We start from the raw sequence: 69,490 nt of genomic DNA, 5'->3' as shown, positions 1-69,490 counted from the left end.
TTCAAAGCTCTGTTTTCACCAGTGATGCTAGCAGGGTTTTTTTTAGTGAAAACGAGTTGTGAAAAAAGTGAATTACCTCTGTCAGTACGTCATGGATGGCCCCACGGCCAGTACTTCATGAATGGTTAAATTAAGGGAGAGTACTAGTTCATGCGGTCACAAATAAAGTACTGTCCTCGTTGAACTTCTCGTCAAACTCGGTCGTTATCTTGAAAGACTGGAAGGCTTGAGGTCGGAATTGGTCGGAATTGGTCAGTTATTGTCACCTGACATCAATCTAAGTTGTTTCTTTTTCACTTCGCACAACGAAGCGCAAGCACAAAGGCAATAAAAAAAGAAAACAAAGATATCTTGCGCTTGTTGCTGCTTCGACTGGTTTAAAAGCTAAAAATGACACCTTTGTTCTTGTGTTTAGGTGAGGGCGGGAAAAGTTTGTTTCAGGTGCCCACTTTAAAATAATTTGAAGAAATCTCAAACCATCCCCCCCCAAAAGGTAAATATCGCAATAGTTCTCTCAAATCGGCCTATGGAAATAACATCTCTTCAATATTTATAAATAAGATAAAAAAAGTGCGATGTTTACTGAGTCTGGGAGTTACCGAGTTAAGCCCCAGTTATTTTGATTGCAAAATGTAGTGAGTGGATACTTCTTTCACTCGGAATACAAAATGTCGGCTGGTAGAGTCTAATGCTCGAGGTACAAGATGGCGGCTGGTAGAGTCTAATGCTTGGGGTACAAGATGGCGGCTGGTAGAGTCTAATGCTCGAGGTACAAGATGGCGGCTGGTAGAGTCTAATGCTTGGGGTACAAAATGGCGGCAGTTAGAGTCTAATGCTTAGGGTACAAGATGGCGGCTGATAGAGTTTAAGGTTCGGGGTACAAGATGGCGGCTGGTAGAGTCTAAGGTTCGGGGTACAAGATGGCGGCTAATAGAGTCTAATGATTGGGGTACAAGATGGCGGCTGATAGAATCTAAGGTTCGGGATACAAGATGGCGGCTGATAGAGTCTAATGCTTGGGGTACAAGATGGCGGCTGGTAGAGTCTAAGGTTCAGGGTACAAGATGGCGGCTGGTAGAGTCTAAGGCTCGGGGTACAAGATGGCGGCTGGTAGAGTCTAATGCTCGAGGTACAAGATGGCGGCTGTTAGAGTCTAATGCTTGGGGTACAAGATGGCGGCTGTTAGAGTCTAAGGTTCGGGGTACAAGATGGCGGCTGATAGAGTCTAATGATTGGGTTACAAGATGGCGGCTGATAGAGTCTAAGGTTCGGGATACAAGATGGCGGCTGATAGAGTCTAATGTTTGGGGTACAAGATGGCGGCTGGCAAAGTCTAAGGTTCAGGGTACAAGATGGCGGCTGGTAGAGTCTAAGGCTCGGGGTACAAGATATGCTGGCTGGTAGAGTCTAAGGCTCGGGGTACAAGATGGCGGCTGGTAGAGTCTAAGGCTAGGGGTACAAGATGGCGGCTGGTAGAGTCTAATGCTTGGGGTACAAGATGGCGGCTGGTAGAGTCTAAGGCTCGGGGTACAAGATGGCGGCTGGTAGAGTCTAAGACTCGGGGTACAAGATGGCGGCTGGTAGAGTCTAATGCTCGAGGTACAAGATGGCGGCTGGTAGAGTCTAATGCTTGGGGTACAAGATGGCGGCTGGTAGAGTCTAAGGCCCGGGGTACAAGATGGCGGCTGGTAGAGTCTAATGCTTGGGGTACAAAATGGCGGCTGGTAGAGTCTAAGGCTCGGGGTACAAGATGGCGGCTGGTAGAGTCTAAGGCTCGGGGTACAAGATGGCGGCTGGTAGAGTCTAAGACTCGGGGTACAAGATGGCGGCTGGTAGAGTCTAAGGCTCGGGGTACAAGATGGCGGCTGGTAGAGTCTAAGGCTCGGGCTACAAGATGGCGGCTGGTAGAGTCTAAGACTCGGGGTACAAGATGGCGGCTGGTAGAGTCTAAGGCTCGGGGTACAAGATGGCGGCTGGTAGAGTCTAAGGCTCGGGCTACAAGATGGCGGCTGGTAGAGTCTAAGACTCGGGGTACAAGATGGCGGCTGGTAGAGTCTAAGGCTCGGGCTACAAGATGGCGGCTGGTAGAGTCTAAGGCTCGGGGTAGGGCCTCTTCACCCTGTCGACCCCCGTTTGGGTCTTGGCGATTGCCTGGGAATGGACTCAGCTGTTATCGGTGCCACGTTCGTAGCTGTTTTCAGAGAACAGCATGCGCGCAGTGCTTGATAGGTAGCCCGACGGAAGCGGCGACTCATTACACTGTACAGAACCGGGTTGATTGCGCATGACAGAAACGCCAAGAAGATATAGGTGACATACAACTCCCGTGGGACCACTCCCCCGGGGAGAGCGGAGTCAACCAATTCGACTAATATAGAAGGGATCCAGCATGAGCCGAAGCCGAGGACGATCGCGAAAAGCGTGTTTGTTGACTGGATTTCTTCTGCAGAAACATGGCGAACCGTGTTGTTTGATGCGTTGCGCTGTTGGGAAGCCTGTGGTACCTGGAGAGTGTTCGTAAAATCCTGGCAAAACAAAACAAAGCGAAACAACAATTTATCGCTTTAATTCATACTTACGTTTTCGAACGACGCTCTAGACATGTACCAAAGGTGATGTGCGCAGTGCTCGTCATTTACACACCAGGTGATGTGCGCAATGCTTGTAATGTACACACTAGGTGATGTACGCAGTGCTAGTCATTTACACACCAGGTGATGTGCGTAATGCTTGTAATGTACACACTAGGTGATGTGCGCAGTGCTCGTCATTTAAACACCAGGTGATGTGCGCAATGCTTGTAATGTACACACTATGTGATGTGCGCAGTGCTCGTCATGTACACACTAGATGATGTGCGCAGTGCTCGTCATGTACACACTAGGTGTTGTGCGCAGTGCTCGTCATGTACACACTAGAGAGCTTAAGCAAGTCAACACAAACGGCATCAAAAACGGCGCGCGCGCTCAGTAATTGCTGAAAAACGGCGTTGACGTCCGTGACAGGAAATCTAGAAAGGCATTTTCCCTATTTTTACGTTCTACGCGCGCGGTCAAGGACGTCAACGACGTTTTTCAGCAATTCGTGAGCGCGCGCGCCGTTTTTGATGCCGTTCGTGTTGACTTGCTTAAGTTCTCTACTATGTGATGTGCGCAGTGCTCGTCATGTACACACTTAGGTGATGTGCGTAGTGCACGTCATGTACACACTAAGTGATGTGCGCAGTGCTCGTCTTGTACACACTAGGTGATGTGCGCAGTGTTCGTTATGTACACACTAGGTGATGTGCGCAGTGCTCGTCATGTACACACTGTGATGTGCGCAGTGCTCGTCATGTACACACTATGTGATGTGCGCAGTGCTTTTCATGTACACACTAGGTGATGTGCGCAGTGCTCGTCATGTACACACTGTGATGTGCGCAGTGCTCGTCATGTACACACTATGTGATGTGCGCAGTGCTTTTCATGTACACACTAGGTGATGTGCGCAGTGCTCGTCATGTACACACTGTGATGTGCGCAGTGCTCGTCATGTGCACACTAGGTGATGTGCGCAGTGCTTTTCATGTACACATTAGGTGATGTGCGCAGTGCTTGTCATGTACACACTAGGTGATGTGCGCAGTGCTTGTCATATACACACTAGGTGATGTGCGCAGTGCTCGTCATGTTCACACTAGGTGATGTGCGCAGTGCTCGTATTATCATACTAGGTGATGTGCGCAGTTCTCGTCATGTACACATTAGGTGATGTGCGCAGTGCTCGTATTATCATACTAGGTGATGTGCGCAGTTCTCGTCATGTACACATTAGGTGATGTGCGCAGTGCTCGTATTATCATACTAGGTGATGTGCGCAGCTCTCGTCATGTACACATTAGGTGATGTGCGCAGTGCTTGTCATGTACATACTAGGTGATGTGCGCAGTGCTCGTCATGTACATACTAGGTGATGTGCGCAGTGCTCGTCATGCACATATTAGGTGATGTGCGCAGTTCTCGTCATGTACACATTAGGTGATGTGCGCAGTGCTTGTCATCTACACACTATGTGATGTGCGAAGTGTTCGTCATGTACATACTAGGTGATGTGCGCAGTTCTCGTCATGTACACACTAGGTGATGTGCGCACACCAGATGATGTGTACAGTCATTTAGACAGGCCATAAATGACTGTCTTACCTCCGTAGCAGAACGTAGACGTTTCTTGTGGTGTCGTATAACCGCATAAACTTTTGCATAACACACCACTATGACGCACAACGGTAGCGCTATATAACTAATAACTGAATACGAAGTGTACACAATATTTTCAGCAAACTCTGTCAATGTTATAAAACAAGCTGCGCGATTGGCCTGAAAGCGGAAAGTAACCTGTTCAGAAATCTGCGGTAGAGTAACACTCGCTAGCGCAAACACCCACACAGCGCACAGCATAAACAGCGTGGACTTCCTCGTAAATACACGTCGATACACCTCCGGTCTCACCACGCAAAAGTATCGATTGAGCGCGGTCAACGCCATGCTGTGCAGTGACACGAATCCTAGGAACAGAAGCCAGAACCCCTGGACTTTGCAGAGGAACTCCCCGAAGATCCACTTTCCCGTTAGAAGGACACCGCAAGTCAGCGGCATGCCGAGGAGGGCCTGGAGGATATCTGAGACTGCTAAGCCAACTATCAATACATTTGTGGTGTTTCGGCGAAGACCGTTCGTTTGGATGATAACAAAGCATATCAGGATGTTACCAAATAGTGACAAACAGTTGATCACTAGAAAGAGTGTCGCTTCCATGCCAACCCTAGTTGTGCTTCTACAAAGAAGCTCCTCATCATATCGCTGTCTCCAAGGTTCCGACCAGTTTCTTGACATGTTCGAGTTTCCTGCTAATAGCAGCAGTTCAACCTCGAAATGATAAAGTCTGGTCAGAGAATAAAGTCTATTGTTATATAATTGAGGTAGTTTAACATTTATCTAGGCGACCGCGGTAACAGAAAAAGAAATTAAAAGACTTATGGCAAGCAGATCAATAAACGTTATTTTTATGTTGTACACAAACACTCTTTTTGTTTTATAAGGATCTTTTTTTACATTTTTTTTTTTTTGGTGGGTTCCGTTATAGAGTGCAGTACAGGCCTAGATACATTACTCCCAAAAATGATATAAAAATCCTTTCGGATATTCTCCCAAAAAATATTTTTTTACTTAAAATTCCCGAAATATAGACTAAAATATCCGGATATTCTCTATTGATGTTTTAACAAAAATTTAAATTTTATTTTTTGTATATATATATATATATATATATATATATATATATATATATATATATATATATATATATATATATATATATATATATATATATATATATATATATATATATATATATATATATATATATATATATATATATATATATATATATTTGTATATATATATATATGTTGTGACAACATGCTGGCGCCAACCCCACCGGTCACAGTCAAGACTTTCTTGGAGAATTTTAAGAAGAGAATACTAAGGTTTTCTATAGCAATAGATGCACAGAATTTTAAGTATTTTTAATCTATGATAATGAAAATATTTCAATACAAAGGGAAACCATACCGGGTGTTCTCTTTTAGTTACTGCCTCTATGCCGGAAGCTCACTTAGCATGAAAAAGCTGAACAAGAAGTGGACACAAAGGACTATGCTGACATAGCGTGGAAAAGCTGAACAAGAAGTGAACACAAAGGACTATGCTGACATAGCGTGGAAAAGCTGAACAAAAAGTGAACACAAAGGACTATGCTGACATAGCGTGGAAAAGCTGAACAAGAAGTGGACACAAAGGACTATGCTGACATAGCGTGGAAAAGCTGAACAAGAAGTGAAATCAAAGGACGATGCTGACATAGCGTGGAAAATCTGAACAAGAAGTGAACACAAAGGACTATGCTGACATAGCGTGGAAAAGCTGAACAAGTAGTGGACACAAAGGACTATGCTGACATAGCGTGGAAAAGCTGAATAAGAAGTGAACACAAAGGACTATGCTGACATAGCGTGGAAAAGCTGAACAAGAAGTGAACACAAAGGACTATGCTGACATAGCGTGGAAAAGCTGAATAAGAAGTGAACACAAAGGACTGTGCTGACATAGCGTGAAAAAGCTGAACAAGAAGTGAACACAAAGGACTATGCTGACATAGCGTGGAAAAGCTGAACAAGAAGTGAACACAAAGGACTATGCTGACATAACGTGGAAAAGCTGAATAAGAAGTGAACACAAAGGACTGTGCTGACATAACGTGGAAAAGCTGAATAAGAAGTGAACACAAAGGACTATGCTGACATAACGTGGAAAAGCTGAATAAGAAATGAACACAAAGGACTATGCTGACATAACGTGGAAAAGCTGAATAAGAAGTGAACACAAAGGACTGTGCTGACATAACGTGGAAAAGCTGAACAAGTAGTGAACACAAAGGACTATGCTGACATAGCGTGGAAAAGCTCAGCAAGTAGTGAACACAAAGGACTATGCTGACATAGCGTGGAAAAGCTGAACAAGAAGTGAACACAAAGGACGATGCTGACATAGCGTGGAAAAGCTGAACAAGAAGTGAACACAAAGGACTATGCTGACATAGCGTGGAAAAGCTGAACCAGAAGTGAACACAAAGGACTATGCTGACATAGCGTGGAAAATCCAAGCAAGTAGTGGACACAAAGTACTATGCTGACATAGAGTGGAAAAGCTGAACAAGAAGTGAACACAAAGGACTATGCTGACATAGCGTGGAAAAGCTGAACAAGTAGTGAACACAAAGGACTATGCTGACATAGCGTGGGAAAGCTGAACAAGTAGTGAACACAAAGGACTATGCTGACATAGCGTGGAAACGCTAAGCAAGTAGTGGACACAAAGGACTTGCTGACATAGCGTGAAAAAGCTGAACAAGAAGTGAACACAAAGGACTATGCTGACATAGCGTGGAAACGCTAAGCAAGTAGTGGACACAAAGGACTATGCTGACATAGCGTGGGAAAGCTGAACAAGTAGTGAACACAAAGGACTATGCTGACATAGCGTGGAAAAGCTGAACAAGAAGTGAACACAAAGGACTATGCTGACATAGCGTGGGAAAGCTGAACAAGAAGTGAACACAAAGGACTATGCTGACATAACGTGGAAAAGCTGAACAACAAGTGAACACAAAGGACTATGCTGACATAGCGTGGGAAAGCTGAACAAGAAGTGAACACAAAGGACTATGCTGACATAGCGTGGAAAAGCTGAATAAGAAGTGAACACAAAGGACTGTGCTGATATAGCGTGGAAAAGCTAAACAAGAAGTGAACACAAAGGACTATGCTGACATAGCGTAGGAAAGCTAAGCAAGTAGTGAACACAAAGGACTATGCTGACATAGCGTGGAAAAGCTGAACAAGAAGTGAACACAAAGGACTATGCTGACATAGCGTGGAAAAGCTGAACAAGTAGTGAACACAAAGGACTATGCTGACATAGCGTGGAAAAGCTGAACAAGTAGTGGACACAAAGGACTATGCTGACATAGCGTGGAAAAGCTGAACAAGTAGTGAACACAAAGGACTATGCTGACATAGCGTGGAAAAGATGAACAAGAAGTGAACACAAAGGACTATGCTGACGTAGCGTGGAAAATCCAAGCAAGTAGTGAATACAAAGGACTATGCTGACATAGCGTGGAAAAGCTGAACAAGAAGTGAACACAAAGGACTATGCTGACATAGCGTGGAAAAGCTGAACAAGAAGTGAACACAAAGGACTATGCTGACATAGCGTGGAAAAGCTGAACAAGAAGTGAACACAAAGGACTATGCTGACATAGCGTAGGAAAGCTAAGCAAGTAGTGAACACAAAGGACTTGCTGACATAACGTGGAAAAGCTGAACAAGAAGTGAACACAAAGGACTATGCTGACATAGCGTGGAAAAGCTGAACAAGAAGTGAACACAAAGGACTATGCTGACATAGCGTGGAAAAGCTGAACAAGTAGTGGACACAAAGGACTATGCTGACATAGCGTGGAAAAGCTGAACAAGAAGTGAACACAAAGGACTATGCTGACATATCGTGGAAAAGCTGAACAAGAAGTGAACACAAAGGACTATGCTGACATAGCGTGGAAAAGCTGAATAAGAAGTGAACACAAAGGACTATGCTGACATAGCGTGGAAAAGCTGAACAAGAAGTGAACACAAAGGACTATGCTGACTTAGCATGAAAAAGCTGAACAAGAAGTGAACACAAAGGACTATGCTGACATAGCGTGGAAAAGCTGAACAAGAAGTGAACACAAAGGACTATGCTGACATAGCGTGGAAAAGCTGAACAAGAAGTGAACACAAAGGACTATGCTGACATAGCGTGGAAAAGCTGAACAAGAAGTGAACACAAAGGACTATGCTGACATAGCGTGGAAAAGCTGAACAAGAAGTGAACACAAAGGACTATGCTGACATAGCGTGGAAAAGCTGAACAAGAAGTGAACACAAAGGACTATGCTGACATAGCGTGGAAAAGCTGAACAAGAAGTGAACACAAAGGACTATGCTGACTTAGCGTGGAAAAGCTGAACAAGAAGTGAACACAAAGGACTATGCTGACATAGCGTGGAAAATCTAAGCAAGTAGTGGACACAAAGGACTATGTTGCATTATATAGACCATAAAATCGAATTGGATACGGTGTAGTTTTACAAACACCCCAGCTGTTCCAAAATGTCATTCCAAAATCGAAGGTTACATAAAAGCTTAAATTTTCTACTAACATACAAAGTTATCTTGCTGATCAAAAAAAATAGTTTGAAAATAACAATAAAACGTTATTTTCCTCGTAAAGGGCAGAATAAGTATTAATGAAAAATGTACCTTTTAGGTTCTAAACTTTCCGAAAAATCATTGAAGGACTACGAATGGAGAGAATTTCGAGATATGGTTATTTTTTATGGCTTCAGGGTAGCTTTACTTTTGGTGAAGTTATCGAAGACGTCCAGTGACCATCTCGTTGCACTTGAAACATACATAACATCTACAAAATTTGGTTGTCTTACGATGTTTCTTTCATGAAATACATATTTTGATGACGTCAACGTATTTTTTCGCTTTAAGTGGCGTCATTGATAACGTCAAGAATCCCTCGACCACATTGTTGCACTTGACACATACATGACACATACCAAATTTGGTTGTCATATTATTTTTCGTTTAGGAGATACGGACGGACGGACGGACGGACATCGCATCACGAAAACTCGAGTCGATGGGTAACCAATCTTTGCTACAATATTTTTCTTACCACTTTTTCTTTGGTATGCGGGATCCACGCGCTGCGTGGGAGCTCCGCTACAAAGCAATGACTGCAATTATACTTAGACTTAAAAGGAAAATCAGTTACGACCCTTGGATAAGGACGTGGTCCATATAGTCCGTAGTCCATAGCCACCATAATCCATAGTCCCAGACGATTTTAACCATTGCAAGATTTGACTATTATCTATTTATGCATTTATTTATTTGAAAACTTCCTTCACACTTATATAAATATACAACAAAATCCACCACCAACTTTTGTTTTTAATTTTTTTTTTTTAATTTTAAAATTTAAAAAAAAAATTAAAAAAAGTATGCAAACTTTAAAAATAAGGTTAAAAGGATTGCCCATATAATGAAATTTTAGGTACGGCATGCAATCCAGACAATGAGACTTTACAGATGGTATACACCCATACAGGGAGACCATGCAGATGGGATACACCCATACAGGAAGACCATGCAGATTGGATACACTCAGAAAGGGAGACCATTCAGATGGGATACACCCATACAGGGAGACCATGCAGATGGGATACACCCAGACAGAGAAACCATGCAGATGGTATACGCCCAGACAGGGAGACCACTCAGATGGGATACACCCAGACAGAGAGACCATGCAGATAGGATACACCTAGACATGGAGACCATGCAGATGGGATACACCCAGACAGGGAGACCATACATATGGGATACACCCAGACAATAAGACCATACAAATGGGATACACCCAGACAGAGAGACCACGCAGATGGGATACATTGATTATTTTTCTTTTGGGATTTTAATCTATTTTGTTTACCAATCCACTAACAAAAAATCGAGTCTACAATGATTTTTATGCCAAGTTAATATTTTTTTTTGTTTCTTTAATACTCATTATTTCGATACAGATTATTACAGTAACTAGCGTGATGCCAATTGTGCGGATCACGCATGCGACCTTTGCTAGTCTAAAACTCCGTCGGATAGCCAAACTATCCTTGCGAGTATGTATACATAAATGTTAAAGTCCACATTTATGTATACATACTCGCAAGGATAGTTTGGCTATCCGACGGAGTCTTAGACTAGCAAAGGTCGCATGCGTGATCCTCACAATTGGCATCACGCTAGCCCGGTCGCAGCTCTAGATCCCACATGGATCTAAGCTGTGGTTTAAAGCACTTCGTTCGAGTCGATGTCGCCCTGCAGTTTTTTTGCCTATGAAGTTTAACTGAGGCAAACCGGCTATGCCATGCTGACGAGTCCTAATAAGGACGAAACAGCTGTCCATGGTTGCCGAACTGCACGGGTAATAGACTGTGCTAGCGTCCCGTCTTGGCCCGACTGGTGCCAATGTGTGTATGCTAGTGTGCTGTTAAAGTCCACATTCCTGTAGTGAAGCGTGGTGCATGCAATGGCCAAACCTGTTTGTTGTCGAATTTGAAATAGTTGTGTTTGAGAATGTAGTTGAAGAGGCTGCGAAAAACATGGATATGGAGGCGTTTGTGTACGGGTAGTGTTTGTATGTGTGAGAGGGTGGCAGCTATACCATCCTCGTGTGGGATGTTGGTGTAGAGTGACGTGACGTCAATTGTGACAAGAAAACATGTGTCTGGTAGTGGTGTGTGTGTGGGGGGGGGAGAGGACTGTTTGGAGAGGACTGTTAGGGAGTGTGTGGTATCCTTGATGTAGGACGGGATGTAGGACGGGATGTGCAAATTTCTTGAGGTAGTGGCCAAGAAAGATGGAGAGTTTTTCGGTGGGTGATTGGCAACCTGAGATTATTGGGCGGCCTGGGGTGTGGGGTTTGTGAATTGTGGGTAACATGTAAAACAGGGGTGTGCGTGGGGGTGTGTGGGGAAGTAGGAAATCATGAGTAGGTTCATCAATTATGTTGTCTTGAAACAGTTGGTGGATGTATAGGGAAATGTTATGTGCAAGGGATGGTCATGGGAGACTGTGCAATAATAATTGGTGTCATTGAGTTGTCTGTTGGCCTCTAGTAGGTAGTCTTTGGTGTCCCAGAGAACGATGGCTCCCCCTTTGTCAGCTGGTTTGGTGATGGTGTGGGGTAGTTGTGATAATTGTTTAAGTGCAGTGCGTTCAGACAGTGTGAGGTTGGGTGCGTTTGTATTTGTGTGTGTGTGTGTGTGGGTGGGGGGGGGGGGGGGGGTGGGTGGGTGGGTGTGTTGGTGATTTGGTGTGTGATGGTATTGGTGTAGGTGCGTAATGTGTGGTTGGGTGAGGTGGGTGGGTCCCAGGAGCTTGGGGTTCTGAAAGGGTGTTGGGGAGTGCGGGGCTGGTTGCGGAAGTGGTACTTAAGGTGCATAAGCCTTGTGAATTTGCGAGATGTGTTGTTATACTGAAGAAGGCGAAGAAAAGTGAATAAAAATATTTGTTTTCACAAAGATTTGTAGTTGCATCTTCCAACAACTTAATAGTTGAACTTAACATTTAGTAAAAATGTTAAAAATGGCTGAAAATTTTCATCATGGGTTATTTTGGATACAAAATGTTGGGCTCTCTTGCCGCAAACATCTGCTGAAGTCTCTTGGTCTGGAGTAATACATGGCCAGGCACATTTATGCTAGGCCTGATTATTTTATTTTAGAAATGTACAATAATGAATATATGAACAGTATCAATTATCTATCAAACAATTCAATTTAGTCAGGAAAAGGTGAGACCGAGGAGGTTGAAAGTTGGGCCCTGAACAGTGCAGCACATTACCATTTTTGGAAATATCGATTTACCTACTTATAATGGAAATATTCAAAATGGCCGCGCGCAGTTTGAAACTTGAATTTGTTTTGTTAGCGAGACGTCGCATCGCAAAAAGTGACCAAAACAGCAAAATATCCTGCTCTATACCAAGTTTGATATTTGATGATAAAATCGAACTCTTTTCGTAATGTTTACGTTTAGAAAAAGAGGAATATGAGTGTGATGGACCAAATTCTACGGCTTACAACCTTCACAGGATTAAACTAGGATAAATGAGAATCATGGCATACTAAAACAATCTTCACCACAAGCCGAAATGAGTGCCCTCAAGGTATGGTGAAAGTTGAGGAGAGCGGAGGTTGAATTGTGAGAACGAAAGTGCGAGTCAAGGTCCAACGTCTATACTTCAACAGGGAAAAATCGCCGAAGAATACAGTAACCCGTGTAAACATTTAGCCGAAAAGCATTTTACCCTTCACTTATCTCTGGGGTTCACTTTTTCTCATTCTTTGTCAAAATGTCTTGCCCTTCGACCACCACTACAACAAAGCTCAAATGAATACGAATTATAAGAAGAACAACAACAAATGGCTTGAGAACGATGACGCGACTCAAACGAGCGCACGTGTAAGCGATCAAAACCAAACAAAATGAGACAAATACCTTGCCATTTTCTCGAAGACTTTGCCTTTTTGATAGACTTATTTCTCTCTAAAATCCTTTCACAGTTCGAACCCCACATTGCTCTTAGATTCGCTATCGATTTCTCTGTGCCTAGCTACAAGAATGTCAACTTTGCGTAACCCGTTGTGCTCCGACGTAGCAGCTTGTTCAAATTGCCTAAGGTTCAGAAGGTGCAAAATTCTGATTTCATTTACGATTATCACACAAGATAAGTCTATTTGCACCTTGTCCATTTAGGGGTGGAAGGAGCATTGACGCTCAAATATAAAAAAAAACAACGTCACAAGCCCTTCAAGATGTCGCACTTGATAGGACAAAAACACCAACTTCACGCAATATTGTTTTTCCAATGGCTTTATGTGGATCAAAAAAGCTTTGAAATGTTGTTTCTTTGATATTTTAGCTTTAAAAAAATGATACAAAAAGGGTATGGTAAGTATTTCCTTTTTAGATCAGGCAGTGTTCACAAGATTGGCTTGTAATGGGTTGTCCAGCATAACAGATCATAACAAAATACATTTGTATGAAAGAAACGAAAGAAAAGTTTTCGACAATTGTTTGCAAATTCATCCTCGGTTTCATACCGCGAAAATCTGTAAGATGTGGTGATGTATGTCTTTAACCCAAAAAACGTACTCAGCTCCGAGAGCAGGAAATATTTTGAACGAGCGAAGCCACGCTAGCGGTATATCATCAATGCTGCATTCTTGCCTATTGCAGCTTGACCTACTTTTGTTTTTATATTAAAAAAAATTCCTTCGCCTATATGATCTCTGAGTTACCACAATAGCTTTCCATTTGAAATGACTAGCCTTGTGTCCTAATCAGTATTCGGTGTACTTACCTTTACCATCTCTTATATCCGCGTAAACTGAGTTTTCCATTTTCACGAGTTCACGAGGCAGGTTTGCGTGTGTCGCCTTCATGCGTTTGCACCTCCCATTTTTCATGTCGTAGTTGATGCTGGCGCAGTTTTCTTTGTCGTCATAGCAGAGTTTGTAGCATTCCCAAAGTTCCCCAACACCCGTATCGTCGTAGTTTTTTGTTTTCTAAATGGCCGATGTGAGAGGAAATACGAAAAAGCAAAGGAAGAGAAGCATTTCTGTTAGCTCGGTATCGTCGTATGTTATGAGGTGAGTGACTCACAAAATAGAATACATTTTCTTTCTAAAGAAGGGTAACATATTGTGAGATGATCCAATTTAATCCAATTCATGAGATGACCCAATCAAACAAGGTCACATGTAACATAACATAGTTTGCTCATTACTACTACCTGACTTCAGAAAGGCAAACAACTCTACTTCTCTCTTTTTGTACTTATTTTTATATCACCGTTTATAAGCTTCAAGTACATATCGTCTTATATATACACTATATATACACCTACTTGCAGCTACAACAGCTACTTGTTTTTGAAAGTGTCCTTAAGAATACGTAGTTAGCGATTTATTCATCATTTATAAGTTTTCCATCATTTGTTTTATTACCCTTTTTTTAAATTAACACTAGTGTATCTTGCGCGCTGATTGGTCGGGAGCTTGAAATGAGCGCAGAGAAATGAGCGTGTCTGTAAAAACAGTACAGACAGTTTTTTTGACAGCGAGTAACGCAACACTTGCCGGCTTTCACAGACTTTTTTTTCTCTATAGGTCTGCAGGACGAGTGCAATTTGAGTTTGAAAAAAAAAAACGAGTACGAAATAAATCCAGAATTGAACCAGATAACTGTATGATAACTTATTAATAATATGCAGGTACAAATTACAAAAATCTATTTTTTTGTTTGAAAGACAGAAACATCGCGCGCTCTTGACAAAACTGGCGTGATTCGTCAACAGCGCGCGCAGCGACTTATGAAAATTGAAAACTTGTCCATCGAAATCCTAACTATTTTTATCTCATTTCTCGCTTTTTCTCTTTAATGTTTAATATTTTTTTTACCAGAAAAGGCTTTAAAAATTGTAATGTAAAGGTTTCTCACCTCAGCTTCTTTTGTCGCTCTAGTTTGCAAGTCTGTTATTCAAATTTGACAAACTCAACGTTTGAGTCAGATTCGTATGTCAGGAGAATTGAATTTTGACAAAAAAATTAACGCTTCTTTTTATCTCTTTGATCATGGGTTGTTGTATCTTAGTTATTTTATAAAGGCAATAAAACGCACATCCCGTGTCTGTCTAGGTTTTTACAGACACTTTACAGACACTGTGAAAGCATTCCGTCCCAGGCAGTCACGCGCAAACCGGCTCCTGAAAATCAGCTTTATTTTTGCGCTTTCCATTGACGGCCAAATCTGAAAAGTTCTGGATTTCTTAATAAGGTCATCGTGCTCAAGAAGCCAGCGGCTGGACTTACACGATTCAGGATTTGAGAAGTTTTACAAGTTCTTTTAAAAGTTTCTCCGTTGAAAGTTGTAGTTTTTTGCTGCTCGCGCAGCTTTCGGCTTGTTTTCGTCGGTTCGCGCGGACAAACACAGATTCGTCAGGGACAACCGCCAACCGACTCCATACTCGAGCTGACCGTTGAATTCTGGCTGCACGCGCTGTTCTTAGTGAAAGCGCTCACGATGATTTGGCATTGGAAGCTCCTCACTTTGACATTCCTGTGTTTGGTGCTGCGAGGGATAAATGACAGTCATGACAATAGCTCTGTGTTACTCCGAGCTTCAAATGACCTAATTATAAATGATACACCGCAATTTCACTTCAGACGACTACACAAATCTACTCCATCGTCGTCAACTGCCCCGGCTCGTGTTTGTTTAGACTTACTTAGAAGCGCCTCCATTGCACTACTACTGGTCTGCCTTTCAAATGACGTCCAGCCTTATCCAGGTCCACAAGCTACAAATCACGCTACTAACGTCCATCTGCCATGCATTCCACTGTCCAAAAATGGTGTAAGAATATGTCATTGGAACGCGAGGAGCTTCAATAATGATAAATACGAGCAAATAAAAGAAATCCTTACACACCCTCGTACAGAGATTGATGTGATAATTATTACCGAGACATGGCTGAATTCGTCACACACGAACGAAGAATATGGGATCCCTGGATATCATATTGAGCGGAAAGATAGAACTAGAAAGGAAAGGGGAGGAGTAATGATGTACGTATCTCACGCTATGGCTTATACCCGTTTACCAACTCTAGAATCAAGTGACACAGAGCTCCTTTGCACTCAAGTGATACCGTGCAAGTCCAACTGCCCAATTATTATTGCCGGAGTCTATCGTGTGCCGGATTCAACTGCTGAAATGGATGCTAAGCTAGAAGGTCTCATAGAAAAAATGTACATCACCAACAAAGAAGCGCTACTACTGGGGGATTTCAACATCAACTTCCTCAAACAGCAAAACCACAAGCATCGTCTAATCAAGTTCCTCACCAGCCTTGGTTTCACTCAAACCATCAATGAAGTGACTCGTCCAAAGAGCCAGGCTTGCTTGGATCACGTTTACACCAACCAGCCACAGTGCATCACAAAGACCAAGGTATGCAACATCGGACTATCAGATCATTTACCAGTGTGCGATGTGCGCAGATACAAAAAGAAACAAGATCGCGCAGCAGATAAAAACCATGTTTATATTTCCTACCGTGACTGCAAGAAGCTGGATGAGGAGGCCTTCCTAAAAGACCTTGATGAGGCCCCGTGGAGTGTGCTGGACACCTTTGATGACCTTGATGACGCTGTGGATTATTGGAATCGGACTTTCCTAAGTATCGCTGATATACATGCTCCTCTTATTAGAAAGCGTGTAAAAGAACAAAGCCAACCACAGTGGATGACGCCTGAACTCTACGCAGCCATTAGAGATCGCGACAGGCTGCTAGAGAGAGCCCGAAAGTGTAATAGTGACTCAGATGCGTGGGAAACTTTTAAATCAGCTTGAAATAACGTTTTTTAATCTATCCGAGAAGCTAAACGAAATCATTTCAACAAGTCATTTGAACAGAGTTCAACGGGAAAGGAATTCTGGAGACATCTAAAAATTGCTATCGGGCAGACAAGTAAACCGTCACCTTCGCAACTAAGAGGCAATGCAAGCAACACACCCACCATCACAGATCCACGTGAAATAGCTAATGCATTTAACGAGTTTTTTGTTTCCGTTGCTGCCACCTACAGAAATAGCAATGTCAACATGAGAACGCTGTCAACTTCAGATTTCGAAAAGTTAAAAGGGTTTGTTGATAGCAAAATCCCGAGTGGCACTAAATTTGAAATACCCAAAATCATGCAAGAATTTGTGCAAGGTTATCTTCTTCAACTACAAACGTGTAAAGCCACAGGTTTGGACGGTATAAGTGCTCGCCTTCTAAGGGCTGCAGCCCCAACCATAGCTCCATCGTTGACTAAGATCATCAACCAAAGTATAAAAACTGGACGATTCCCTGCGCGCTGGAAAGAGGCGAAAGTCTGTCCAATATATAAAGCTGGAGACCGCCTGAGTGTTGATAACTACCGACCCATCAGTATTTTACCTGCCCTGTCCAAAGTTATTGAAAGACACATACACGTTTGCTTATATGAATACCTAAACAGCCACAAGCTATTAAGTAGTAACCAGTCAGGTTTCCGTCCCTATCACTCGTGCGATACTGCCCTAATAAAGTTGATTGATTATCTCATTGGAAATATGGATCAGGGACTAATATCTGGCTTGAACCTCATAGACTACCGAAAGGCGTTTGATTTAGTAGACCATGACACGATTATTAAGAAGCTCTCCATATATGGCGTCTCTGGAAAGTCACTAAATTGGTTCAAGTCTTATCTAGAAGACCGAAAACAGAAAGTAACAATAAGTGGCCAGCTATCAGATTCGCAGCCCATTACTGCAGGCGTTCCCCAGGGCTCGATTTTAGGTCCCTTAATGTTTATCCTGTTTATTAATGACTTACCACTTGAAGTATCCAACAGCGCACTCGAGATATATGCAGATGATACAACACAAGTCGCAAGTGGAAGTAGCGTTAGTGAGGTTGAGTCTATTCTTACTGAAGAGCTAAAAAAGGTGAATGGATGGGCGAATGAAAACAAAATGGTTTTGAACCAAAGCAAAACCAAATCAATGCTTATCTGTAGCAAGCAAAAGTTGCGCAAATTGGCAGGAAAGGATTTGACAGTCAGCACAGAAAATGGCCAGCTTGAATGTGTCAATGAAGTTAAACTGCTTGGCATAAGATTAGACAACTCCTTAACCTGGGACAACCACCTCAAGTACATTCACAATAAGATCTCCAAGCGACTAGGCTTGTTAAAAAGTTAAAAGAAATTCCTGCCACTTAAAGCAAGAACCCTGTTCTACCTTTCGCTCATACAGCCAATATTAGACTATGGTGCTATCGTCTGGGGCTCGACCAAAAAGCAACACATCGACGATATGGTCAAGTTCCAGAAACGATGTGCGCGGGTTATCCTCGATAAGAAATGGGATGCACCTTCAAAACCAGTTTTTGAAGAACTAAATATTGTCTCCTTCGACAAAAGAATAATCTACCTACAACTTGTTTTGCTCTTTAAGGCAATGAACAATATGACCCCATGCTATATCAGAGATATGTTCGTTAAGTGTAGTGATGTACATAACAAGAACACTAAAAATGCAGCAAACCATAACTTAGTACTTCCAAAGGCTCGGACTACATTAGCAAAAACAGCTTTAAGTTTGTAGCAGCTAAAAGGTGGAATGCATTGCCACTAGAAATCAAAGAAGCCAAGTCAATCACCGCCTTCTCCGCAAAACTAAGAGAATACATCACAACTCTGTAAATAAGTTTATAAATCAGCAAAAGATTGTTATTGTAAATAGTTTCGTCAAAGATTTTGCAGTAAACAGATTTGTAAATAGCTTTTATTAATTTTGTTTCTGTTGAGGGCCATGCGTACATTATCATTGTGATATTAAGTGAATCCCTCATTAAAAAAGGCATCTCTCTCTCTCTCACTGTTAAAACCATGCAGATGGCATACACCGAGACAGGGAGACCATGCAGATGGGATACACCCAGACAGGGAGACCATGCAGATGGGATACACCCAGACAAGGAGACCATGCAGATAGTATACACCCAGACAGGGAGACCATGCAGATGGGATACACCCAAACAAGGAGACCATGCAGGTAGTGTACACCCAGACAGGGAGACCATGCAGATGGGATACACCCAGACAGGGAGACCATGCAAATGGGATACACCCAGACATGGAGACCATGCAGATGGGATACACCCAGACAGGGAGGCAATGAAGATGGCATACACCCAGACAGAGAAACCATGCAGATGGGATACACCCAGACAGGGAAACCATGCAGATGGTATACACCCAGACAGGGAGACCATTTAGATGGGATACACCCAGACAGAGAGACCATGCAGATGGTATACACCCAGACAGAGAGACCATGCAGACGAGATATACCCAGACAGGGTAACCATGCAGATAGGATATACCAAGACAGGGAGACTTTACTGATGAAATACACCCAGACAGGAAGACCATGCAAATAGGATACACCCAGACAGGAAGACCATGCAAATAGGATACACCCAGACAGGGAGACCAAGCACATGGGATATACCCAGATAGGGAGACCACGTGGATAGGTTACATCCAGACAGGGAGACCATGCAGATGGGATCCACCCAGACAGGGAGGCCATGCAGATGGGATATACCCAGACCAAGAGACAATACAGATGGGATCCACCCAGACAGGCAGGCCATGCAGTTGGGATACACACAGACAGGAAGACTATGCTGATGGAATACACCCAGACAGGGACACCATTCAGATGGAATATACCCAGACAGGGAAGGCCATGCAGATTGAACACAGCCAGACAGAGAGACCATGCAGATAAGATACACCCAGACAAGAAGATTATGCAGATGAGATACACCCAGACAGGGATACCATACAGATGGGATCCACCCAGACAGGGAGACCATGCAGATGGGATAAACCCAGACAGGAAGACCATGCTGATGGAATACACCTAGAGACGGGGACCATGCAGATGACATACACGCAGACAGGGAGACAATGCAAATGGGATACACCCAGACACGGAGGCCATGCAAATTGGATACAACCAGATGCAGATGGATAGCCCAGATCATGCTGTAACCAAACAGAGAGGCCAATTATCTGTGATACAATCAAAGGAGCCCCTTGTACTTTTTGAAAGATTATTATAGGATCTGAGACAGGCTACGTAGCACCAATGGAATCAAGTATTTAAAAAATGTCCGCTGTATAGAGAACAATGCCCTCCAAGAGCCCCCAAAACTGGTTCTCCAGCCAAATATTTGTATTTGATAGGACTTTTTCAAGACAGAGAGTTTTATAAAAGATGAAAATTTGTAGTAAAGTACTAGTTTCTGGATAACGATAGCTGCTATTCTATCTGTTATCGGTAGTGTCTTCATTCTCTATATTGGAAACTCTAAAGTATTATGTTAACAAGTGCAAATATTCATTTAAGCAACTAAGACTGCAATAAGTGAAACTGCACAGCTTATTAAATAAAACTGCATGAAACTGCACGCCATCTCTAAGTGAAACTGCACTCCAATCCGTACAATTCAGCTCTCATGACGACATTTCCATTCGAAGCCTGAACTACAATCCTTACGTAGCGCGTTTTGATGACAGGAAAGAGCTCGTTCTTTACCACAGTGGTCTGATCAAAGTTGCCAGGAAAAACCTGAAAAAAAGGCGCAAATTGAAACTGCAACACAACATACAACACTATACCACCATTGTGAACACTTCTTCGATGGATCAAATAGTTAATGTAGTGTTAATAAATAACGATCTTTACTGTCTCGGTAATAAGATGTGTACAACTCTCAACAACTTTCCAAAGTCTCTCTCCAGTCTCTCTCGGAAGTCAGGGTACCCAACACTACATCACTCTTTCTGGGATGGGATACTAACAATAAAACCTAACTTTAAACGGTTTACAATTTCTTACTAGATGTTCAGTGTCCTAACATGTATTAGGCTGACTTATAATCCAGTTTGCGCGAAGGGACCGACAATCGCCTAAACCGCGTTCTTGTCACACTAGTGTGTGACAATCTCGATACCCTTGCGACGTACAAAAGCAAAATGGCTTTTCTTATGGCATGAATTTACATTCAGCATCTTATAATGTTCTTATAATGTTGTTTTCGGCCTGTTTTCCCTGCATTGATCTTTCTACTTGAATAGCATTTAGCAGCGTCTCTTCGGGATCCCCTGAGGAATTTTTGTTGTTTATTTACAGCTTTGCTATGGCGAGCCATATTGGTTGAATTTTTGAGGGTTAATTCAGGGTCAAGCTGTAGTTTTTCTGATAGCATAGCGTCCCTTAGACCTACAACTAGACGGTCTCTTATAATTTCACCAACAGTAACCCATAGTTGCAGTATTCTGCAAGACTGTGCAGGGCGGTGATGAATTCATCTACCGTTTCTGAATCGCTCTGGCTTCGCCTGTTGAAGTTTGCGTGTTCAAAAAATACATTCTTTCGAGCGGTGAAATAGCCGTTTAACTTACGTTTACAACGTCGTACTTCTCTGCCCCCTCGCTTAGAGAGCCCAAACGAACTGAGGATGTCCTTGCTCTTGGGCCCCAGCGCATAGATCAAGGAGTTTACCTGGAGGCTTTGGGACTTTTTAGCCTGCCCCGACGCTTGCCTGTATCGCTCAAATCCAATGGATAGTCGTACTCTGTCACGGACCATATCACATTCACCACTAGCAATCTCATTTATTATATTTCTTGTAAGCTTTGTAGTATGATTTACATCGGGGAAACCGATTGCATGCCCGGCACGTGTTGTTGTAAACATCGCAACGATGTAATAAACCACCGTACATTTAAACCAGTTTTTAGGCATTTTAGACTCCTCCTAGGACATCCTGTCGACGACTAGTCTATTTGTGGAGTTTCTTTACACAACGGTTCCAATGAGAATATGATTTTTTTTCTCTTGGCTGTAGGTATAAACGAAGAACTGTCCTTTGCATAGATAATAACAATTTCTTTAGCGCGCCTCGCTCTAATTGCCTATATTGTTCCATTGTCAAACCGAGCGCACCGCGCCGGTTTACTGACTCATTGTTCGCACACTATACTATAAATACCACTACCCCATCCGTTGCAGTTTCGTTTGCTCCGACGAAAAGCTGACGCGCGAAACACAGCGAAACTACTCTGTTTCACAAAGGCGTTTAACATACCTTTTCAACCTTGTGCTGAAAATTCCCATCTTGGAAGGTCTGCCATTTTCTTTCTTAATACGTGTCCTTCCAATAATAATACTATTCCCATCTTGGTAGCCCTTCCATTGATCCTTCTTTAGACTATAGTGCGCACTGTACACAAATACTTACTGTAATCACACCGTAACCGTCTTAGTACCTCGTATACCAGTGGGAGAAGTAAAAAGAGCCCAACCCCAGATTAGTTGAAGTGAATCACTTAACAGGGTACAGTGTAAAAACCAAAAGGGATGGGTTACCACACATAGTTACCGCTTGATCCCGAGATTAGGTCCGCAGACCGGAAAATACAATAACGTAAGGGCGTATCCACTAAATTCTCAAGAACTGGTCGGGGCGCTTTTCTTATACATCATCGCCCAAGAGGCCTTTTTGAGGCGTATACGGAGGAAAAGTCACCTGTAGATGACACTCCATAGCACCCACTACGTATTACGCAATACGAGGCCTTGCAAAGCTGTTCCCCTTTTGCCACTTTTGAATGTTCTTCCATACTCCATATACTGATTCTACAAAGTAGCGGACTCTTATTTCGTTTCTCCAGTCTGCTCCCGTTCGCTGTGAAAGTGAACTAGATTGCCAAAAACGAGATTTAACGAATGTGGTAATCTGTTGTGGAGGAAAACTACGGATGCGGTTCTCGTGTTGTTTAGTGACGAAATCGCGGAAGGCTAGGAGGAGTTGAGAGTAAAAAAACGGCCTCGTTGGAATCACATTTCTCGTGAAGATCGACAACGAGTGCGAGTACGGGAGTTTGGTGTAGCGATAGCGATTGTAAAGGTCAGTGAAGACGAGTAACCATTGGTGGGGTCGAGGCGAAAAAGCTCTGTTTGAGCTCCTGTACAATTATTTCACCGACGGATTCTCATTAACCTTTTTTTTCTCGACCTGGATCTATAGTGAGGCGATGTCTGTGTAGCAGTTCGTCGTTAATCAAAGTGGCAAATACCAGATGAGGGTAATGCTGGTACCACTGCTGAAGAGCCGTCTAAAGGACAGAGCTCGATACATGACTTGATTAGTGCTTCCCTCAGTGACTTATGGCGCTCATCGGGAAAGAGGGTAGTATCAGTCAATGATGTACCGGTCTCGCGGACGACAAGTTGGCGATTCCTCTTGATCTTAACGGCAGCAAATGATATGCCAGTGGTTTCTGGGGGGGGAGGGGGGGGGGCGGGTCGCTGATTGACTGCCCAATGAGTGATTAAGGGGCTTTACGGTGTGATGCGCAATGATAGCAGCTAGATATGTCAAGGTATGTCTAGGGCCAATATGTGGCGGCGGGGGCCCACCATCTTTAACTATAGGGCGGACGGATTGCTGGTCAGTCAGCAGACCATCGAGTATCTGACGACGGAAAACAATGCATTCTTGATTTGGTTGTAGAGGCTCGGTGCGCTTCTCACGACGAATGCGGACCTACGAGAATGAGAACCTTTGAATGAGAACCTACACTGCTCTGCTTGTGAAAAGGAGGTGGGATGCTCCCAAAGGTTTTTTCCATGATTGACGTGTTACGGATAACAGAATCTTGGCTGTTGTTGATGAGGGTACAAATCTGGTAGATCACATCTTTGCAAGACGAAGCTTAGCGGTTAGAGAAGTCCGACGAAAAATAAGATGCACCTGTTACTTATTGTACCCGAACCTGGTAACAACTGACATTTGCGAGGGATGTATAGACACGTGGGCTAGCAGACATCTCTCCCCGACAGAGTTTTTTTAGGCTTGCACGTTGAAAGGTTTGCTGCTTGTGAATACGAAAATTTTGTTAAATAAATCAGCTAGGTATTGGCGGAAGTGTTTGTGGCAGTAGTTCTATCGAAAGCCTCGACCTCGCATAGCAGCCACGTAGATTGGTGACTTTGTAGCTTAGCACTGAAGAAGCAGGCTAGATGGAGCTTTCCTGACCACGGGATGCATATCGTCTCAGCGAAGTTGGGTTTCCTTGCAGCTCCATCTGTCGCCATTCAGATGACATTATCTTTAGGCTTGGGTAGTGTGATCGCATGCGGTCGGCGAAGGCTTTTTAAGCAACAGAGAAGGTGCCAAGTAAGTCGTTTGACCAGGTTATCACGTCAGTTAAGGGTCGTCCAGCAATGGCCTTGTCTAACGGGGCAAAAAGCGACGATCAGTTTGGAAATCATGATTTCAAATTGCTGACTTTCTGAGGTTGATCAGGCCCGTAGCCATGGGGCTTGAAGACCCGCCCCACTTTAATGAAGCAAAATTGAGAACCACTGCTAGCTAGGGCGAGCTACCTAAGAGAAAATGGTCCGCGAAATGTGCAAACGGAGCCACCCGCTCAAAATCCTTGCTACGGATCTGTAGAGAGCATTGGGAAGCTGCTGCAACGCGATGTGGGCCATGCGGGTAGGGTTCCTTGGGACCCCGCCCAGCCCAGGATGGTTGTAAACTTCATGTTAACGCGTGTCTTGGACGCGGAAAGGCGAAGGCATTTTTCTTCTGTAAGGCACTCACGACTCTCTTCCAGTTGTTAAGCAACTCCTTTGGGGCGTCGTCAGCAAGCTTGGGAACCACGCCCTCTTGCAGGAGATCACCTCCCAGCCCAGGATAGTTGTAAAATTCATGTTAACGCGTGTCTTTGACGCGTAAAGGCGAAGGCATTTTTCTTCTGTAAGGCACTCAAGACTCTCTTCCAGTTGTTAAGCAACTCCTTTGGGGCGTCGTCAGCAAGCTTGGGAACCACGCCCTCTTGCAGGAGATCACCGCCCAGCCCAGGATGGTTGTAAACTTCATGTTAACGCGTGTCTTGGACGCGGAAAGGCGAAGGCATTTTTCTTCTGTAAGGCACTCAAGACTCTCTTCCAGTTGTTAAACAACTCCTTTGGGGCGTCGTCAGCAAGCTTGGGAACCACGCCCTCTTGCAGGAGATCACCTCCCAGCCCAGGATGGTTGTAAACTTCATGTTAACGCGTGTCTTGGACGCGGAAAGACGAAGACATTTTTCTTCTGTAAGGCACTCAAGACTCTCTTCCAGTTGTTAAGCAACTCCTATGGGGCGTCGTCAGCAAGCTTGGGAACCACGCCCTTTTGCAGGAGATCACCGCCCAGCCCAGGATGGTTGTAAACTTCATGTTAACGCGTGTCTTGGACGCGGAAAGGCGAAGACATTTTTCTTTTGTAAGGCACTCAAGACTCTCTTCCAGTTGTTAAGCAACTCCTTTGGGGCGTCGTCAGCAAGCTTGGGAACCACGCCCTCTTGCAGGAGATCACCTCCCAGCCCAGGATGGTTGTAAACTTCATGTTAAAGCGTGTCTTGGACGCGGAAAGGCGAAGACATTTTTCTTCTGTAAGGCACTCAAGACTCTCTTCCAGTTGTTAAGCAACTCCTATGGGGCGTCGTCAGCAAGCTTGGGAACCACGCCCTCTTGCAGGAGATCACCGCCCAGCCCAGGATGGTTGTAAACTTCATGTTAACGCGTGTCTTGGACGCGGAAAGGCGAAGACATTTTTCTTCTGTAAGGCACTCAAGACTCTCCTCTAGTTGCTAAGCAACTCCTTTGGGGCGTCGTCAGCAAGCTTGGGAACCACGCCCTCTTGCAGGAGATCACCGCCCAGCCCAGGATGGTTGTAAACTTCATGTTAACGCGTGTCTTGGACGCGGAAAGGCGAAGGCATTTTTCTTCTGTAAGGCACTCACGACTCTCTTCCAGTTGTTAAGCAACTCCTTTGGGGCGTCGTCAGCAAGCTTGGGAACCACGCCCTCTTGCAGGAGATCACCGCCCAGCCCAGGATGGTTTTAAACTTCATGTTAACGCGTGTCTTGGACGCGGAAAGGCGAAGGCATTTTTCTTCTGTAAGGCACTCAAAGCTCTCTTTTAGTTGTTAAGCAACTCCTTTGGGGCGTCGTCAGCAAGCTTGGGAACCACGCCCTCTTGCAGGAGATCACCTCCCAGCCCAGGATGGTTGTAAACTTCATGTTAACGCGTGTCTTGGACGCGGAAAGGCGAAGACATTTTTCTTCTGTAAGGCACTCACGACTCTCTTCCAGTTGTTAAACAACTCCTTTGGGGCGTCGTCAGCAAGCTTGGGAACCACGCCCTCTTGCAGGAGATCACCTCCCAGCCCAGGATGGTTGTAAACTTCATGTTAAAGCGTGTCTTGGACGCGGAAAGGCGAAGACATTTTTCTTCTGTAAGGCACTCAAGACTCTCTTCCAGTTGTTAAGCAACTCCTATGGGGCGTCGTCAGCAAGCTTGGGAACCACGCCCTCTTGCAGGAGATCACCGCCCAGCCCAGGATGGTTGTAAACTTCATGTTAACGCGTGTCTTGGACGCGGAAAGGCGAAGACATTTTTTTTCTGTAAGGCACTCAAGACTCTCTTCCAGTTGTTAAGCAACTCCTTTGGGGCGTCGTCAGCAAGCTTGGGAACCACGCCCTCTTGTAGGAGATCACAAAGAAAACGGGACATGAGCTTTTCTAGCGCGGTCTCGGACCCGGGCTTCCCCATTGCTGATCGGGTGTACATTCGGATGCAACAAAAGGGCATAGTCACTCTGCAATATTTAATCGATTCTCGAGAGAGTGACATTTGATAAAAAGCCATACGATGTGTATCCATTGACCACACTATACACTCACCTTAATCACACCATTCCCGTCTTGGTAGCTTTGCAAATGATCTACTCTCACACTGTACTCCCCACTTTACACTTGTTCTCACCATAACCACACCATTCCCGTCTAGGTAACTCTGCCACTGTTCTCCCGTCAGACTGTACTCCACACTGTACTCAGTCACCCATTGGGCATGTTCTATCGGGCGCCCCTGCGTTGCTACATGGGTAATCCACGTGACTCGGCCAAGGTCCACCTGCAGATACTCGCCTTTTGTTTGTAAGTCTGCCGCTCCCCATGCGCCTATGTGTTCTTCTTTCACTGGCTGGTTATTTAGGCGTGCGTGGTGAGGGTTGTGCCCAGGAGAGGAATAAGTTGACGAAGCCGTGATACTTGTGTCTTGAATGCGGCCATCTTCCATCCCCAGGGGGTGGGGTTTGCTAGCACAACCTGTCAAGTTTCAAGTATGAGTTTCTTGTCACCTTTATAGAGTAAAAACAATAACTTGGTAATAGCTTGGTTTTGTCCCTGTGTGTCCCTAATTTGGAGCTATATGAATTAATTTTTTTTAGATAGGACCAGGCTATAAGGGCCAAAAGACAGGACAAAAGGGCCAAAAACAGGACAAAAAGGTCAAAAACAAGACAAAAGGGCCAAAGACAGGACAAACGCGACAAAAAGGCAAACAGAGTCATAAACATGGGTAAACTCATGACATAAGATCGAATTGACCTATAAGGTGTTGTGTCTCTGTTGACATTTTTGTCCCGTTTGTCCTGTTTTTTGGCCCTTTTGTCCTGTTTTTGTCTCGTTTGTCCTGTTTTTGTCCCGTTTGTCCTGTCTTTTGGCCCTTTTGTCCTGTTTTTGTCTCGTTTGTCCTGTTTTTGTCCCGTTTGTCCTGTTTTTTGGCCCTTTTGTCCTGTTTTTGTCCCGTTTGTCCTGTTTTTGGCCCTTTTGTCCTGTTTTTGTCCCGTTTGTCCTGTTTTTTGGCCCTTTTGTCCTGTTTTTGTCCCGTTTGTCCTGTTTTTTGGCCCTTTTGTCCTGTTTTTGTCCCGTTTGTCCTGTTTTTTTGGCCCTTTTGTCCTGTTTTTGTCCCGTTTGTCCTGTTTTTGGCCCTTTTGTCCTGTCTTTTGGCCTTTATAGCTTGGTTTTGTCCCTGTGTGTCCCTAATTTGGAGCTATATTGGATTAATTTTTTTTAGATAGAACCAGGCAAAAAAATCTCATGGACAACGACGGGTTTGACTGGAGTGAAGTGACAGAATCGGCGATAAATAAGAGAAAATTCCTGCTGTCAAAGATGTTCAGGGAGCAGCCGATTCCTCAGCAAGCAGATGCCACAACTTGGAATAAACCATTTTACAATCGTAGTTGAACTTTTTGACCGGGGAAAAAGCCGTTTCGAAGAATAACTTTATGTAATCTAGAGTAAATTAACATACTGCAGGATTTGACAGCATATACAATAAACATGTAAACAAAAGAGAACAAAAAAAACCTTTAGAACAATCCTTTAGAAAGCCAGGCGATAAATACCATAATCAAAGTACATTAACTTTATTATAGCCTAGAGCCCTAAATATGGATACCCTATATCAGGTACTCTAGTTTATGTATAAGTTTTCTTTTAGTATTAACCTTATAAATTTGTATGATGAGCGTTGTTGTAATAAAATAGTTTAACCAAACTGTTTACTTTCTTTGTAGAATTACAAAAGTAGTAAAATATTTTCATCGTTTGTCAGTTTATGCACTAATAAAACATTTTTTATGGGTATTAAATTTGAAATGGTAATTATTTTTTTAATTCGCAAGGTTTTCTATTCAAACAGCTATTCAGTTGCGACCGTACGATTTTTTTTCGCCCTCTTTGCGTGACCCACGATCGAGCACCATTTATTAGAATAACAAGATCAAATACTGAGATGACAAGACCGTAAACAAAAAGACGGGCTAATTTTATAATTTATTAAGACAATAAATAAGACATCTTTATAAAATAGAAAACAAGTGTTTTTTCGTCAATATATTCGCATCGCTTTCCCTATCATTCATTTAGATACTTTTTTTCACGGCTATTTTCTTTGAGTCTAACTGTGAGTTGAGACCACGTTTAATAGTAATATAGGCAGGTTATGTTTAACGTTCACCGGCTGCATTGGCCTACGGAACTGAATAGCCTTCCTTCAAAGGCCGTCGGAATAGAATAGATGCGACGGCCGTCGGAACTGAATAGCCGTCGGAATAGAATAGATGTGACGGCCGTCTGAATAGAATAGATGCGACGGCCGTCGGAATAGAATAACCGCCTATGATTGGCCGTCGGAACTGAACGCAAGATAATGTATTCCCCCGTAAAAACACTGCTAATTCCATACCTACCCTACTACTGGTGCAACGGGATATTGAGTACCTTGCAGGAAACTAGCCTTAGGATCAATTAAGTAGCTTTAATAGAAAATAAAATATAAAATCTTTCAAAGACATGCACAGGTAGGTAAAAAAAAGTCCACTATTAAGTTTAATATCAAATGTATTTATTTTGTTTTAACCTAGAAGATGCTGTGCTCATAGCTGCGAAAGCGGAAAATATGTTAAACCAGTAATAGCAGATTTGCAGTGTTAAAACAGAGTTATCAATTTTCACTAGTCCGTGAGGAATTTTAATGCGTGAAAATATCATACGCTTGCATCTCCCTTTTTTCATGTCGTAGTTGATGCTGGCGCAGTTTTCTTTGTCGTCATAGCAGAGTTTATAGCATTCCCAAAGTTCCCCAAAGGAGGTGGTGGCCAAACATGGAGTTCCTTGTTTTCTGAATGGCCGATGTGCCCAGATCAGTTTCATCAATGCCCCATCCTGATGTAGCAGTGCCGGATTTGCCGTAAACAGAAACCAGTTCTTGGCTATGTAGCTTGACCTACTTTTGTGGTTTAACTACTCAAGTGTTATTCGTGACTTCGTCAGTAGCTATTAATTCAGCGCCCATTCGAAATCGAGGAGTAACTATTTACTATCTTAACTAGGCGTATGTCCGGATCATTTTTGGTATACTTACCTTCTCTTATATCTGCGTAAACTGAGTTTTTCATTTTCACGAGTTCGCGAGGCAGATTTACGTGTGAAACCTTCATACGCTTGCATCTCTCTTTTTTCATGTCATAGTTGATGCTGGCGCAGTTTTCTTTGTCGTCATAGCAGAGTTTGTAGCATTCCCAAAGTGTCCTAACACTCGTCTCGTCGTAGGGAGATGCAAGGAGAGAATGCCCAAACATGGAATTCCTTGTTTTCTGAATGGCCGATGTGAGAGGGAATACGAAGAAGCACAGGAAGAAAAACATGTCTCTTTGCTTTGTTCCGTCGTATATTATGAGGTGAGTGACTCACAAAATAAAATGTATTTTCTGTCTAAAGAAGGGTAACATACTGAGAGATAATCTCATTATCTATTCATGAGATTACTTAATTAAATAGAGGAAAAATGTTAAATAACATAGTTTGCTAATTACGGCTACCTGACTGCAGAAAGGGTACTTCTCCCTTTTCGTACTAATTTTCATATTACCGTTAAGCTTCAAGTGTATATCGGCTTATTGGTGGTAACTACACCATTTAGAGCACAAAGCAACACCCCCTGCTACTTGTTTTTGAAAGTGTCCTTAAGAATTCGTAGTTTGTGATTCATTCATCATTTATTAGTTTTCATTCTTTTGTTTTCTAATCCTTTATACTATCTTTCCTTACTGGAGCCAGAAGTTACCCGAATAGTCTGGTGGAAAGTTCCGAATCTTTCTTACTACACCTTGCTTTGCGCCTATCTGCTCTCCTTTCACTGGCTGGTTATTTAGGCGTGCGTGGTGAGGGTTGTGCCCAGGAGAGGAATAAGTTGACGAAACCGTGATACTTGTGTCTTGAATGCGGCCATCTTCCATCCCCATGGGGTGGGGTTTGCTAGCACAACCTGTCAAGTTTCAAGTAGGAGTTTCTTGTCACCTTTATAGAGTAAAAACAATAACTTGGTAATAGCTTGGTTTTGTCCCTGTGTGTCCCTAATTTGGAGCTATATGAATTAATTTTTTTTAGATAGGACCAGGCTATAAGGGCCAAAAGACAGGACAAAAGGGCCAAAAACAGGACAAAAAGGCCAAAAACAGGACAAAAGGGCCAAAGACAGGACAAACGCGACAAAAAGGCAAACAGAGTCATAAACATGGGTAAACTCATGACATAAGATCGAATTGACCTATAAGGTGTTGTGTCTCTGTTGACATTTTTGTCCCGCTTGTCCTGTTTTTTGGCCCTTTTGTCCTGTTTTTGTCTCGTTTGTCCTGTTTTTGTCCCGTTTGTCCTGTCTTTTGGCCCTTTTGTCCTGTTTTTGTCTCGTTTGTCCTGTTTTTGTCCCGCTTGTCCTGTTTTTTGGCCCTTTTGTCCTGGTTTTGTCTCGTTTGTCCTGTTTTTGTCCCGTTTGTCCTGTCTTTTGGCCGTTTTGTCCTGTTTTTGTCCCGTTTGTCCTGTTTTTGGCCCTTTTGTCCTGTCTTTTGGCCTTTATAGCTTGGTTTTGTCCCTGTGTGTCCCTAATTTGGAGCTATATTGGATTAATTTTTTTTTTCAGATAGAACCAGGCAAAAAAATCTCATGGACAACGACGGGTTTGACTGGAGTGAAGTGACAGAATCGGCGATAAATAAGAGAAAATTCCTGCTGTCAAAGATGTTCAGGGAGCAGCCGATTCCTCAGCAAGCAGATGCCACAACTTGGAATAAACCATTTTACAATCGTAGTTGAACTTTTTGACCGAGGAAAAAGCCGTTTCGGAGGATAACTTTATGTAATCTAGAGTGAATTAACATACTGCAGGATTTGACAGCATATACAATAAACATGTAAACAAAAGAGAACAAAAAAAACCTTTAGAACAGTCCTTTAGAAAGCCAGGCGATAAATACCATAATCAAAGTACATTAACTTTATTATAGCCTAGAGCCCTAAATATGGATACCCTATATCAGGTACTCTAGTTTATGTATAAGTTTTCTTTTTGTATTAACCTTATAAATTTGTATGATGAGCGTTGTTGTAATAAAATAGTTTAACCAAACTGTTTACTTTCTTTGTAGAATTACAAAAGTAGTAAAATATTTTCATCGTTTGTCAGTTTATGCACTAATAAAACATTTTTTATGGGTATTAAAATTCGAAATGGTAATTATTTATTCAATTCGCAAGGTTTTCTATTCAAACAGCTATTCAGTTGCGACCGTACGATTTTTTTACGCTCTTTGCGTGACTTACGATCGAGCACCATTTATTAGAATAACAAGATCAAATACTGAGATGACAAGACCGTAAACAAAAAGACGGGCTAATTTTATAATTTATTAAGACAATAAATAAGACATCTTTATAAAATAGAAAACAAGCGTTTTTTTCGTCAATATATTCGCATCGCTTTCCCTATCATTCATTTAGATACTTTTTTTCACGGCTATTTTCTTTGAGTCTAACTGTGAGTTGAGACCACGTTTGGTAGTAATATAGGCGTGTTATGTTTAACGTTCACCGGCTACATTGGCCTACGGAACTGAATAGCCGTCCTTCAAAGGCCGTCGGAATAGAATAGATGCGACGGCCATCGGAACTGAATAGCCGTCGGAATAGAATAGAAAGTGCCGTACATTACTATTTTTGGTTATATCGATTTACCTACTTATTATGCAAATATTCAAAATGGCCGCGCGGAGTTTGAAACTTCAATTTGTTTTGTTAGCGAGACGTCGCAACGCAAAAATCGATCAAAACAGCAAAATATCCTGCTCTATACCAAGTTTGATATTTGATTGATGAGTTCCTGTGCTATAAAGTAAAATATCAGTTGGGAAACCTTTTCAAATTGAGCGCTTTTATTGGAGACTGCCGTAAAATCGAACTCTTTTCGTAATGTTTACGTTTAGAAAAAGAGAAATACTAGGATAAATGAGGATCATGGCATACAAAAACAATTTTCACCACAAGCCGAAACGAGTGCCCACAGGGTATGGTGAAAGTTGAGAAGAGCGGAGGTTGAATTGTGAGGACGAAAGTGCGAGTCAAGGCCCTGTCTATACAACAGGGAAAAATCGCCGAAGAATAGGTATGGAAATTCGTGTCAACATTTAGCCGAAAAGCATTTTACCCTACCCTTGTCTCTCGGGGGTTCGCTTCTTATCATTCTTTAGCTAAATGTCTTGCCCTGCGACCACCACAACAACATGGGGGGGGGGGGGGGGCACTCTAGCTGTAAACATGATTGTTGGTTCCGACAGATACGAACATTTTATGCCCCCAAAAGAATGGAACCGCGCCACCCCTAAGAATATACCTGCATCTGAACTCTATGCCCAAAACTCCACCAAGAATAGATAGCCCCCCCCCCTTCCCCCCAAAAAAGTAACCCAAATCTGAGTTCTATTCGTAAATCATACAAAAGCTTGAAACTTGCCAGTCCCGTACAAAAGGTTTAGAAGGAAAATTTGCTTATCAAATTTAATTTATTTTTATTCCCTTTTATAAAAAAAAAAAAAAAAAACTCTATCCCCCTCACCTCCAAGGCCCTACTCAGCAAACCCGGTACAATTTTACTTCCTTGTCTTCGCACCTTGTGTGAGCACACCACATGTGACATGCCCTCAGTCATCACAACCTCACTCCCCTTACCATGCATTTCTCAACCTTTAATTTTACACTCTATGCCTTTTCCTATTTGTCTGCACACACCATAAAATAGCCCTCATTGAGTAAGCGCATTACATAGCCACTCAAACCAGTGCCCCCTCTAAAATCTAATGCTAGAGGGGCATAATATGTAAAAATAAGCATTTGCGATAAGAACTTTTTGATGAATTAGCCCCCCCTACTCATCCTCAAAAATACCCAAACCTGAGTTCTATACATAAAATATACCAAGCATAGAAAGTTACCTCCCAAATAAATAACCAAACCTATATTCTATAGCCCAAGCATACAAAATCTTGCTATAAGGGAGCTTCAACTCTCAGATTTGCTTATTAAATAAAATCAATTTTATTCCATTTTTATAAAAAAGACAACAAACAAACTCTGTGCAATAGGCACTGAGATAAAAAATGCTCCTGAAGTATCACCAAATATAAATATTTATTTTACATACAGTATGATATCCATGACTGCACAATCATACTCCTAGAATCTCCAAGGCCTAGTAATAAAACCTGGTACAAGAGGGGTAAAAAGAAGGGCATAATATGCTAAAATAAGCATTTGCGATAAGGACTTTTTGTCAAATTAGCCCCCCCCCCCCAAAAAAAAAAAAATACCCAAACCTGAGTTCTATACATAAAATATACCAAGTATAGAAACTTACCTCCCAAACAATTACTCAAACCTATATACCCCAAACATATAAATTCTTAATATCACTATAGTTTTAAAGGGGAGCTTCAACACTCAGACTAGCCTATCAAATCAAATTAATTAAATTCCCTTTTTATATATAAAAAAAGACTCTTTGCGCATATAATAGAGACTGGCGAGAAAAAAAAAATAAGCCTGAAGTATCACCAAATATGAATAGATATTTTCCATATGATATCTGCTCTAGTGAAGCTTGGAGCCTCTGGTACCCAGGGTATGACTATACTCCCATTCTCCTATTATCTCCAAGGCCTAGTAATCAAACATGGTACAAGTTTCCTTCATCTTCACAACCTGTGTCAGCACCCCCAATTAGACATACCCTTAGTCACCACCCCTTTGCCCTTACCATGCCTTTTCCTCACCCTATTTTACACTTTATGCCTTTTTCCATTTGTCTGCACACACAATGAAATACACCCTCAATGGCTCTAACTTGGTGTTAGAACCTGTGTATTAAGCACGATTTGTGTCACAAAACTCCCGTTTTTTAATAAAATGAATCATGATGAAAACAGAGCTGGATACAATGAAGTCCTTTGGGGATGGTTCTGACACTGAGGTATACATACACCCCTCATTGAATAAGCACATTACATAGCCCCTCAAACAAGTGCCCCCTCTAGAATCCATTTATAAAAAAAGCCATAATGTGAGCATTTGTGGTAAGGATTTTTTTTACAACGAGTAATAGCAAACTAATGCAGCAATGAATAATGACTGCTATCCCTGAGATTTACTGATCATAGCAAATCTATTTATTCCAGGATCAAATATAAACATTTAAACAGTACTTTCATGTAGTGTCTTTAAATTGCATACAATAAACAGTGACTCGCGGCCAATCTGTATACGATTTAGCTTCATTTTTTTTAATGAGACTCGCTGCCATTCTGTATAAGATTCATTTTAGTTTCAATATCCCAGCTAAAATGTTTCTTGGAGTGTCTTCATTCCGAGTGCGAAAGCAAGATAAATCCAGGGAAATTTTGTGCATTTGTTTGACTTGATGAAACGTACAACTAGATAATTGGTGATCAATGTTATAGCCTGCTAGCAGTGGCTTACCCTTCCGCGTTCATTACAGTACGATTCGGTGAAGTCGTAAAAATAACCCTGCAAATGAGGTCTGTTGCCGATGAGAAACAACACAAATAGGGTATATATGACGCACTGAGTCGGTGAAATCCCTGCTTAAACAGATAAGAAGAAATCACTGCTAGCAGAGAGTTAAAAAGCGGCGTTCAACATGATTTTCCCGATTCAACGGAACCGCCATTTTGTTTTTCCACTCTGAGTTGAGGCGTGTCCGCGTGAGACTGGGCATAGTAATACTCATCTCTAATTGGTTAATCAGATTGTTTATCAAATATAACCAAAAATGGTAATGTTCCGCACTGATCAATATTGACAAATATTTAAGCCGTATGGGTTACTGTGTACTGCTGAATATTCTAATCATCATCATCATCCTCATCATCATCAGCTCAAAAGTCACTTCCAGGGGATGAAAATTTAGTTGGTGCAGGAGGCCTCCAAAAACTCACACCTTTTGGGTTAGATCTTTCTGGAATCGCAAAGCTATTCTTTTTGGTATGTGACGCTCTTCAAGAACAGCTACAACGGAAAGAGGCTTTAATTCTTTAAACACTTCAAAATGAAGCCAACCATCAAACCAGACATCAGAAAACTTATTTTAGAACTTGAATAAATTATATTTCTTATTGATTTTGATTAATCCCACGGAGAAAATTGGAAACATTGAGAAAGGGGGGGGGGGTCACAGTGCCGGTTTGGGGGATTAAAACTAAGCTTTTCACTTCCAGAGGGGGAAAGAATTCTTGAAGGAGGCCTCCTCGAATCATATTGAACGATTATTTGAAGGTTTCTGGTTCGTACGATTCATACGGAATTCATACCATTTTCAGCCAATAGGAGAGCCAGCTCGCATTACGTCATTGAATCACGCCGTTGAAAATACCTCATTCATTCTCTAACACCACTTCCCTGCTCTTATCTAAGCTTCAACATGGCTCCCAAAATGAGAAGCAGTAATGTTCTGCGTTATATTGAGAGTGCGGGACTCTCTGAGGATCTCAGCGAGTTTGAGAGTGAGAACGTATCGGCAGGGTCTCGCTTGGCCACCAAGAATGAGACGGCAGTTCATGTAGAGAGCACAGCTCGTCTATATGAACTCCGTCTCATTCAGATGGAGAAATTCGCCATACGAGAGAAGGACACGGCTATTCTTTTTGGTGAAAATAGCCGTCCATTTAGGGCGGCTACTATCAAGACCTTTCTCGGTAAGTGTAAAGTATGATGCTCTATCTAAATACTGTAAATGAGACTAAAAAAGAACGATCTAATAACTTACGTACGTAAAGTCTCAAGACCGGCGCACATGTTGAGGAAAATTTCACGTATTCACTCTGCTTACTGCCTCGCAAGGCCAAAAACGCACAATTGAAGCAGGAGATAATTATGTCACAGTTGCTTCAAGCAGGACATAATTTTGACACAGTTGCTTCAAGCAGGAGATGATTTTCTACATCTACTTTATTAACTGATAAAACCATGTCGGTATCACATCAGTATAAATAAATACAAGGTAAAAATATACAGATCTGGAATAATTTACATAACTTATACAGTACAATATATTCATAATTTGTAAAATAAATTTATAAAATAATTTTCAATAAAGTAATTCAATTAAATAATTTAGCTTAATTAATTTATAACTTGAATACTAGAACCACTGGCCATTATCAATTAAATGCTGCTGAAGCTTCTCTTTGAATTTGCCCTTTTCTTTTATGTCGGTAATTGAACCTGGTAAATTGTTCCAAAATTTTATAGACCACGGGAAAAAGCTATTTGCATGCTGGTTGCACTTGGAATGTGTTATATGGAAGCGCTTGGAGTTGCCATTCCTTGAAGGCCGGTCCATCGGAACCAAGAAGGGCTCTCTCTCAATGTCCACAGTTCCATAAACAACCTGATGGAACATGGACATTCGAGAGAGAGTCCGTCTGCCCTCAAGGGATGGCCACTCCAGCTCTCTTAGCATGTTTGTTACGACCCCTGGCTCCCTCAAATAATTATTATAGCAAACTCTGGCTGCAGTCCTCTGCACCATATCAAGGCGGTGTTTATCCTTTTGGAGATGCGGGTACCAGGCAGAGTTTGCGTATTCAAGCTTCGGTCTAACTAGACTGCAATAGAGTTTAGACTTGCAGTCTACCGAGGCTGTTCTAAAATTTCTTCTAATGACCCCAAGGGTCTGATTTGCACTAGATGTAATTTGTGCGATGTGTTTATCCCATTTTAAATCCCCTGAGAGTAGTACTCCTAGATAGGAGTGATGGTAAACCCTCTCTAGAATCCTGTTGTTAAGTATATAGGGATGGTCTGGAATTTTCGCTCTGCTTGTGGAGAAGCACATAGTGTGGCATTTCTCCACATTAAAGGCCATTTGCCAATCCCTCTCCCATCTATTTAGAGCATCAAGATTGTTTTGTAAAGCTAGGCTGTCATTTGAGCCATCAATAGTGCGATATAAAAGGCAGTCATCTGCAAAAAGCCTAATAGTTGACGAGATATTTAGAGGGAGATCATTTACAAAAAGCAGGAACAAAAGTGGTCCTAAAACTGTTCCTTGTGGTACACCAGAGGTAACAGAGCATTGACTGGATGTTGCACCCTCTAGTGTTACACACTGTGATCTCTGGGTGAGGAAATCTTCCATCCAGGTCAGCAAGCTACCCCTGATGCCATAATAGCTTAATTTGTAAAGAAGTCGTCTATGCGGCACTCGGTCAAAGGCCTTTGAAAAATCTAAGATAAAAGCATCAACCCGTTTCCCTTGATTTATGGCGCTTACTAAGTCATGGCATGTTATAATTAATTGTGTTTCACAGTTCCTCCTTTTACGGAAACCATGTTGAAAATCGCTAAGTATGCCATGCTGCTCCAAATGTTGCCAAACATGGTGGCATATTACATGCTCCAAAATTTTGCAAGTAACAGATGTAAGGGAAACGGGTCGATAGTTATTTGGTGATGATCTTTTGCCTTTTTTAAAAATTGGTACTACATTGGCAATTTTCCAGTCCATGGGTAATTTTCCCTGATCTAAGGACTGTTGGAAAAGTTGTGTATATAGGGGTGCCAACTCTTGGGATAATTCCTTTAAAATACGAGTTGGCAATTTATCAGGCCCCCCAGCCTTATTTGAATCAATTGAATTCAAAAGCTTCTGAACACCATTTGAGGTGACTATGATTTTACCCATTTCTGGGCTTGATGAATTTGGATTTAAGCTTGGTGCTGTACTAGAGTCCTCTTTAGTAAAAATAGAGAAAAAATAACCATTGAGGACATTTGCTTTGTCTAGGCTATTTGAAACAGCAATATTATGCTGGTTATGAAGTAGGTTAATACCCATGTTATCTTGCCTTTTTGATTTCACAAATCTCCAACATTTCTTAGGTTGTTCTCTTTGAGAGGACCCTAGCAAATTATTTATATAATCTCCATATGATTTATTTAGCTTATATCTATAGGCTTTCCGAGTTTGTCTAAATTTCCTTTTGTCACTTTCCAAACCTGTACGTTTCTGGGTGTTATACAATCTTTGGACTTTTCTTTTGAGTTTTTTTAGATTGTGAGTAAACCAAGGGAGATTGTACCTACTTGAGGACATTTTAGCAGGGATATATTCCTCCATAAGAGAAGAAAGTTTTCCTTTTAACATGTCCCAGTTTTCCTGCAATGATCGAACAGTGAAGTTTGTGAAATAAACAGAGCTAAACTCTAGTAGGTCCCTTTTCATGTCAACAAAGTTCCCTTTTGAATACAGAAAGATCTTCCTCCTGATCGGGCGTGCCAGCTTTGGTGTAACTAAGGTTTGTATCTCCACACATCCATGGTCTCCCATTGCAGGTTTGACATGTACTGAGTCAACAAGGGTGCTATTTGTTGTAAAGAGCAGGTCAAGGATCTTATCACCACGGGTAGGCTTATCTACCACTTGCTCCAAACTATAAATGCTGCACATCTCCAGTAGCTTCTCGCAAGCTGTGACGTGACGGCTTCCTCTTGCAATGGTGTTTGTTTCCCAGCATATGTCTCCTCCAAGGTTGAAATCACCTCCGAGATATATAACTGAATTTCCAGACATCCTCTGTAGCTTTGAAAGGGAGCGGTCTAACTCATCAAGTGCCTCGCAAGAACTGTCAGGGTTGTAAAAAGCTCCAATATATACATGTTTCCTTCTGTTAATAGAGACTTTAATCCAAACTGTTTCGCAGTCTGAGTTAAGTTCGTAAAGCTCATGACAGCTGAGATCCTTGACTGCTAATAGAACTCCCCCATATCCATCCGGTCTATCCTTCCGAAATACTGAGTAATTAGAAGGGAAGAATTCACAGGTTTTAACACTGGGATTCAACCAGGTCTCAGTTCCAATTACTATATCTGGACTCTCAGTTGCTAGGAAAGCTTGAAATTCACAGTTCTTATTCTTTAGGCTCTGGAAGTTGATGTTAAATACCTTCAGGCCTTGTTTATGGCGTGGTCGTGAGCTCTTGCGAGCATGTTCCAACACAGAACTCGTAGAGGAATTTCTTGGTGTAGTTTTAGCAACTGGGGACGAAGTTTGACTTGGAAGAAAATTGAAGGAGTTTGAGAGCTCCAATGTTGAAGCGCTTAACAGAGTCTCAGAGAAATTGGAAGCGTCACACTTGGGGCAAAGCCATAGGCAGGACGAATTTGCCAAGGACTCGTACGTCTCAGTTGTTCGTGACACGTAACTTCGATCGGCGTCTGCACGCGTGAAATTTTCCTCACCGCGTTCGCCGGGGCAAATTTCCCTTTCGTAAACGGTCGTTGCCAATTATAACGGTCGTTGTTATTCCTGAGAACCGTCGTTGCCATTTTAAACCGTCGATGCCAAATCGAAAACCAACCGAACCGACGACTTCCTTCGTGACTAGTTCGAGAGTGATTTTCGCTCAAGAGTGTTGTATGACGTCATTACTTGGATGGCTCAAGATGGCGGACAAACCCGATTTTCTCAAAGATCTAATATCTTCAGCTATAAAAGAAGTGCATTCGAAAAAGAGATCGTTTGAATTATCCGAAATTACAGATGAGTATTTTTTGGCCTCGCTCCCAGATGATTCTTTTTACTACCTGAAGTCAATTTCAGGAAATAGAGAGAACTTCAAGGCCCACGTGTTGACTGAAGATATTACAGAAGAAAACCTGGAGCTATGGATATCTGAGTACGAAGTCATTAATAACGTTTCCATCAAGCTCAAGACAAAGAAAAACCCCACGAGTGGCTACGTGCTTCAGAATTATTATAGGTGTCAGCATAATACTCGCAACTGGAGCCCAAGTAAGGACCCACAGAAAAAATTACATATCAATCCTTCTGCTAGAGTGAAAAACACCAACTGTCCCTTCCAGATGATTGTCAAATTGGACAACAAGGGGTGCTGCTCGTTGGATATTGAGTGGGAGCACAACCACTCCCTTGAAACTTTGGAGGCATCAAACTTTCTGGACCTGACTCCTGAGTGTACAGAAAGAGTATTGAAAATGTATGAAAGTGTGCATACACCAGCAACTGCAAGACAACAATACTTGAAAGAGCTCAAGCAATCATGTAATGACGATTTGGAATTTCATCGAAAGAAGGCTAATCGAGCAGTTGTGCCAAGAAGAAGGGACTTTAGCTACCTTTACACACAATATGGCAAGGATAGGTATGGAGGACAAGGGGTTATGATGTACCAGAGACTGGCTGAAAGGCTTGAACAATATAGCAAAGATAACCCTGATGCTACCACTCACCACCAAGTGTACGGGGGGGAGGACAAACCTCTTTTGGTTGCTATTGTTACACCCCTTATGAAGCGTGTACACAATGAAGTTCAGCAGTCTGGAGAAATGGTGTTTGTGGATGCTACTTCTAACACTGAGGAGCACAATCTTAAAGTGTTTGTTATGTGCACACATAATGTTTCAGGGGCACTTCCACTTGGTATTCTGATAGCTAGTGATGAGCGAGAGTCCACATTAAAGCAGGGCTTTAAAATGCTCTGCTCGTGCTTACCTGAATATGCATTCAATGGTCGTGGAAAGGAAAATGGACCAAAAGTCATACTTACCGATAACTGTAAAGAGGAACGAAATGCTCTGAAGTCTATTTGGCCCCTATCCACCTTACTTCTATGCACATTTCACATGCTCCAACAACTTTGGAGGTGGCTTCATGAAAGCAAAAACAATGTCAACCTTGCTGATAGACCATTCATTCTCAACCTTTTCAAGAAATCACTATATGCAGAGACAGAACAAGAATTTGAGAACAGCTTTAGTGAACTTTTAAATGATGACCATTGCATGGAAAACCCCACTTTAGTAAGCTATTTACAAAAACTTTACAATGACAAAGAATCTTTTGCTCTATGCTTTAGAAAAGAACTGCCTGTTAGAGGGAACCACACAAACAATTTTGCTGAGGCTCAGTTTCTGGTTCTGAAAGATATAATTCTGCGGCGAACAAAAGAGTACAATGTTGTTGGGCTTCTGGACAAGCTTACAATTGATTTAGAAGACCACTACAAGAATAAACTCCTCAGTATTGCTGATGGGAGTTTTGATGGCACTTATAGACATCGATTCATGGGGAAAGGGAAAGGGAAAGGGAAAGGAAGCTTTGGGTTTAATGTCCCAGATAGAAAAGAACTTGATGGCTACCTTTCTTCTGTTGAAAGTTTTGGTAATAATACTTTCAAAGTTGGAAGCTCTTCAGATGGCAGTCAAAGGTCAGTATATTTTCTGTACATTTACTCGTTATACAATACTTTTGAGTGGCATACTGCAGAATATGCCATGCATCACTTAAAAGAAAATACAAGTGAGAAGTGGGATATTTTGCAGTATACCACAGTACGCCACAGAAAATAAAGAGCAAAATTAATGATTATATTTTAGGAGCAGTGCATGATGCAATATACAATGCCATTCATGCATTTCGATTTTCTGTTACATATTCTGTACGTAGCATGGTTTAAATAGAGATAATCGTGTTGTATGGAATTTGGTGGTTGACAATGTTCCCAGAAAAAAATCTTTTCTAGAGGATATATCCCAATAGTTTTTCTTTTTTTCAGCCATACAGTAGACATGACTATTGGAATGTGTACCTGTGGCATTGGCAAAGATGGGAGCCCATGCAAACACCAGTATGTCCTTTGGGTGTCCAAGCTGGCAGACTGTGTTAATTTTGTCCCAGTAAACAATCCCCGTGAGAGACAGAAATTAGCCTGGTTGGCTATAGGAGAGACACTTCCTCTTAGTTACTATATGCCATTGCGCTCAACTGAGGCTGAACAGATTACATTGCAACCTTGTGGACCTAATGAGTGTGGCACTGTCATTGAGAAATCCATTAACAGGGATCAAGAACCAAACTACACGACTGGTGAAGAAATTCATGATGAGGATAAATCTATTATTGCAAATGCTCAACAATTGATGAGAAGCTCTTGTGACCAAATTATTCAAAACCTCCAAAGCTCTGGGGATCTTAATTTGGCTAAAGGAATAATAAAGTTCTCCAAAAGAGTAACAACCTTAACAGCGACAAGGTCTATGAATTCAAATTTGGTGAGTGCCCTTTTCTCTTTCGGGTCTAATGAACTGAAGAAAACTGGAAGTGGAAAAAAAATCCGTGTTCAGCCAAACAGGAAGCGAAAGTGTGGTAGTGGAAGCCGTCAGGCTGTTTCAAAAGGGCGTCCAGTACAACTTCAAGAACCAACGTCGAAGAGGAAGCGCAGCCATGATTTGGCAAAAGTAGTACAGGCAAATGTCAATAGCAGCAAAAAGTCAGGGTCCCACACTATGAAATCTAAGACAAAGCACATTCAAAAGAAAACAACAAAGAAAGAGAAATCCTAGGGAAATTTTATAAAATCCTGTAAGTATGTTTGATGGAATGCATCAAAGGTATACAATGTTCAATATTTTTGTTGTTAGACTTGTTCTTTTATAAACATTACAGTAGCGAAGCAGCAAACTTAAAGTAAAGTATATATATAATTGTTGTCATTGAACCAATTTTGCACTCTTGCCAACTATTTCCAATTGCTGAACTGCAAACCAGCTTCCATCATTTGAACTTTGAATTTATAACAGAATTACATTTTGTACTCTATGCTTGCGGTGAGATGGTATGATTGGAAGCCATTAAATAATTAAGTGTTGGTGAATGAGCTTCAGGGGTTTTGATTTACAGAAGACAGTTTAGCAGTTAGAAATCGTTAGCAAGAGTTCACAGAATTGATGTAAGAAACTGGTGAAAGATTGGGTTGCATCATCATAAATAAACAATAATATATATATATATATATATATATATATATATATATATATATATATATATATATATATATATATATATATATATATTGCAAGAAAAAGCACACACAATTTTATTACATTAATATATTCTTAGCTTACAGTATATAATCATTATCTTATTATTAGTCCTGTAAACAGCTCAGTAATTTGGTAGGCCTTTTATCACTGTAATGAGTTTTTAATAAATGGTATATTATTATTTTGTTTTGTTTTTCTGTTTGTTTAATACATAGTGATACAGTACCACATTTATTAGGGTCAGCAATGTTAAAATGATATAAAATGTTCCTTTCTGGAATAACTCATTTATTTCAATGGGTACTTTCATGTCTCTTGAGATTTCTTTTCTCTGCGAAACTCTTTTGACATGTACCACATTTATATGTTGCATTGTGCTCTTTGTTTTTATGTCTCTTCAGTTTTTGCTCATGATTAAATTGCTTATGACATATTTCACAAATACACTCATGGCAGCCTTTTTTATGGTACTTCATGTCCTTCTTCCTCTTGAATGTGGTGTTGCAGGATGGACACTTTTCCTCTTCTGCAATGCCCATATCAAGTTCTTCTCTTTGGCATTGTGCTTTATCTTTCCAGTCCTATATATATAATCAAAGCAAGATATTATTTATGTATATATTTTGACAATCTTTTTGACCCTAAATTCTACATTTGAGGTTAGATAAATGTACTTAGGCTTGAGTTGATATGGGCTATTCTATTTTAAAATGTGCACCACCAACACCAGTGAAATCCAAAGGGGAATGGGGAGAAACATGAATTAATTAGAAGGATTTTAAAAAAATGCGAAATTCCCAAAAAAAAGTAAGGGGCTATTAAATTCCAAGCAGTAACCCTCTTGGCATGTCACAAATTACATATCTGATAAGGTTAGATCAAGATCCTACATCTACTGGACAAGGACCAAAACATATTTGGAAATCTGGATACTCTAAGGCTTGTATTTTTCTCTAGTCTATTGATAAAAAGCCAATGGTGATGGGGCACAAAAGTTAGCCAAATATTCGCAAATTTGGGGAAGATCTTTGTTTCTATTGATATTACGAATGTTTTTCTAAAGTAAAGAAATATAAAAGCTCGTGATGGAAATAATCCAACCTTTCGTACATCAGCAGACAATTGCTTCCACATAGCCCCAACGACTTTGGAAACCTGCCCAATCTCCGAATCTCCGAGTTGTTCCGTGACATCTGGCTGTTATACAGAAAAAAAATATAAAACGATGCCTGCATTTATTACTGCAATAGCACGAAGTATTCTGGTTCTTTCTCGTGTCAAAATGCGCCATTTTTTTTTTCAGGAAATATACCAAAAACTCACCGCAACTGATTGAAAAAAAGAGTTCCACCCTGTTGGCTTCTTGATAGATCTTTTGTCTGCAGAAGAATGGGATGGTTTTGGTCCAGCACTCGCGCACGTGGACTGATCCGCCATCTTGTAAACAGAGTGCCAGGTAATGACGTCATACAGCACTCTTGAGTGAAAATCACTCTCGAACTAGTCACGAAGGAAGTCGTCGGTTCGGTTGGTTTTCGATTTGGCATCGACGGTTAAAAATGGCAACGGCCGTTCTCAGGAATGACAACGACCGTTATAATTGGCAACGACCGTTTACGAAAGGGAAATTTGCTTCGCCGGGCAAAGTTTAAAGTTTTACTTGCCCTAAAGCCGCTCTTTCATGATTTTAAGTTTACCTTATTTAGATGAAATAACTATAGATTCAATCTATATCCTAGATAAACGTACTGCCCTGCTAGACCATCCCTGTTAATCTAGGCTAATACCAGGAGCGCCGGATTTTATAGGCGGCTCTTGTTGTAAAATAATGCGGTAATAAGAAGTTCCTTCCAATTTCTTACAGATTCTACACTAACCCTACAGACCCTAGGCCATTTAGGTCGTTTATCATTTGCTTCCGATACTAACTGATTCAAGCCAGCTCAAAACTGGCTGATAAGGGGGAGGGAGGGCTGGTGTTAGAAGGGAGAATTATACAAGTTTGAAATGAGTTAGGGCTATTATTAGTAAAGTTTAACAACCTCTATTAAACTGTGTCCTGGTATAGAAATATTAGGTTAGGATAATGGAAATGCTCAAGACTGTCACTCATTATTCTTACACATGCACTGAGGAAAGAGGTGTTATAAAAAGGAGGTTACAGTTTTTAAAATGTCTGTATTCACTGATTTATCGATGGTAAGCGTGCCCAAGGTGAGTGAGAGTTGAAAAACAAACGGGCACGAGAGGAAGAAACTTAAAAGAACCTAGGTTGCCTCGATGCTTTGTCGAAAAATTGCAAATAGCCGAATATCACATCATTAAGTTTGTTTTGTTTACAAACAAGAAGTACTGTAAAACCCAAATTCAAATTTTAAAGTGCTTTTCTTTTCATTTCCTTGGTTTATTTTCCCAAGCTTCTAACAATGGATAGCCCGCCTATGTGCAATAAAAATTACTTCAATTTATTAATGCAATGTTGAATTTGAATTTTATTCTTCCGAAAGGGGTGTGGCTAAGCCTTTTTATATAGTGGTGGTCCTTGTTCAAGGAACATATTACTTTTCAAATTATTAAGGCTTTTTGAAATATCCAGTTCCCCAAATGGATCTATTCACACATCTTTTGTGTTTGTGTTGATTTTATATAATTTGAACCTTAATAATTTTAAATATTGTAATTGCAAAAATTTACTCATTTGTTTTTATATTTTAGAATACTTAGGCGAACCGAAGGGCACCAAAATTGGCAGTCTCGCCTGCAAGGGTCTGGCGCCACCTTCCATAAAAGGAATGGAAGCAGCATTAAGGTATTAATATTAATATTTTTAATATTGAAATGTTAATGTTTTTCCAGGTTTTTATTTTATTTATTTACTATATATTTTCATAGTTGGCTCTTCCAACAGAGATGGACGGGCAATTTTTTTTTTGTCATTTTTAAATTTTAAGCCCTGATTGTATTTCATATAAACTTGTACAACATGTTTATAATGCTTTACACAATTCAAAGATTGCAAAACACTCACTACTCTTTTCTATTTTGTGTGCATAAAGTAGATATCTAACTCTCCCTTGCTGTACCTCTCGATATTGTGATATTTTCTGATACTGTGATTCTTGTTTATATCCAATGCTTATTTGAAAACAAAATAGACTATATTTTTCCTATTTACTTGCTTAATTGAATTATCACATATTAGATAAATTATAGATGTCTTCACTTTTTCTCTAAACATAATATTGCATATAGTATCATATCTAGTAGCTAATAATTTTGAGATTAATTATGATATATTTTAATGACATATTTTAGTCTAGTTTGATGGTACAGTGATTTTTAATGTGAGATATTTTACTCTAGTTTGATAGTTTAGTGACATCCATATTGATTAACTACACTTGATTTGGTATTTTGATTAAGACACTTTGCAATAATATAATTGGTTAATGACTCTGTCATACAGATTCTGGATGCCGAAGTTTGGGCATGTTGGCCCATACAGTGAGCAAGTTAAAAGGGATCATGATGGGAAAATTATAGACATCATCCCAAAAGGGAACCCTATGGAGGATGCTGGTAAGTGTCTGTTATGATGATTATGACAGTATTCCTGTCAGCCTTATCATTATACCAGTACAAGAAACAGATTTTTGGACTGTCTTGTACTTGTAGCATAGCTGTCAACTCTCCCGCATTAGGCGGGAGTCTCAAGATTTATTTCTATCACGGAGGGTACAAGATGCAGGTTGCAGGTCGGCTGCAGGTTGAGTACAAAATGCAGGTCGGGTGATTACATTTTTTTTTTTTTTTGCTTTATCTATTTCATACAAACTACGGCTCACGTGACGCGTTAAAATATTGAATACTTAGATTCTCGTTTATTACTAAACAATTATGTGACCTTGGGAATAAAGAATATCTTTCCAGTCTCAAGGTTTTATTTCTCTTTAAAGGTGTCAAGACATTGATACGTTCGCTAAATAAAAGGAAGCGCCGACCTTCTAGAAAAGACATGAGGGCCGGCATGAAGCCCTATGAGGCAAAGAAGGCGCCACCATTCTCTCTTGAGGATATGCTCAAGATGAGAGAATACTGTTTGAAGACAGTTGAGGTAAACAATTTAATTACCATCACAAAAAAGTGCATTAGAAATAAACAGGTAATATCACATATAGGTCCATTCTACAAACATGACAGACACAATAGATTCTGTAGTCGAATATTCCATAATATTCCAGGGGTCCATCAGAGAGGACGACGGCATCTAGTAGATTCTAGGATAATCTCCGATACTATCACAAAATCAAGGGTCCAGCAGATGGAAGAAGCAGGAACTAAATAGACATCTGTCTAATAGCATATTAGAGGAAAACAATGATAATATCCTAATCTCAATAAACAGTTGAAGCTCTCGTAAGCGACCACCTTGGGAACTGATAATTGTAGTTGTTAACAGAGCTGGTCCCTTACAAGAGATTGCTCTCATAAGCAACCACTGGGCGCCAAAAACTTGAACAATAGGTGTTGGTCTCTTACGGGAGCTTAAATGCAGAATCTGAGATTTGAAACTTATTCATTATATCATAATAATGCCATTGTAATGGCATTATGGCAATTCATGGCAAATTTAATCTAAAAGTAGTCAAAAATTACACTGCCTACTTGGAACAACTTCATTAGAATTTGAAAGCTCCTATTCATAGCCTGGCACTACCTATATCCTTTTATCCCTATATCCTTTTGAAAATTGAGTGAGGTGTAGAGTTGACTGAACACATGTCTTACTACTATTACTATCACTGTAAATCAGCAATAAAATCTAAAGTCATGGTAAATTATCAAATGTCACATTATTTTCAATCCTTAGATTTAGCTTATTCCATCTATAATTTTTTTAATCAGCTTCCTCTTTTTGTTTTAGTCAACTCTGGCCAAATTCCCCTGCATTCAGATAAAGCTGCCATGGTCAAAGGCTGACAAGCATGCCAAAGGTGCGTACTTAACCTTTTCTTGTGAATAGTTATTTTTCTTTTGAGGTATATAATATTGTTATAATTTACATATTGCAGGGGTTAATCTGTCGCTATGGGCCAATCCCCTAAACCCTAAGTTGTGCCCTGTTATGGCACTAATTTCGTGGCTGCTGTTTTCTGGTAAGTTATTGGAGGAACAATGTCACATTTCTGGGTTGCCCCTACACATCCTATTTCTTTATTTCTTTTCCTTTTTTTTTCATTTTTAGGAAAACCCTACCTTTAATTTACCTCCACCATTACTAACAATAGAAACCTAGCAAGCTAATCTAGTGATATATTATTAGGAATCACGAAGGGTTACATCTTCCCTCGCATTGCCAAAGACAACCGACGTGCACTTCCATCAAAGCGAAGTGTGGCCTCATATCGTACTATTTTTTCCAAGGTAAATACATCAGTACACCAATATCTTAATCAAATCTCTAATTTCTTGTCATAAGGAACAGTCAATTATATAATATCACTTGTTTTTCCGCCTGGCTTACAATTATAAAATACTGTTTTTCTCTCATTCTTGTGGTTTCCTTTCAAAAACAAATACAAAGCAAATACAAAATGAGGAGAAAAGTTGCAGGAATTTTAAAACTAATTTAGAGATTCTTACAAATGTTATAATAATATGACCATGCCATGCACTTTTCTTAATTTTGTATCACACTCGCACTGCCCGTAGTGGCCTTTGGCAGTGCCTGCAAAGTATGCTGGATTCTCAAGCATGTCGCACTGCATGCTTGTTACAGGTATATATGCAGACAAAATTGTGCTCCCTCTCTAATATTTTATACATGCATTTATTAATTATTTTCCTCTTGCTTGTAGATGACCAAGGCCCTATTTGAGAAGCCATACACCACACATAGCATTAGAAGGTCAGCAGCACGCTGGGCAGCCAGATGTGGTGCTGATGATAGCACAATCAAAAGGGCTGGTCGCTGGTAAGAACACTTGCCAAAAGCAGAATGACATTAATTTTGTGATGTGATATGAACTTTTGTATGAATATAATAATCAAAGAATGTTTTTACTGGTGTTGGTTCATTGAAATATACCTTACAGCAGTAACAAAAAACATTAAAATCACTTGATGTCTTTCCAATTGTCCTTCCTGCTCTTCTGCCCTTGTATTGATATTTTCAGTTCCTACTGGTTGTTAGGCATCTTCTCTTTATAGTCTTGAAAGGTCACTTTTGTTGTTGTTCTTGTTGTTTTGACTTTTGCTTGCAAATTTTGCCTCTGGGGTAGTAGAATTCACTTTCACTTTCTTTGTTGGTATTCATCGCTTCTTTACCAAAAATCAAAAAGCTTTTGTCTTCAGTTTTTTTGGGTTATGCTTGCCCTGGTAAAAAAATGCAAGCATGCAAGCTGTCATTGCCATATTATCATATTATTAGTTAGTGAGTGATGTGTTCTTAATTGCTAGTCTCAGGACTTTTGCACACCCCAGAATGTTTTGCTTATCATGATTTCCTGACGAATTCTAAGTCGTCATACATAACATGTAAATTTTCATCTTTTCTTTTAGGAAGTCGAGCAGCTTTGAACTTTACACCCAAGACGCAAGAGCAGAAATGATTACTGAACTTCATGACGACAATCCAAGCCAGGACCATCTGCTGTGGATGTTTAAGCCCCTCAGATGAAGCACCTCCCACTACATGCCATCCAGACAATTATTTCTGCCCTTGCACCTTGGCAGCCTACTGTCAAATCATAGCCATCATCAAATGCTATCCTACATGGAAGGACAACCATTCAAACCATGGAAGGAAAACCATACAAACCACCCTCCATCAAAGTCATGATCAATGGGACCATGCATGGAAGGAAAACCATTCAAACCAATGGAGGACAACCATTCAAACCATGGAAGGAAAACCATACAAACCACCATAACATGTAAATTTTCATCTTTTCTTTTAGGAAGTCGAGCAGCTTTGAACTTTACACCTAAGACGCAAGAGCAGAAATGGTCATGGTCAATGGGACCATGCATGGAAGGAAAACCATGTGAACCCCTGAGGGGCAGTGGCTACACATCCATGGGGTGTAGAATGGAGATGTCAGGCGTTTCCTCCCTCCACTACCCTAGGTGTTCACCTTGGGCAAGTGATATCCCACCTCTAGCCTCCCATTGCCCTAGGTTACAAGATAGCGTCAGATAAAAACTTGGCGACAATAAGCCCTTGGCAAGAATGATACCCCGATCTATTGATCGTTAATACCGCATTGAATTATGCGGGGGGACCAAGAAGCCCTTATCTATACAAGAGCAAGTAAAAAATAAAAGAACAATACTTTCATTTGAACATATCTATATTGATTAGGTATTCCAACCTCCATCATCTCACATACCCTTATCGACTTAACCTGCCTTTCACCACTTTACCTGCCTCCAACTGGCTAGCCTGTACTTCAGTGACTTACCCATTCCTCGTTAATTTACACTCATCAGCTTCCATTCTGTAACAGGCTTAACTTCCCTAACTGGCTACCTTCAAGAATGGAAGGAAAACCTTACAAACCATCCTTAATCAAAAAAATGGACAACAAAACCATGCATGGAAGTAAAACCATGGAATTGAAACCATTCAAACAAAAAGACAGTCATTCAAACCATCAAAGGAAAACCATTGCAGTGTTTGCCTTGGACAAGTGATAAGACACCACTAGCCTCCCTTTTCTCTTTTCTAAGAACAAAAACCCTTACTGCCAATACCACCCTCGGCATTTCTGGGTTGCCCCACAGGTAAATAGAGGTACTTTAATGTTGTTGCCTCATTCTTATCTGACTCCAAAGTCAGGGCCATTTCTCATGCCTATAGCCTAAGAACTGAAATTGATATGTATTTTGCATTTTGAATATCCCTTGTTTGGTTATCTTTTCTAGGTTTCTTACCAATTTTACACAACTCGTTCTATTTGCACCATTACCAAAAACCCCATGATTATTCTTTTCATTGAATCCAATTAATTCTTTTCATTCTTTTCAGTGAATCCAAAGTAAAGGTGAACAATACTGATGGGAAAATGCATCTGGAGATTGTTTAAATTTTTCACTGCATTTTATGCAGGTGCTTGCACATCCTTTTCCAATGCTTTATGCTTGTGGCAGTTGGTTGTCAAATATGGAGTGGAATATTGGACATCCCTTTACAGATATATTTTCTTATTCTGCTGTGCTGTCTTGTTGAAATAAATTTGATCCAGGATCTTTTTAATTTGTGTCTTAGAATTGAGTTATTTTTAGCATATCTCCACCACTCCTCCGGCACCAGGGAGGAGTCGTGAAGATGTGCGAGGGGGACTCCGATAACAAATTGGGTGTGGTTCAAGGAAATTTTAAAGGCCAAAACACACCCTTCGAATAGCAATTGGTCAAATTTTATTCCATAAGAGATAACAGAATTAAAAAAAAAAAAAAGGTTAATTACTCCCTTAGGAATAGCAGTTGGTCGAATTTTACACCCTAAGAGATATCGGCTCCTGAACTCTTCCAAACCAAATTTACCCAGTTTTCCTAAAGCTAATAAGGCGCGCAAAGAACATTTTATGTTTTTTCTATAGGCTGAAATAGGTACATAACTTCTCACTCTCCAAGGAAACCTTTAAAGTAAGATTTGGACATGCATTATAACAATACACATACCTGCAATTTTGACAAACTCCTTCTTCTGAACCTCATCCCTTTGAACAGCTGCCGTAAGTGTAAGCTTACTCCGTTTTCTCTTTCTAGTCTGTAGTCACCATTAACATTGTTTCCAAGTATTAAACCTCTTAACAAGATTTCCTTGTGTTCCTTAGCTGTTTAGTAGTTTTCACTAGTTGTTTTCACGGTCATCAAGGTCTGAATACTTGTCATGTTTTCCCCGCCAATTTTACTGTCGTTCACCACGCGACACTGCAACTCAAAACTCGAAAATGTGACAGGAGAGCAACATCAAACCCGCGGTTTTGATTGGTTTCTTTGGGATTTGACATGATGTGACCAATGACGGTGACGGGTGACGGTTTGTTATTGGCTCGTTTTCAGACAGTGTATCCAGATTATATTGCAACTGTAGTAGAATGTCTCAGTTCTACTAACAGCGATTCTCAGTGTAACGCTAACGCTAAACATCACTTAAAAGCTTTTGAGGTACCGTGCGGCAGGTACGATATTAAACGCCTCTCTTCAAGGCTACTCTATATGCATAGTATTCTTAGGAGTGACTAAGTTTTGATATAAAACTCCTTCCCTGAACCTAATCTTGGATAAAATCATGAAGTCGATATTGATAAAAAAGAAAGGCTGATGTCTTTTTGATTGTTAACAACAATAAAAGGCCCCTTTTAAACGATAGTCAATGATATGTGGAAGCAGTTAATGACAGTTGGAAGCACCATATGTTATCTTTTAAAAGCCCACTTTCAAGTCGCTTTTGTTTGAAATTAGAATCAATATTGACAAATATTCAAGCCATATGGGTTACTGTGTACTACCAAGAGACCATGAAATAAGAGAACGAATCCCCGTGCCCATGATGTCGTCCATGAAAGCTATTTTAAGATTGCGCGAGCTTGTCAATCATAGCATCCATACATGGTTCGTGGCGCCATATTTGGTTATGGGCACCACGAGCTAGTACAATTTCACACCAAATTTTTCCCTCTGCACTTCTTTACTTCGTTCGCTACCTGTTTTTATCCTTTTAGCTTCTCTTCAAGGCTAATGATCACAATGCTACTCATGGGGCGGTTTCCTGTTATGTGTTAAGTTATCCAATGTTCAGTTATCTAAGTGTTATATAAATAATTGAACTGGAAGACGTCGGGGAGACGGTGAATTTGGAGTTCATTCAAGATGCATCGTGCTGACTCCTTAAAAGTTCTTCGGTGAGATAGAATACCTAGGCATTCTAAGAGTCTATGTTATGTATTTTAATACAAGAAGGCCTTTATATTTCTTTGATTTATAACATTTTTAGATGAATGAACTTCAATTCTTCACGCAAATGTTCAGAAATCATGTCACTCAAGAAACCCTTGTCACTGGAATAAAATTTACTTCATTTTATAGACTTGAAATCTTTTATTTGTAATATCGGTGTGAATATAATGGTAATAAGTTCTGGATTTATCTTTTTCATTAAAAGGGAATTGGAAAAGAATGGTGTTTTGTAAACACATATTTATGATTGATTGTTGTGTTATAATTTGCGAATCAGCAGTTAAAGCTTTTACTGGGGAAGTTGATCCCAGGGCCTAAAATCAAGCACTTTATGCATTTCAATGTCCCAGAAACGGTTGATTGGCTCCAGCGTACTCTATGCTGATTCGCAAATTATAACATAACAACTGCTTGTTCTAAAAATAGTTTTTACGGACGTCATCATTGGAACATACCCTAATACGGAGGATTCGTTCTCTTACATCATGGTCTCTCGGTACTGCTGAATATTCTAATCATCGTCTTCATCATCATCTTCATCCTCATCATCATCAGCTCAAAAGTCACCTCCAGGTGTTGAAAATTATGTTGGTGCAGGGGGCCTCCGAAAATTCCCACCTTTTGGATTAGATCTTTCTGGAACCGCAAAGCTATTTTTGTCATGGTATGTAACGCTCTTCAGGAACACCTAAAACGGAAAGAAGCTTTAATGCTTTAAACACTTCAAAATAAACCCACCCATCACACCAGACATCAGACAACTTATCAGAACTTGAATAAATTAACATTCTTATTGATTTTGATGTATCCAATGGAAAAAATTGGAAACTTTGAGGAAGGGGGGGGTCTAAGTGCCGATTTTGGGGGTTAAAACTCAGCTTTTCACTTCTAGAGGGAGTAAGTATTCTTGTGAGAGGCCTCCTGGAATCATAGTGTTATTTTCGTGACGCAACCCATACTACATCTTCGATAATTAAAAATGAAGCTTTCGTGCTTTGAATAGCAGCACTTCAAATTACTCAGTATCTTGAAATATCTGAAATGTTTCAAAGAAGTGATGCACTTTCTATAATGATATTTTTAAACGGATAATTCTCAAATACAATGGCACGTTCCTGTTGTCCAGGTTGCGTGGGTTGCAAGGCTAGTTGACGTCCTGCTCACGAGAACCCTTTCTTGTATTTACCAAGCATCTTAGAATATAATAATCGAACAATATAAATTATTGCTCTAACTCATCTATAACTATGAATGCAGACATGTTCCTGTTTCTATTTAAATCCTACCATAAATTATTACTGGAATTAACATTTCAAGTATTTTGTTGACGTTCCACTCTAGGGATGGCTTTGTCTATTCTATTTAAACCCCCTAAATGGTTAATGGCCACTCCAAAGTTTCTGCAACAGTTCTCTTTAAATGAGGTATAAAAAAGCACGACTTCACAGCCTCTGCACCCATTTGAACGAGGCGCACCCAAGAGAGTGTTCCCTGAGCCAAGATGTCGCACAAGATACTGCTACTGTTCCTGCTCGGCTTCGTGGCCTTAGCACTATCAGCTCCTGCTACCACCGAGAAGGGGCTCAGCCCTGCCGCCCAAGACGAGACCAAGGACGAGCCCCTCCAGGAGGATGATGGTACGTGGTCCTCGGACTTTAAATGCGTAAAATACATTAAAGCCCTCAACACGTGTGTGTGAATTAGCGCGAAGAATACACGAAGGCAGCGAAGATTGTCGGCCAGTTTCTTCCTTCTCTGTGTTTTCCTCCTCGCTGATTTACGCACCGCGCAATTTCTTTGCTAGCGAAAAGCCGACCTTAGATCTGACGAGTCACACAAATCAATAAGGGAGTGTCCTCTTTACTATATGTTATTGATATTTAATATGTAGAGCAACTCTCGGAGGCTGAGGAGACAGAGAAAGATGACGAAGAGGTCAATCAAGTTTTTCAAGGTCGAACTGTTCTGTTTTATTAAGCCAATCTCAGCTCTTGAGGAGTTCATAAGATCTCTAACATTCCTTTTCCGCGTTTTTCCAACGATCCAGGTGAGGAAGATGAAGAGACCCAAGAGGAGCCCGAGGACGATTCAGAGGGTGGAACCGGTGTGTATTACATAGCCGTAAGAAATCGCTCAATTACAATGTTACACGCATTTATATTTCTATTTTTATTTACTATAATGATGTTAAGCGAAGGAGGCAATAGAATAGGACGCGTTGGCAAATATTGACGGATTTCGCAAGTTCCTAGTTTAGGCTAAGCAATGATAAACAGCAACTACCCTCTAGTACCTTCCCTCAAATTCAACTCAATTCAGTAAAAAAAACATCATTAAAATAAACACGTTTTCAGCGTCGGCAGGAAGGCGTCGCGTGCTGATGAACCACCATTTGTATCAACGTGTCTGAAACACGCGTTCTTTATTCACAGAAAACGATGAGAACCCAGGAGAAGCAGAAAACGAGGTAGCTGAAGTGGAGAAAGGTAAAGTCTACGTTAATAGTTTAATAATTTAGATTTTTATCCAGCCATACTCTATATAATCCTCCAATGAATGCGTATATCTTATGGATTTTTTTAATGAATGCACCCTCAACAGACGAGAATGTTCCTGAGAAAAGACATCATCTCTATCGTAGCTGCCGTCGCGTGTGTCGTCGCTACAGATATTGCAAATCGTTTTTGTTTATAAAGCACAAGTGTCACTATAAGTACCACTGCTACCTGAAATGTTCTTGCAAAGTTAAATACTACCACTGCCGTTATCGTCGCCGCTGCGTCTGGAGGTACAAATACTACCACGGAAAGCCCCGCCGTTACCGCCACTGCTACCGATACTGCTATCGTCGAATGTAAGTACACCATAGAACCGCTGCTAAATCTTTCCCGAACCGGACGATCATAAAACGTTCACTTGAAGGGGAAGAACATGAAAGTTGCACTCCTAATCTTCGTGATTTTGCCTTGTAGTCTTAAGTACAGAAAGGTCCCTTGCCGGGGATAGATTTCACACTGGTTGCCATGGAAACGATTGGAACACAAAGAACGGAACACAAGGACTGAACACCGGACCTGACAGCGAAAATTTTGTTGATTTTTTTACTCTAAATACTGACATGATTTTTAATTTCTATATAATTGTAAGATTTTTATAAGTGTAAAAATAAGTTTGTAAGAGACGAGCAATGAAATAAAACATGAACATTCAACATTCCTCGCTTTCCTTGTGTGGCATTCGAGGGGTCTCGTCAGCACCGCTCAACGCGCTCCTCGACAACAATTAAACTCCCCTTAAAGCAACCAGTCTACACATAGCCTTCCCGCATGAAGCTCTAGGTGCAAGGACCTTTAAAACCAAAGAGAATAGAAAATATTAATGCGGGAGCCTTGTGGAATGCAAACTTGCCAGATTGAGGGGGGTGGCCAAAGTACTCAGATTCTCGCGCTATCCAACTAAAAGCTATGACTATAGTAGAGCAAACAAAGGCGCCTCCCCCCTCCCCCCAAAAATGGAAGATAATGAGAGGGGTCAGCAAGTGGTCCCACATTGTTGTCATAAGATTAGGATTATCATCGATATCGGATATTAGGATCATTGTATATCATAAGATTAGGATTATCATCGATGTCGGATATTAGGATCATTGTATATCATAAGATTAGGATTATCATCGATATCGAATATTAGGATCATTGTATATCATAACATTAGGATTATCATCGATATCGAATAAAAGAAAAGAAAGATGTTGTCATTTCAATAAAGATGGTACCTGCTTAACTCTATTCAGACTTGGGGTGGGGGGGGGGGGGGGCTCTGTAAGCCCTCCCTCCAGGAAAATTACTATAACTTCTGAACCATAACAGTTAAGAGACTAAAACTTGGTGATTTTTCCTAAAATCTATCTGCGGACATTTCGATGCCATTGACATGTCGAGGAGACGCTCCATGTTACCATGGCAACCGTATTTTCACAAATGTGGACTTTAGAAGGACACTAGCATACAAACACTGGCACCAGTCGGGCCAAGACGGGACGCTAGCACAGTCTATTACCCGTGCAGTTCGGCAACCATGGACAGCTGTTTCGTCTTTATTAGGACTCGTCAGCATGGCATAGCCGGTTTGCCTCAGTTAAACTTCATCGGCAAAAAAAACTGCAGGGCGACTTCGAGTAGAACGAAGTGCTTTAAACCACAGCTCAGATCCATGTGGGATCTAGAGCTGCGAACGGGCTAGCGTGATGCCAATTGTGGGGATCACGCATGCGACCTTTGCTAGTCTAAGACTCCGTCGGATAGCCAAACTATCCTTGCGAGTATGTATACATAAATGTGGACTTTAACCCTAACCCTAACCCTAACCCTAACCCTAACCCTAACCCTAACCCTAACCCTAACCCTAAAAACCTGAAAAAAAGGCGCAAATTGAAACTGCAACACAACATACAACACTATACCACCATTGTGAACACTTCTTCGATGGATCAAATAGTTAATGTAGTGTTAATAAATAACGATCTTTACTGTCTCGGAAAAAGGTGTGTACAACTCTCAACAACTTCCCAAAGTCTCTCTCCAGTCTCTCTCGGAAGTCAGGGTACCCAACACTACATCACTCTTTCTGGGATGGGATACTAACAATAAAACCTAACTTTAAACGGTTTACAATTTCTTACTAGATGTTCAGTGTCCTAACATGTACTAGGCTGACTTATAATCCAGTTTGCGCGAAGGGACCGACAATCGCCTAAACCGCGTTCTTGTCACACTGGTGTGTGACAATCTCGATACCCTTGCGACGTACAAAAGCAAAATGGCTTTTCTTATGGCATGAATGACATTCAGCATCTTTTGCTAGGCATTTGTCCCAGGGGGGGGGGGGGGAGGGGTTAGAGATTTGCCACAACGCTCGCATTTTTTGGGAGCTTTTCTTTCTTGGGCCTTGTTCTTATAATGTTGTTTTCGGTCTGTTTTCCCTGCATTGGTCTTTCTACTTGAATAGCATTTAGCATCGTCTCTTCGGGATCCCCTGAGGAATTTTTGTTGTTTATTTACAGCTTTGCTATGGCGAGCCATATTGGTTGCCTTTTTGAGGGTTAATTCAGGGTCAAGCTGTAGTTTTTCTGATAGCATAGCGTCCCTTAGACCTACAACTAGACGGTCTCTTATAATTTCACCAACAGTAACCCATAGTTGCAGTGTTCTGCAAGACTGTGCAGGGCGGTGATGAATTCATCTACCGTTTCTGAATCGCTCTGGCTTCGCCTGTTGAAGTTTGCGTGTTCCAAAAATACATTCTTTCGAGCGGTGAAATAGCCGTTGAACTTACGTTTCACAACGTCGTACTTCTCTGCCCCCTCGCTAAGAGAGCATAAACGAACTGAGGATGTCCTTGCTCTTGGGCCCCAGCGCATAGATCAAAGAGTTTACCTGGAGGCTTTGGGACTTTTTAGCCTGCCCCGACGCTTGCCTGTATCGCTCAAATCCAATAGATAGTCGTACTCTGTCACGGACCATATCACATGCACCACTAGCAATCTCATTTATTATATTTCTTGTAAGCTTTGTAGTATGATTTACATCGGGGAAACCGATTGCATGCCCGGCACGTGTTGTTGTAAACATCTCAACGATGTAATCAACCGCCGTACATTTAAACCAGTTTTTAGGCATTTTAGACTCCTCCTATGACACTCTGTCGACGACTAGTCTATTTGTGGAGTTTCTTTACACAACGGTTCCAATGACTCGCGCATCCAGAAAGAGAATATGATTTTTTTCTTCTCTTGGCTGTAGGTATAAACGAAGAACTGTCCTTTGCATAGATGATAACAATTTCTTTAGCGCGCCCCGCTCTAATTGCCTATATTGTTCCATTGTCAAACCGAGCGCACCGCGCCGGTTTACTGACTCATTGTTCGCACACTATACTATAAATACCACTACCCCATCCGTTGCAGTTTCTTTTGCTCCGACGAAGGGCTGACGCGCGAAACACAGCGAAACTACTCTGTTTCACAAAGGCGTTTAACATACCTTTTCAACCTTGTGCTGAAAATTCCCATCTTGGAAGGTCTGCCATTTTCTTTCTTAATACGTGTCCTTCCAATAATAATACTATTCCCATCTTGGTAGCCCTTCCACTGATCCTTCTTTAGACTATAGTGCGCACTGTACACAAATACTTACTGTAATCACACCGTAACCGTCTTAGTACCTCGTATACTAGTGGGAAAAGTAAAAAGAGCCCAACCCCAGATTAGTTGAAGTGAATCACTTAACAGGGTACAGTGTAAAAACCAAAAGGGATGGGTTACCACACATAGTTACCGCTTGATCCCGAGATTAGGTCCGCAGACCGGAAAATACAATAACGTAAGGGCGTATCCACTAAATTCTCAAGAACTGGTCGGGGCGCTTTTCTTATACATCATCGCCCAAGAGGCCTTTTTGAGGCGTATACGGAGGAAAAGTCACCTGTAGATGACACTCCATAGCACCCACTACGTATTACGCAATACGAGGCCTTGCAAAGCTGTTCCCCTTTTGCCACTTTTGAATGTTCTACCATACTCCATATACTGATTCTACAAAGTAGCGGACTCTTATTCTCGTTTCTCCAGTCTGCTCCCGTTCGCTGTGAAAGTGAACTAGATTGCCAAAAACGAGATTTAACGAATGTGGTAATCTGTTGTGGAGGAAAACTACGGATGCGGTTCTCGTGTTGCTTAGTGACGAAATCGCGGAAGGCTAGGAGGAGTTGAGAGTAAAAAAACGGCCTCGTTGGAATCACATTTCTCGTGAAGATCGACAACGAGTGCGAGTACGGGAGTTTGGTGTAGCGATAGCGATTGTAAAGGTCAGTGAAGACGAGTAACCATTGGTGGGGTCGAGGCGAAAAAGCTCTGTTTGAGCTCCTGTACAATTATTTCACCGACGGATTCTCATTAACCTTTTTTTTCTCGACCTGGATCTATAGTGAGGCGGTGTCTGTGTAGCAGTTCGTCGTTAATCAAAGTGGCAAATACCAGATGAGGGTAATGCTGGTACCACTGCTGAAGAGCCGTCTAAAGGACAGAGCTCGATACATGACTTGATTAGTGCTTCCCTCAGTGACTTATGGCGCTCATCGGGAAAGAGGGTAGTATCAGTCAATGATGTACCGGTCTCGCGGACGACAAGTTGGCGATTCCTCTTGATCTTAACGGCAGCAAATGATATGCCAGTGGTTTCTTGGAGGGGGGGGGGGGTCGCTGATTGACTGCCCAATGAGTGATTAAGGGGCTTTACGGTGTGATGCGCAATGATAGCAGCTAGATATGTCAAGGTATGTCAAGGGCTAATATGTGGCGGCGGGGGACCACCATCTTTAACTATAGGGCGGACGGATTGCTGGTCAGTCAGCAGACCATCGAGTATCTGACGACGGAAAACAATGCATTCTTGATTTGGTTGTAGAGGCTCGGTGCGCTTCTCACGACGAATGCGGACCTACGAGAATGAGAACCTTTGAATGAGAACCTACGCTGCTCTGCTTGTGAAAAGGAGGTGGGATGCTCCCAAAGGTTTTTTCCATGATTGAGGTGTTACGGATAACAGAATCTTGGCTGTTGTTGATGAGGGTACAAATCTGGTAGATCACATCTTGCAAGACGAAGCTTAGCGGTTAGAGAAGTCCGACGAAAAATAAGATGCACCTGTTACTTATTGTACCCGAACCTGGTAACAACTGACATTTGCGAGGGATGTATAGACACGTGGGCTAGCAGACATCTCTCCCCGACAGAGTTTTTTTTAGGCTTGCACGTTGCAAGGTTTGCTGCTTGTGAATACGAAAATTTTGTTAAATAAATCAGCTACGTATTGGCGGAAGTGTTTGTGGCAGTAGTTCTATCGAAAGCCTCGACCTCGCATAGCAGCCACGTAGATTGGTGACTTTGTAGCTTAGCACTGAAGATGCAGGCTAGATGGAGCTTTCCTGACCACGGGATGCATATCGTCTCAGCGAAGTTGGGATTCCTTGCAGCTCCATCTGTCGCCATTCAGATGACATTATCTTTAGGCTTGGGTAGTGTGATCACATGCGGTCGGCGAAGGCTTTTAAAGCAACAGAGAAGGTGCCAAGTAAGTCGTTTGACCAGGTTATCACGTCAGTTAAGGGTCGTCCAGCAATGGCCTTGTCTAACGGGGCAAAAAGCGACGATCAGTTTGGAAATCATGATTTCAAATTGCTGACTTTGTGAGGTTGATCAGGCCCGTAGCCAGGGGGCTTGAAGACCCGCCCCACTTAAATGAAGCAAAATTGAGAACCACTGCTAACTAGGGCGAGCTACCTAAGAGAAAATGGTCCGCGAAATGTGTAAACGGAGCCACCAGCTCAACATCCTTGCTACGGATCTGTAGAGAGCATTGGGAAGCTGCTGCAACGCGATGTGGGCCATGCGGTTAGGGTTCCTTGGGACCCCGCCCAGCCCAGGATGGTTGTAAACTTCATGTTAACGCGTGTCTTGGACGCGGAAAGGCGAAGGCATTTTTTTCTGTAAGGCACTCAAGACTCTCTTGTAGTTGTTAAGCAACTCTTGGGGGCGTCGTCAGCAAGCTTGGAAACCACGCCCTCTTGCAGGAGATCACCTCCCAGCCCAGGATGGTTGTAAACTTCATGTTAACGCGTGTCTTGGACGCGGAAAGGCGAAGGCATTTTTTTCTGTAAGGCACTCAAGACTCTCTTCCAGTTGTTAAGCAACTCTTGGGGGCGTCGTTAGCAAGCTTGGGAACCACGCCCTCTTGCAGGAGATCACCTCCCAGCCCAGGATGGTTGTAAACTTCATGTTAACGCGTGTCTTGGACGCGGAAAGGCGAAGGCATTTTCTTCTGTAAGGCACTCAAGACTCTCTTCCAGTTGTTAAGCAACTCCTTTGAGGCGTCGTCAGCAAGCTTGGGAACCACGCTCTCTTGCAGGAGATCACCGCCCAGCCCAGGATGGTTGTAAACTTCATGTTAACGCGGGTCTTGGACGCGGAAAGGCGAAGGCATTTTTCTTCTGTAAGGCACTCAAGACTCTCTTCCAGTTAAGCAACTCTTTGGGGCGTCGTCAGCAAGCTTGGGAACCACGCTCTCTTGCAGGAGATCACCGCCCAGCCCAGGATGGTTGTAAACTTCATTTTAACGCGTGTCTTGGACGCGGAAAGGCGAAGGCATTTTTCTTCTGTAAGGCACTCACGACTCTCTTCCAGTTGTTGAGCAACTCCTTTGGGGCGTCGTCAGCAAGCTTGGGAACCACGCCCTCTTGCAGGAGATCACCGCCCAGCCCAGGATGGTTGTAAACTTCATGTTAACGCGTGTCTTGGACGCGGAAAGGCGAAGACATTTTTCTTCTGTAAGGCACTCAAGACTCTCTTCCAGTTGTTAAGCAACTCCTTTGGGGCGTCGTCAACAAGGTTGGGAACCACGTCCTCTTGCAGGAGATCACCGCCCAGCCCAGGATGGTTGTAAACTTCATGTTAACGCGTGTCTTGGACGCGTAAAGGCGAAGACATTTTTCTTCTGTAAGGCACTCAAGACTCTCTTCCAGTTGTTAAGCAACTCCTTTGGGGCGTCGTCAGCAAGCTTGGGAACCACGCCCTCTTGCAGGAGATCACCGCCCAGCCCAGGATGGTTGTAAACTTCATGTTAACGCGTGTCTTGGACGCGGAAAGGCGAAGGCATTTTTCTTCTTTAAGGCACTCACGCCTCTCTTCCAGTTGTTAAGCAACTCCTTTGGGGCGTCGTCAGCAAGCTTGGGAACCACGCCCTCTTGCAGGAGATCACCGCCCAGCCCAGGATGGTTGTAAACTTCATGTTAACGCGTGTCTTGGACGCGGAAAGGCGAAGGCATTTTTCTTCTTTAAGGCACTCACGCCTCTCTTCCAGTTGTTAAGCAACTCCTTTGGGGCGTCGTCAGCAAGCTTGGGAACCACGCCCTCTTGCAGGAGATCACCGCCCAGCCCAGGATGGTTGTAAACTTCATGTTAACGCGTGTCTTGGACGCGGAAAGGCGAAGGCATTTTTCTTCTGTAAGGCACTCAAGACTCTCTTCCAGTTGTTAAGCAACTCCTTTGGGGCGTCGTCAGCAAGCTTGGGAACCACGCCCTCTTGCAGGAGATCACCTCCCAGCCCAGGATGGTTGTAAACTTCATGTTAACGCGTGTCTTGGACGCGGAAAGGCGAATACATTTTTCTTCTGTAAGGCACTCAAGACTCTCTTCCAGTTGTTAAGCAACTCCTTTGGGGCGTCGTCAGCAAGCTTGGGAACCACGCCCTCTTGCAGGAGATCACCGCCCAGCCCAGGATGGTTGTAAACTTCATGTTAACGCGTGTCTTGGACGCGGAAAGGCGAAGACATTTTTCTTCTGTAAGGCACTCAAGACTCTCTTCCAGTTGTTAAACAACTCTTTTGGGGCGTCGTCAGCAAGCTTGGGAACCGCGCCCTCTTGCAGGAGATCACCGCGACATGAGCTTTTCTAGCGCGGTCTCGGACCCGGGCTTCCCCATTGCTGATCGGGTGTACATTCGGATGCAACAAAAGGGCATAGTCACTCTGCAATATTTAATCGATTCTCGAGAGAGTGACATTTGATAAAAAGCCATACGATGTGTATCCATTGACCACACTATACACTCACCTTAATCACACCATTCCCGTCTTGGTAGCTTTGCAAATGATCTACTCTCACACTGTGCTCCCCACTTTAAACTTGTTCTCACCATAACCACACCATTCCCGTCTAGGTAACTCTGCCACTGATCTCCCCTCAGACTGTATTCCACACTGCACATGTGGTGTCTTACCTTAACCACGCCATTCCCGTCTAGGTAACTCTGCCACTGTTCTCCCGTCAGACTGTACTCCACACTGTATTCAGTCACCCATTGGGCATGTTCTATCGGGCGCCCCTGCGTTGCTACATGGGTAATCCACGTGACTCGGCCAAGGTCCACCTGCAGATACTCGCCTTTTGTTTGTAAGTCTGCCGCTCCCCATGCGCCTATGTGTTCTCCTTTCACTGGCTGATTATTTAGGCGTGCGTGGTGAGGGTTGTCCCCAGGAGAGGAATAAGTTGACAAAACCGTGATATTTGTGTCTTGAATGCGGCCATCTTCCATCCCCAGGGGGTGGGGTTTGTTAGCACAACCTGTCAAGTTTCAAGTAGGAGTTTCTTGTCACCTTTATAGAGTAAAAACAATAACTTGGTAATAGCTTGGTTTTGTCCCTGTGTGTCCCTAATTTGGAGCTATATGAATTAATTTTTTTTAGATAGGACCAGGCTATAAAGGCCAAAAGACAGGACAAAAGGGCCAAAAACAGAACAAAAAGGCCAAAAACAGGACAAAAGGGCCAAAGACAGGACAAACGCGACAAAAAGGCAAATAGAGTCATAAACAGGGGTAAACTCATGACATAAGATCGAATTGACCTATAAGGTGTTGTGTCCCTGTTGACATTTTTGTCCCGTTTGTCCTGTCTTTTGGCCCTTTTGTCCTGTTTTTGGCCCTTTTGTCCTGTTTTTGGCCCTTTTGTCCTGTCTTTTGGCCTTTATAGCTTGGTTTTGTCCCTGTGTGTCCCTAATTTGGAGCTATATGAATTAATTTTTTTTAGATAGAACCAGGCAAAAAAATCTCATGGACAACGACGGGTTTGACTGGAGTGAAGTGACAGAATCGGCGATAAATAAGAGAAAATTTCTGCTGTCAAAGATGTTCAGGGAGCAGTTTTCTATTCAAACAGCTATTCAGTTGCGACCGTACGATTTTTTTACGCTCTTTGCGTGACCCACGATCGAGCACCATGTATTAGAATAACAAGATCAAATACTGAGATGACAAGACCGTAAACAAAAAGACGGGCTAATTTTATAATTTATTAAGACAATAAATAAGACATCTTTATAAAATAGAAAACAAGCGTTTTTTCGTCAATATATTCGCATCGCTTTCCCTATCATTCATTTAGATACTTTTTTTCACGGCTATTTTCTTGGAGTCTAACATGTGAGTTGAGACCACGTTTTGAAGTAATAAAGGCAGGTTATGTTTAACGTTCACCGGCTGCATTGGCCTACGGAACTGAATAGCCGTCCTTCAAAGGCCGTCGGAATAGAATAGATGCGACGGCCGTCGGAACTGAATAGCCGTCGGAATAGAATAGACAGTGCCGTACATTACTATTTTTGGTTATATCGATTTACCTACTTATTATACAAATATTCAAAATGGCCGCGCGGAGTTTGAAACTTGAATTTGTTTTGTTAGCGAGACGTCGCATCGCAAAAATCGACCAAAACAGCAAAATATCCTGCTCTATACCAAGTTTGATATTTGGTTGATGAGTTCCTGTGCTAGAAAGTAAAATATCGTTTGGGAAACCTTTTCAAATTGAGCGCTTTTATTGGAGACTGCCGTAAAATCGAACTCTTTTCGTAATGTTCACGTTTAGAAAAAGAGAAATACTAGGATAAATGAGGATCATGACATACAAAAACAATTTTCACCACAAGCCGAAACGAGTGCCCACAGGGTATGGTGAAAGTTGAGGAGAGCGGAGGTTGAATTGTGAGGAGGAAAGTGCGAGTCAAGGCCCAACGTCTATACAACAGGGAAAAATCGCCGAAGAATAGGTATGGAAATTCGTGTCAACATTTAGCCGAAAAGCATTTTACCCTACCCTTGTCTCTCGGGGGTTCGCTTCTTATCATTCTTTAGCTAAATGTCTTGCCCTGCGACCACCACAACAACATGGGGGGGGGGGGGGGGGGCACTCTAGCTGTAAACATGATTGTTGGTTCCGACAGATACGAACATTTTATGCCCCCAAAAGAATGGAACCGCGCCACCCCTAAGAGTATACCTGCATCTGAACTCTATACCCAAAACTCCACCAAGAATAGATAGCCCCCCCCCTTCCCCCCAAAAAAGTAACCCAAATCTGAGTTCTATGCGTAAATCATACAAAAGCTTGAAACTTTCCAGTCCCGTAAAAAAGTTTTAGAAGGAAACCTTGCTTATCAAATTTAATTTATTTTTATTCCCTTTTATAAAAAAAAAACTCTATCCTCCTCACCTCCAAGGCCCTAGTCATCGAACCCGGTACAATTTTACTTCCTTGTCTTCGCACCTTGTGTGAGCACACCACATGTGACATGCCCTCAGTCATCACAACCTCACTCCCCTTACCATGCATTTCTCAACCTTTAATTTTACACTCTATGCCTTTTCCTATTTGTCTGCACACACCATAAATTAGCCCTCATTGACTAAGCGCATTACATAGCCACTCAAACCAGTGCCCCCTCTAAAATCTAATGCTAGAGGGCATAATATGTTAAAATAAGCATTTGCGATAAGAATGTTTTGATGAATTAGCCCCCCCCCTACTCATCCTCAAAAATACCCAAACCTGAGTTCTATACATAAAATATACCAAGCATAGAAACTTACCTCCCAAATAAATAACCAAGCCTATATTCTATAGCCCAAGCAAACAAAATCTTGCTATAAGGGAGCTTCAACTCTTAGATTTGCTTATTAAATAAAATCAATTTTATTCCATTTTTATAAAAAAGACAACAAACAAACTCTGTGCAATAGGCACTGAGATAAAAAATGCTCCTGAAGTATCACCAAATATAAATATTTATTTTCCATACAGTATGATATCTATGACTGCACAATCATACTCCTAGAATCTCCAAGGCCTAGTAATCAAACCTGGTACAAGAGGGGTAAAAAGAAGGGCATAACATGCTAAAATAAGCATTTGCGATAAGGACTTTTTGTCAAATTAGCCCCCCCCCCCAAAAAAAAAAAGAAAAAAAATACCCAAACCTGAGTTCTATACATAAAATATACCAAGTATAGAAACTTACCTCCCAAAGAATTACTCAAACCTATATACCCCAAACATATAAATTCTTAATATCACTATAGTTTTAAATGGGAGCTTCAACACTCAGACTAGCCTATCAAAACAAATTAATTTAATTCCCTTTCTATATATAAAAAAAGACTCTTTGCGCATATAATAGAGACTGGCGAGAAAAAAAATAAGCCTGAATTTTCACCAAATATGAATAGATATTTTCCATATGATATCTGCTCTAGTGAAGCTTGGAGCCTCTGGTACCCAGGGTATGACTACACTCCCATTCTTCTATTATCTCCAAGGCCTAGTAATCAAACATGGTACAAGTTTACTTCATCTTCACAACCTGTGTCAGCACCCCCAATTAGACATACTCTTAGTCACCACCCCTTTGCCCTTACCATGCCTTTTCCTCACCCTAGTTTACACTTTATGCCTTTTTCCATTTGTCTGCACACACAATGAAATACACCCTCAATGGCTCTAACTTGGTGTTAGAACCTGTGTATTAAGCACGATTTGTGTCACAAAACTTCCTTTTTTAAAAAAAATGAATCATGATGAAAACAGAGCTGGATACAATGAAGTCCTTTGGGGATGGTTCTGACACTGAGGTATACATACACCCCTCATTGAATAAGCACATTACATAGCCCCTCAAACAAGTGCCCCCTCTAGAATCCATTTATAAAAAAAGCCATAATGTGAGCATTTGTGGTAAGGACTTTTTTTTACAACGAGTAATAGCAAACTAATGCAGCTATGAATAATGACTGCCATCCCTGAGATTTACTGATCATAGCAAATCTATTTATTCCAGGATCAAATATAAACATTTAAACAGTACTTTCATGTAGTGTCTTTAAATTGCATACAATAAACAGTGACTCGCGGCCAATCTGTATACGATTTAGCTTCATTTTTTTTAATGAGACTCGCTGCCATTCTGTATAATATTCATTGTAGCTTCAATATCCCAGCTAAAATATTTTTTGGAGTGTCTTCATTCCGAGTGCGAAAGCAAGATAAATCCAGGGAAATTTTGTGCATTTGTATGACTTGATGAAACGTACAACTAGATAATTGGTGATCCATGTTATAGCCTGCTAGCAGTGGCTTACCCTTCCGCGTTCATTTCAGTACGATTCGGTGATATCGTAAAAATAACCCTGCAAATGAGGTCTGTTGCCGATGAGAAACAACACAAATAGGGTATATATGACGCACTGAGTCGGTGAAATCCCTGCTTAAACAGATAAGAAGAAATCACTGCTAGCAGAGAGTTAAAAAGCGGCGTTCAACATGATTTTCCAGATTCAACGGAACCGCCATTTTGTTTTCCCACTCTGAGTTGAGGCGTGTCCGCGTGAGACTGGGCATAGTAATACTCATCTCTGATTGGTTAATCAGATTGTTTATCAAATATAACCAAAAATGGTAATGTTCCGCACTGATCAATATTGACAAATATTTAAGCCGTATGGGTTACTGTGTACTGCTGGATATTCTAATCATCATCATCATCCTCATCATCATCAGCTCAAAAGTCACTTCCAGGGGATGAAAATAAAGGTGGTGCAGGAGGCCTCCAAAAACTCACACCTTTTGGGTTAGATCTTTCTGGAATCGCAAAGCTATTTTTTATGGTATGTGACGCTCTTCAAGAACAGCTACAACGGAAAGAGGCTTTAATTCTTTAAACACTTCAAAATGAAGCCAACCATCAAACCAGACATCAGACAACTTATTTTAGAACTTGAATAAATTATATTTCTTATTGATTTTGATTAATCCCACGGAGAAAATTGGAAACATTAAGGAAGGGGGGGGGGGGGGGGGGGGAGTCACAGTGCCGGTTTGTGGGGTTAAAACTAAGCTTTTCACTTCCAGAGGGGGAAAGAATTCTTGAAGGAGGCCTCCTCGAATCATATTGTTATTTTCGTGAGAAAAATACGCAAACTACTGTTTATTCTTACAAGCCTGTTTCGTGGTTACCCACTCATCAGGGGATTTGTAAATTCCCTACACATCAAGATATATCCCGCTCTACATACGTGTATCGAGCACTCTTATATGAACGATTAAACTTACGCATTATGTATGATATTATATATGGATTATATTATTATTAGATATT

General features: G+C 41.6%; 7 protein-coding genes and 2 long non-coding RNA genes across 16 annotated transcripts; 5 read left to right on the top strand and 4 right to left on the bottom strand.

Moving 5' to 3' along the window:
* Positions 1-2,114: 2,114 nt before the first annotated feature.
* LOC116609816 (melatonin receptor type 1B-A-like) lies at positions 2,115-4,908 on the bottom strand. The gene is made up of 2 exons (XM_048734006.1): positions 4,185-4,908; positions 2,115-2,525 (listed from the first exon to the last, which is right to left on the bottom strand). Exons 1-2 carry the CDS (start codon positions 4,872-4,874, stop codon positions 2,115-2,117), a joined length of 1,101 nt encoding a protein of 366 aa, XP_048589963.1. The 5' UTR covers positions 4,875-4,908.
* A 13,678-nt stretch (positions 4,909-18,586) lies between these two features.
* On the bottom strand, positions 18,587-29,945 carry LOC5502343 (neuropilin-2). Of its 3 annotated transcripts, none has more exons than XM_048734654.1 (3): positions 29,663-29,945; positions 26,714-27,057; positions 18,587-20,461 (listed from the first exon to the last, which is right to left on the bottom strand). In XM_048734654.1, the coding sequence occupies exons 1-3, from the start codon at positions 29,943-29,945 to the stop codon at positions 20,309-20,311; spliced, it is 780 nt and encodes a 259-aa protein (XP_048590611.1). In that variant the 3' UTR covers positions 18,587-20,308. The 3 variants fall into 3 exon arrangements, with proteins under 3 accessions (XP_048590611.1, XP_048590610.1, XP_048590609.1); XM_048734653.1 differs by having other exon boundaries at positions 29,663-29,792; XM_048734652.1 differs by lacking the exons at positions 26,714-27,057; positions 29,663-29,945 and adding an exon at positions 21,298-21,781.
* Positions 29,850-31,771, top strand: LOC125573843. Its single transcript, XR_007314221.1, has 2 exons — positions 29,850-29,978; positions 31,217-31,771. It is a non-coding gene; the product is annotated as an uncharacterized LOC125573843 (long non-coding RNA).
* Positions 31,772-36,064: 4,293 nt separating this feature from the next.
* On the top strand, positions 36,065-47,264 carry LOC125573650. Of its 2 annotated transcripts, none has more exons than XM_048734313.1 (2): positions 36,065-36,335; positions 46,952-47,264. In XM_048734313.1, the coding sequence occupies exons 1-2, from the start codon at positions 36,074-36,076 to the stop codon at positions 47,026-47,028; spliced, it is 339 nt and encodes a 112-aa protein (XP_048590270.1). In that variant the 5' UTR covers positions 36,065-36,073; the 3' UTR covers positions 47,029-47,264. The 2 variants fall into 2 exon arrangements, with proteins under 2 accessions (XP_048590270.1, XP_048590269.1); XM_048734312.1 differs by lacking the exon at positions 46,952-47,264 and adding an exon at positions 46,201-46,301.
* LOC116609810 lies at positions 39,861-44,884 on the top strand. 2 transcript variants are annotated; one of them, XM_032370596.2, is made up of 2 exons: positions 39,861-41,870; positions 42,219-43,426. In XM_032370596.2, the coding sequence occupies exons 1-2, from the start codon at positions 39,982-39,984 to the stop codon at positions 43,003-43,005; spliced, it is 2,676 nt and encodes an 891-aa protein (XP_032226487.2). In that variant the 5' UTR covers positions 39,861-39,981; the 3' UTR covers positions 43,006-43,426. The 2 variants fall into 2 exon arrangements, with proteins under 2 accessions (XP_032226487.2, XP_048590267.1); XM_048734310.1 differs by lacking the exon at positions 42,219-43,426 and adding an exon at positions 44,789-44,884 and having other exon boundaries at positions 39,967-41,870.
* Positions 43,515-44,929, bottom strand: LOC116618844 (zinc finger protein 564-like). 2 transcript variants are annotated; one of them, XM_032382967.2, is made up of 3 exons: positions 44,809-44,929; positions 44,587-44,682; positions 43,515-44,066 (listed from the first exon to the last, which is right to left on the bottom strand). In XM_032382967.2, the coding sequence occupies exons 1-3, from the start codon at positions 44,920-44,922 to the stop codon at positions 43,779-43,781; spliced, it is 498 nt and encodes a 165-aa protein (XP_032238858.1). In that variant the 5' UTR covers positions 44,923-44,929; the 3' UTR covers positions 43,515-43,778. The 2 variants fall into 2 exon arrangements, with proteins under 2 accessions (XP_032238858.1, XP_032238859.1); XM_032382968.2 differs by having other exon boundaries at positions 44,596-44,682.
* A 235-nt stretch (positions 47,265-47,499) lies between the features above and the next one.
* LOC125573649 lies at positions 47,500-50,348 on the top strand. 2 transcript variants are annotated; one of them, XR_007314141.1, is made up of 4 exons: positions 47,500-47,599; positions 48,809-48,909; positions 49,344-49,459; positions 50,047-50,084. XR_007314141.1 is itself a non-coding variant. In XM_048734311.1 (4 exons), exons 1-4 carry the CDS (start codon positions 48,611-48,613, stop codon positions 50,162-50,164), a joined length of 366 nt encoding a protein of 121 aa, XP_048590268.1. In that variant the 5' UTR covers positions 48,596-48,610; the 3' UTR covers positions 50,165-50,348. The 2 variants fall into 2 exon arrangements, 1 of the variants encoding a protein (XP_048590268.1); XM_048734311.1 differs by lacking the exon at positions 47,500-47,599 and adding an exon at positions 48,596-48,641 and having other exon boundaries at positions 50,047-50,348.
* LOC125573651 lies at positions 49,787-52,582 on the bottom strand. The gene is made up of 2 exons (XR_007314142.1): positions 52,171-52,582; positions 49,787-49,860 (listed from the first exon to the last, which is right to left on the bottom strand). It is a non-coding gene; the product is annotated as an uncharacterized LOC125573651 (long non-coding RNA).
* A 2,320-nt stretch (positions 52,583-54,902) lies between these two features.
* On the top strand, positions 54,903-56,662 carry LOC125573730. 2 transcript variants are annotated; one of them, XM_048734453.1, is made up of 6 exons: positions 54,903-55,088; positions 55,343-55,405; positions 55,499-55,555; positions 55,884-55,937; positions 56,053-56,305; positions 56,424-56,662. In XM_048734453.1, the coding sequence occupies exons 1-6, from the start codon at positions 54,953-54,955 to the stop codon at positions 56,455-56,457; spliced, it is 597 nt and encodes a 198-aa protein (XP_048590410.1). In that variant the 5' UTR covers positions 54,903-54,952; the 3' UTR covers positions 56,458-56,662. The 2 variants fall into 2 exon arrangements, with proteins under 2 accessions (XP_048590410.1, XP_048590411.1); XM_048734454.1 differs by lacking the exon at positions 55,343-55,405 and having other exon boundaries at positions 54,905-55,088.
* The last annotated feature ends 12,828 nt before the right edge of the window (positions 56,663-69,490 follow it).

Source organism: Nematostella vectensis, chromosome 11 (assembly GCF_932526225.1).
Source record: "Nematostella vectensis chromosome 11, jaNemVect1.1, whole genome shotgun sequence".
Lineage (NCBI taxonomy): Eukaryota > Metazoa > Cnidaria > Anthozoa > Actiniaria > Edwardsiidae > Nematostella > Nematostella vectensis.
The sequence above is the reverse complement of the archived record's forward strand: the minus strand, read 5'-3'. Positions and strand labels throughout refer to the sequence as shown.

Excerpts from the sequence above, each read along its gene's own strand:
- LOC116609816 (XM_048734006.1), bottom strand. The coding sequence starts at position 4,874 with ATGTCAAGAAACTGGTCGGAACCTTGGAGACAGCGATATGATGAGGAG. Across the intron at positions 2,526-4,184 it reads GTCTACGTTCTGCTACGGAG|GATTTTACGAACACTCTCCA; the intron begins GTAAGACAGTCA and ends TTGTTTTGCCAG.
- LOC5502343 (XM_048734653.1), bottom strand. The coding sequence starts at position 19,735 with ATGGTCTTCCTGTCTGGGTTTATCCCATCTGCATGGTCTCCCTGTCTG.
- LOC125573650 (XM_048734312.1), top strand. The coding sequence starts at position 36,074 with ATGAGAAGCAGTAATGTTCTGCGTTATATTGAGAGTGCGGGACTCTCT. Across the intron at positions 36,336-46,200 it reads TACTATCAAGACCTTTCTCG|AATACTTAGGCGAACCGAAG; the intron begins GTAAGTGTAAAG and ends TTTATATTTTAG.
- LOC116609810 (XM_032370596.2), top strand. The coding sequence starts at position 39,982 with ATGCCAAATCGAAAACCAACCGAACCGACGACTTCCTTCGTGACTAGT. Across the intron at positions 41,871-42,218 it reads TCTTCAGATGGCAGTCAAAG|CCATACAGTAGACATGACTA; the intron begins GTCAGTATATTT and ends TCTTTTTTTCAG.
- LOC116618844 (XM_032382967.2), bottom strand. The coding sequence starts at position 44,922 with ATGGCGGATCAGTCCACGTGCGCGAGTGCTGGACCAAAACCATCCCAT. Across the intron at positions 44,683-44,808 it reads CTTTTTTTCAATCAGTTGCG|CCAGATGTCACGGAACAACT; the intron begins GTGAGTTTTTGG and ends TCTGTATAACAG. Across the intron at positions 44,067-44,586 it reads TGTCTGCTGATGTACGAAAG|GACTGGAAAGATAAAGCACA; the intron begins GTTGGATTATTT and ends TTATATATATAG.
- LOC125573649 (XM_048734311.1), top strand. The coding sequence starts at position 48,611 with ATGGCACTAATTTCGTGGCTGCTGTTTTCTG. Across the intron at positions 48,910-49,343 it reads ATCGTACTATTTTTTCCAAG|ATGACCAAGGCCCTATTTGA; the intron begins GTAAATACATCA and ends TCTTGCTTGTAG. Across the intron at positions 49,460-50,046 it reads ATCAAAAGGGCTGGTCGCTG|GAAGTCGAGCAGCTTTGAAC; the intron begins GTAAGAACACTT and ends CTTTTCTTTTAG.
- LOC125573730 (XM_048734453.1), top strand. The coding sequence starts at position 54,953 with ATGTCGCACAAGATACTGCTACTGTTCCTGCTCGGCTTCGTGGCCTTA. Across the intron at positions 55,089-55,342 it reads GCCCCTCCAGGAGGATGATG|AGCAACTCTCGGAGGCTGAG; the intron begins GTACGTGGTCCT and ends TTTAATATGTAG. Across the intron at positions 55,556-55,883 it reads CGATTCAGAGGGTGGAACCG|AAAACGATGAGAACCCAGGA; the intron begins GTGTGTATTACA and ends CTTTATTCACAG.